The following is a 60,710-nucleotide window of genomic DNA, read 5'->3' as shown; positions in this document are numbered from 1 at the left end:
AGTTCCACCTTCTCATCCATGGCTGGCAGGCTATAAGTAAGAGAGGGGCTGTAATTTTTGTTAAAATTATAGTTTTCATCATTGTTTTATGTCTTTTAAATAATTTCAGATAATCTAATAAAATTTGATACTATATTTGAATGAATTTATTTGTATTCCTTGACAAAACTTTAGGAAATACTTTATTCTCAATTTACATTATTTATTTATTTATTAATTATTTATTATTATCTTTTGTCCAATTGAAGATTTGTACATGCATATTTTATCCTCGGCATTAAAGGTCCACATCTATTGTTTTTGTACCATTAAATATTCATTTAAATTTGATTAAAATAAACAAAAAAGCTATTTTACATTAGTTTTTTTTATCCTGGGTATATATTTTACCTCTATTATATTAATAATATTAGCTCTTCAAAGTATTTTTTTATTTAAAAATATTTTAAAAAAATTATTTTATTTTAAAAAAATTATTTTTAATATCAATACATTAAAATAATTCAAAAAATAAAAAATTATTTTAAATAAAAAATTATTTTAAATAAAAAATTATTTTAAATAAAAAATTATTTTAAATAAAAAATTTGAAATTTTAAGAAAACACAAAACTCATGAAGTATGAGAAAATATCTCAGTCTGATAGAAGAGTTGTTTTATAGACCAGTCAACGGATTACGAGACAGCCATTAAAAAAAAAACAGATTACGAGACAGCCTGTCATTGCTGTAAAGGCAATCTCAATGCACTCTCATTTTAATGAGTGACACGTGGAGACAAATGGTTCAAATAGCCTGCTCCACATGCGTGCCTAGCACGTCTACATCCATTCCTTTATGAATACCTCTTTCCCAAATTACTTCTTTACATTCTTAGAAATAATAATAATAATAATAAAAACAATATTTATCTAACCCTCGCTTCGTCTTTCTTTTATTTTTCTTCCTCTTTCATTCAATGTTTCAGTGATAAAAAAATTAAATAAAAAAGTTTGTATACTCATGTATTTTAGGGGTATCTATATAATTACCTTACTTTTATTTTCACATTTATTTATCTTATTTTTTCGAATGATAGAAAATAAAAGGAAATGCGTGTACAAGATTCATTACAATTAATTATTATAAATAAAATAAATAATTTTTTATCCATAGCTTAACCATAAAAAAATTATAATTATATGTCAAAACCCTAAAATATTATTAAAAAAAGTCAACATCTGACATAAACTTTTATGGTAAATTAACCTAAATTAATTCAAATTGTTTTTTATTTTATTTTTTAATTAATTCTTTAATATTAGGTTAATTACGAATTAAAATTTATAGTTTATTTTCTATAAAATTATTATGATTTTATGACTCAGGTAATGGGTTAAGCCAATTAATCTAGAGTTTTTTTTGTTGATTTTATTTTTAATGTTATCTTTTAATATTAAGTTTATTGGAAATTATATTTCATAAATTGTTTTAATCTGTAAAGTTATCTTAGTCTCTTGACTGGTCTTGAATTTGTTAGGTTGATTTAATTATTTTTTGTGTCTTTTTTTATTGATTTTTGTAAATTTTATCTTTCAATATTTGTTCTTTAATATTAGGTTAATTAAAAATTAAAATTTATAGTTTATTTTTTATTTATTTTCTATAAAATTATTACGATTTTATGACCCAGGTAATGAGTTAAGCCAATTAATCTAGAGTTTTTTTTGTTGATTTTATTTTTAATGTTATCTTTTAATATTAAGTTTATTGGAAATTATATTTCATAAATTGTTTTAATCTGTAAAGTTATCTTAGTCTCTTGACTGGTCTTAAATTTGTTAGGTTGATTTAATTATTTTTGTGTTTTTTAATTGATTTTTGTAAATTTTATCTTTTAATATTTAGTTTATTTTATATTAAATTTTATAATTTTTTTTATTTGCTTTCTATAGAGCTATCTGGATCTTATGACCTATATTTGGTAGATTAACTTGAGTTAACTTGATTTATTTTTTTAGTTAAATCTTATTTTTAATTTCATATTTTAATATTAAATTGATTAAAAATTAAATTTAATAATTTTTTATTTTTTCTATAGGTTTATCAGAATCTTATCACTTAGATGGCAAATTTTGTATGTTAACCCGAGTTGATCTAAGTCAATTTAATATGGTTTTGTTTTAATATTAAAAAAAATATCATTTTGATTTATTTTAGTCAAAATACATATTTATCGGTCATTTAAGTTGTCTTTAGACTTGCAAAGTCAATTATATAATATTAGATCAATCCTCATTTATTTTTAGTTTTTTTTGCTAAAAAATAAATTAACGATACCTAGATATTTTTTTATTAGCATCTCATGACTTAAATAGCAGATTTGATAAATTAATTGAGTTGATTCTAGTCAATCTAATATGTTGTTGTTACAATATTTTTTTTTTTAAAAAAAGATGTTCAGATTTTTTAAAAAGTTATCAAATCAACCATATTATATTAAATCAATTTTCATACATGCATTTTTTTCTAAAAAACAAATTATCAACACTTAAATATTATTTTATATTAAAAAATTTAATCCGACTTCCAGCGAAGAAGCAATCATCTAGTTCCCTCTCAAAGGAGAGTTTATTTGGCGTTTTCCACATGATATTTTACCTGCTAAATTAAAACTTTTCAAGAGGGGGTGATTTCACGATCATGGATGCAGAATATGCCACATTAATGTGGAATCAACTCTCCATCTGTTCTTTGAATTTCCTGCAGCGAAAGATTATGAGCCAAATTCTCTATTTCTAGGCAACTTTGTGGATGACTTCAGCTGGTTTTCAAGGAAAGTTCTTCCACTTGAGGTCCTTACGATGGAAAACATTTCTATGATCCTGGGGGCTATCTGGTACTCCTGCGGTCAAAGATTGTTCCTGGACAAATGCATAAATAGCAATGACATTCTTGAAACAGCTGTGTCAAATCTCTCTGGATTCCAAGAGCTAATAACATGAAGGTCAATCCATATACTTGTGCTTCCTGCAATCAAGGGCTGTCTAGATGGTTGCCTCCTGCAGACGGTTTTATAAGGATCAATTCAAAGCAGCTTCATCTACACGGTGCTGTGGTTTGGGTGTCATTTTTCGGGATCATTAACGCAGAGTTATGATATCAGCCATGAGGCTTGAATTCAATCCTTCTAGGAGAGTTCCTAGCGTGCAGATATATGCTCTTTTTTTAGCTAGAGATATGTGGGGGGCGGGAAGGGTCGTTGTTGAGACGGAATGCTTCCTAGCTAACTAAGTGCATTATGGATTCTAATTTGGACAGCTCTTACCCAGCTATGGTAGCAGAGGATATCGAATTCCTCTTCAACGAGTTTCAGTATTTTCTTTCGAAAGAATTTTCATTCGAAAGAACCACCAAGGGCTGAATATCTTCCATGATTTTCAGCCATTTTATTGAAAATCTTGTAGGAAGATTCGTTGTGGATCAAAATCATAGAGACCAACAATTGAAAGCAGTACCAAATTAAGGTGAACTTCAACCCAAGTTAGTGTCACTGTGTAATCTAAAGCCTAGAGTGTTCCCCGACGAACCAACAACAGAAGTGAAAGACGACTACTAATAAACAGATTGAATATAAAAAACCAAAACACATAACACATAAAAAAATGCTCACAACTTTCATTAATAATCAAATGCTAATACGTAGTACAGCAGCAGTTTCTGAAATAAGAGAGGTCTTCAGAGGCCAGAACTGGCCATGTACTAGCTAACTAACTAGCTGCTGCAAAGAATTATAGACAAGACTGCACAGGGTAGCATGCTAATACACACTACAAATGAACAGAACACAGGAAAATAAGCCTTGCAAATAAAAAATAATACTCCAGCTGATGAATCATATCTACTTTTGAATTATTTCTTCTCTTCCTTCACGCACTCATCCTTCTCTTTCAACCACAATTCTGCAAAGTCACAATTCTTCCATGCCTCAAACCATGGGCCACCACGAGTATAATGTATTGCTTTAGGAAATGTTGTTGTGTCACCTTCCACAACTTTGTTATGACCCTCCAGGAAATTCCACACAAATGGGATGGAACCGATTTCTTCATCCTCAAGCCACTGAAACCTATGAAGGAAAGCACCGGTTTGGGTATTCACAACCTCAGGTGTCAGAACCTTGTTCTTCGGGTGCCCACAATTGTACAACACCATGGAAGACCAATTCTTCCTTGGATACACGGTTTGCACCGCACCATCCATTTTTGTGGCCTCTTTTGGAGTATAATCATGTTGCACACACATGATGGCATACTTGTCATCAATCAAATCCCTCAATTCCTTGATGTCAGCTAAGTATAGGAAATCACAATCAACAAACATCGCCCAACCATCATAGTTTGCCAAATGCGGGGTCAAGAAACGAGTAAAAGAGAACTCTGTGCTCTCAAGCTGGCCTCTCTCGCGCCAATACAAGCCATTCGTTCTAAGATCTGACTGCACAATGGGGGTGATCTCAACAGGGATCGAGGATCGTTTCAAAATAGAATGGTGACAAACCTCATAGGCAATATCTTCACGCGGATCGTAACCCACAAAGATCTTGAAGGGCTTGTCAATTGTAAAGCCTCCATTGGCAGTCACTGCATGTACCTCCCCATTGGTCACGGTCATGGTCATTCTAGCTGGCTCTGAATAGCTAATCAGGATCACAGATCTGTGTAAAAAAACAAACAAGCAAGCAATTACATTAATTTAGACAGGCATATCGGATTTTCTTTGTTATATGCTCGGATTAGTTTTCGAAAAGAATAGTAGTATGATTTTATCCTGCCATGGCTTCAATTAACAAAAAGTTTGGCTGGATTAGGGATGTAATTAATAGGTAAAAAAAAAAAACACCAGAAATCAAATCATAGCAACAAAGATAACCCCAAGAAAAAATCAATGGTGGCAGTCTAAATTAATGAGAAATTCAGTAATAATTTGGAGTTGGATCTCAGTTTTAATACCCACATTTTTCCAATCAGAGAATCCAAGGCAAAAACTAATCAAGTAATCATTTTATAAAACAAATCAAGAAGAAGAAGCAGTAAGAGATGTGTTTAACCAAATAGATCTCCAGAAAAATAAAAACGATTACATTGAGCCAGCCAGCCAAGCAAGAATTTCGTAAGGAAATAATGAAAAAAGGGATCAAATATGGAGAGAGTACCTGAAGTACAGAGGGTCAGATCTTGAAGAAAAGGATAGAGTTCAATTCAATGGCTTTTCTCCCTCTTGTCTTTCTTTCTTTCTATCTATCTATAGAAAGAAAGGCTAGAAAGAGAGAGGATTGAGCGGTGGATATTAACAGGAGAGAGCTTGGTATTTATAGAGGGAGGCTAAAATTAGAAAGTCCTGTCACTCACTCGTTATTTTCTGTTCAAAGTCAAATTTACTCCAAGAATTTAAAATTAATTTTATGATATATTTAAAAAAAAATTAATATATTGATAAATTAAAAAATGAAAATATATATTATTTTAATATATTTTTTAATAAAAAATAATTTAAAAAATCACTATCACAATACAAAATATTATCTAAATAAAAAATACAAAATTATAAGATAACAAAAAATAATAATAACAATAACAATAATAATATATAATTTATTTTTAGCAATTTCAAATTCTGTTTCTATTTTTTAATAAAAAATAATTTAAAAAATCACTATCACAATACAAAATATTATCTAAATAAAAAATACAAAATTATAAGATAACAAAAAATAATAATAACAATAACAATAATAATATATAATTTATTTTTAGCAATTTCAAATTCTGTTTCGGACTTATTCAATCCATAATATTTTTTTATGTCAATTTGTTACTAATGTATTTTGATTAAATTATTCCACGTATTTATATGGTGTGTGGGGCAATGATTTTAGATTATTTTTTTAAGTTTTTTTTAGATACATGAGCTGAAAGTCTAAGTTAAGGGTCGAGGAAGTACTAATTTATAAATTCATGGTAAACTATGATTCAAATTAATATTTTTTTAAATATAATAAAAAAATTATTTAGTATTATTATTAAATTTAGATTAATAAGTTAATTTTAAAACCTTTTAATTTAATTTTTTATCTAATTTAAATTTAAAATCAAATTATTCAAGGATTGTTTTAACATAATCAAGTCAACTTAGCCGGTAAAAAAACAATTGAGTTAACAAGTAAAAAACATTAAGAATGAGATTAACTAAAAGAAAACATTTCAGTTTGACTTCATGTCCAGCTTAGATTTAAAATTAAATCATGTGACTCTTTTTTGGCATGACATAGAGTGTGTTTGGTATTGCGGTAGCTGTTGTGGTTATGATTTGAAAAAAGTTATTTTATAAAAAGTACTTTTAGTTGAGGTTGATTTGAAAAAATAGATATTTGGTTAAAACTGTGGTTGAAATTGAAGTTGAAGAAAAAGTAGTTTAATATGTTTGGTTAAAAATGCTTTTGAAATTAAGGTTATAAAATAATTTTAAAAAATATATATTAATATTAATGGTTTTAAATTTAAATATTCTAGAATTAATTACTCCTATTACATCATGAAATAAATAATACTTTATATAAAATATTTTTTATTATTCCATTAAACTATTTATAATTCCATTACGTACAAAATTTATCTGATAAGAACTACAGTTTTCATAATATTTTGAGCATGTAATAAAATTAGATAAAATATTATTAGATATAAAATTGATATTATAGTGCGAGTGAATTTAATTCATTATATACTAGTTTTTCCGGGAAAAAAATATTGTTTACATCATAGTACGAATGAACTTAATTTACTCTAAACTAGTTTTTTTTAAATATTAATAAAATTAACATTCTAAAAAAAAAGTTTGTGAACAGTGCAAGTGAATTGCACTGTTCGTTATTTTTCAAGTGAACAATGCAAATATCTTGCACCGTTCACTGAACAGTGTATTCTACAGTGTTCATGCTAATTAAAATTAGTGTAAACAGTGTGCACAAAGCAGCAAAATGCTGCTTCTTTTTTTTCTCCATCTCGGACGTGAAAATATATGGGACCCATATACAGTAAAATGTGTTTTTTTATTTAACAAACGAGTTGCATCTGCATTTTAAACAAAATGCAACCTCGTTACCAAACCAGTTCATATAGTCTATTTGTCCGATTTAGAAACAATTCATCTAATCAATAAAAAAAATTATATATAAAAATTAAAATTAAAAGAAAAAAAATTCAACTTAACTCTTTATTTAGCTTATGTTTAAAATTAAATAATATAAAAGTTGTTTCGATATAATTCAATTATCTTGATTAGTTTAAAACCAACCTAGATAATTGCCAAAAAATAATTGATTATGAAATTGAGAAAAAATAATTAAATCAAAATTAAAAAATGAAAGAAAAAGGCTAAATTAAAAGGGAAAAAAAAAGAGAAAACGAATCTAATTACATCAAATTTAATTGTTGAAGAGTCTAACCGAAAAAAAGATTTAAAAATTAAAAAAAGAAAAAGAAGAAAAGGTTTTTCACTATTTATACAAAAAATTGCATGAGGTAATTATAGTTTTTCTAGTTAATAAATTAATGAATGATACGATTTCAAATATCTTTTAAATAATATATATATATATGACAAAGACATTAGTGATTTATATTGATTTGTGATCAACATATTTTTCACATGGAATAGTCAGCGGAATCTTCCCCTCTCACACACAAACACGCGGCATACCCCTAGAGGCAGGCCGGCAGGAAAAATCGAATGGCAGGGACAGGTACAGGGACAGGGACCTCTTCGTGATCGGTAGAATGAGCCCACCACTTGCTCTTGCCCGAGCTGCTCACCCAACCATTCCGACTACGTCCAAAATTGAGTTCCTTGCGCACCTTCACTGTTCAAGTCAACAGTGAAGATGCATGAGAAACAAATTTTATGTTTTAAAAAAAAATTAAAAAAATGTTACTTCAAATTTTTTTCTTCTAATTTTCAAATTATTTTGATATCAAAAATAATTTTTTTAAAATAAAATAATTATTTTAATATATTTCTAGATAAAAAATACTTTCAACAGCTATCGTTACCACACTCTTAAATGCTATTAAAATAATAATTCAAAATTTTCAAATTTAATTGGAAGCAAAGTTCTAGTCATATATTCGAAAGGTCAAATTAGATTGATTTAATTTTTAAAAAATAACTAAAATAATTTTTTATCCCTAAAAAAAATAAAAAAAATTAATAAGTTGAGGACCACATCAAATTAAATTGATTCAATTTTTCAAAAATAACTAAAATAATATTGTTTTGATTCTTTAAAAAAAATCAATAAATTGAGGATCACATCAATTAGGTTTTACCACATGTCAACTTTTATGTTTCATATGGTAAAACTAACTCACTCTTGTTTTTATTTTAACCCAATCTAGTCCATGTGTCAGGTTGGTCAAGTCTTGACTAAACCTTTCAAGCTATTTCAGATTTTATAATTAAGATTAAAGTTTTGAATTTTCAATTTTTTTTAATTTTGAATTTTTTTTATTTTAGGGTAAAAATTGCACAATAATCTCATAATTCAATATGGGATCCCAAAAAAATTGTTTTAAAAAGAATATATCTTTTTATTCAAAAATAAAAAAATTCAAAATTTAAAATCAAAAAATATTTTTCAGATACGAGAAGTCATCGAGCTACAACAAATCAAAATAACCAAAATATAATATTTTAATATAATGAGTTGAAGAAAAACTTCAAAGAAAAAAATGAAAGTTGAAATCCAACTTGATCAATATTAAAAAAATTAATTAAATTTAAGGATTTAATAAAATTAATTAAATTTAAGAATTTAATGAAACTTTTAATTGGTTTAATTAAAGATTTAATTAAAGAAAAATTAAGTTTAAAAGTTAATTTAGCTTAAGCTTAATAAGATTTAATTGCAGGAATTAATTAAGATCAAAGATTTACTTTAACTTTTAATGGGTTTTGAATTCAATTAAAAATTTTATTAAAAAAATCAAGTTTAAAGATTTAATTTGTATCAATTCTAAAAAAAAGGTTAAAACATTAGAGACAAATAAAACTTGTAGAGGTTAAATGAGTGCAACATGATGCATAAAAAACAGAGGACACCCAAAACTGAGTTCCTCGCGCAACTTATGAACACTGAAGGTCCATAAAACAACAGAGAACAATAAAAGATTGAAGGAAATACGCATCTTTCTTCATTAGGTGGTGCTTTCATAAGCACATACTATGAACAATCATCAGAACCAAAAGAAAGAAAAGCGAATAATCACTTTAATACAATAGCAGATGGCAACATTATGCATAGAAACAACACTCTCTACTGCACCAACTTGTTCCTGGTTGCAACAAAACATTGGGACAACCTGCTGTAACTCATTCAACTGAGTTGCTTCCCTTCCTAAGATACTAAAGTACTATATAAACCTTATAATTGGTGTAGTATAATAGGAGCTCCATGTTGTGGTTGAAGAGTTATGACATTACAAGGAGCATGCGTGTAAGAGGGTGAAAGCTCAAACCAGAAATTTTGTAGAATCATAGTAAGAGCCATCTTTGCTTCAGTCAAGGCAAAGTTTTGGCCTAGACAAAATCTAGGGCCCCAACCAAAAGGGTAAAATGCAATTTCATCCTTTGATGCTTTCGAAACTCCTTCAGAGAATCTCTCTGGTTTGAATTCTTCTGCGTTGTCTCCCCAATACTCAGGATCATAGTGAAGAATCAAGAGTGGTAACAGGAGGTCAACCCCAGCTGGAATGGACATTCCTCGAATGCTTGTTTCCTTTAGAGTATGTCGATACAGAAGATTCACAGGTGGATATAGTCTTAGTACCTCGTTTAAGATCATTGAGACCTGCAAATTTATTTAGTTTCATAAACCAAGGATTTATAATCGTTTCCAACGAATTGATTGTAACTCACAAAACATGGTAAATTAATGCGTGAACAAAAGAAGTACTTACAATTCTGACTTGTTTTATACTATCGATATCGGGTGTTCTCTTGCCACAAATCTGCAAAACTTCTTCTCTTGCTTTCTCTTGCCAGTCTGGATGCATAGATAGAACTATCAATGTCCAAGTGAGTAAGTTTGCTGTGGTCTCTTGGCCTGCAAGGAAGAACAACTTGCATTCCTCGATTACATCTTCAATTTTCATGTCATTATCAGCATCATCGCTGCTCTGTAAAAGCAAGCTGAGCAAGTCAGCATCGCCTGAGTCTCCATTTTGAATGGCCTGTTCCTTCTTATGGATAATATTTCTCAACGCTGCTTTTATCTCTTTGTCTATACTGTATCTCTTCTTGTTCTTTTTAGTGGGTATGAACCTATTGGAGAAGCGCAAAGAAATGAAATGTTGTTAACTGGGATTTAATGTATTATCAGACATTGGTTAAAATTTTTAACAAGCACCAAGAGAAGCTTGTTATCAGACATTGGTTAAAATTTTTAACAACCACCAAGAGAAGCTTGAATTTGCAAGAGATAAATGGCATTAATATGTACCTCAAACCAGGGAAGTAAATGGAATAAAAAGCTTCAAGGACCAAGATAACTTGATCTTTTTGAAGATCAAATATTTTCTTTCCCTCTTCATAGCTGCTTCCAAAGGCTGCTCGAGCTATAACATCACTTGCAAGAATATTAAATTCGCTTGCAACATCCAATTCACATGATCCCTGAGGACCTGCTAATTTCTTCCATCGCTGAACCAGATCACAACAGCAGGCTGAAAATGCTGGGATCATCCCCTGTTCACATACCAGGACTAATCAGTAAACTCTAATACCATATCAAACGTTGATTCAATTCCAAAGTTAAAAAGCTAGTGATTGAAGGCTAAAGATCTGGAATCCGAAAATCCTTATAAAACATGTATACAAGTTAAATGGCTATACTAGTTCCCGCAAAGTTTCTTTATGATAATTCAAGAATTCTTTCAAGCCTCCATCTCAAGTTTGACTACAGTACACGTTTTGGTGTGTATAGCTGTACCATCTCCTCAACTTGTCAAAGAACCATTTTAATCCAATAGAATACCATGTAATAGAACTACCTCAATCCAATAGCTCAAGCACAGGTTCCAAAATATGATTTATGTAACTCTCTATCACTCCTTCTTGCCATTTGCTTACATTGATGAATGTTTTCTGGATCAGTTTTTTCTTATGCAGCACATTGGTCAATTGATAAAATGTAAAGAAGTCCAAATAGATTCTAAACTTTCAAATGCAAGCTGTAAAAATTTCTTAAGAATGTTTAAACTTGCAAGATTCAGGCAGGTGAAGTTACCCTTAATCTCTCAACGTGGAAGGCAGGTGTCATCAACCTTCTGCGTTTGGCCCATTTGTCCCCTTCCAAGGTTGAGACTCCCAGCTGTAATAGACCCACAAGGGCATTTCGCGGTGGCTTTATAATGTGACCACTAGTGTCTGTTAACACCAACCTCACCAGCTCTGGATCAGATAATAGCAGGCTAGGTCTTGTCCCCATCCAACACAGGGAGACCTTTCCTGTTCTCGTTCGCATTACAAATCAGTATAATACCATTTACAAAGTATATGCATGAACAGAAATTCCTAATACTAATAAAAATCTTAAAAAATGATATAGCTTGTGAAGCTGCTCACCGTAAATTTGCACCATTTTATAAAAGAATGGAAGGACACGTGGTGCAATTTCTTGATTTGGAGAAATGGGCCTGGACCTTGCTTCTTTAGAAGACCTTGCAAACTCTTTCATATCACCATTCAAAAGCTTGTAAGAAGTACCTCTGATCCCTTGCTTCCTCAAACGCTTCTCTTGGCTTTTCGGCTTCAGCCAAAAGGTGTGAGCAACTCTAAACACAACATAGAGAGATAGAAGTAAAGAAGAGGACAGAAACCCTCTGAAAATAAAATCTTCCATTTTTTTTTGGTTGGAAACTGCTGCTTCAGCAAACTTGGGAATCGATGAAGCTTGATGGAAATGAGACCCGATTGGTGAAGAATTTAAAGGGCTTTTGTTAGCTGCTGTTTGAACTTGGACCTCGTCGCTTTCCTTTGTTTATATATATATATATATGATGATGATGAACTATATGACAATACTTGTCACCAACCAAAAATAATGGTCAGTGATGTTTATTTTTTTTAATAAGATTTTGAATTCAAGTTCCAGTAGTAAAATATATTATTATTAAAAAATATTTTAATTTTTATTACATCAACTTAGTTTAATTGGATAAGTTTTAATCTAATAAACTTTTAAATACCACAATTTAGATAAAATAACATACTTATCATTAGTTGATAAATTAAAGAGGGTGATCTAGATAGTAATATAGTGGTAAGAATTTGGTATTAAAAAGTTTGTTTTTTCTGTGGTCTTAAATCCGAGTTTTGTGGTTGTTCATATAACTTATCATTAGTTGATAAATTAAAGAGGGGTGATCTAGATAGTAATCTAGTGGTAAGAATTTGGTAATAAAAAGTTTGTTTTTTTTGTGGTCTTAAATCCGAGCCCTGTGGTTGTTCATATAATGATCATTGAAGACTTGCATGGTCGTTAATTTCAGAGCTCATGAGATTAGTTGAGGTACTTGTAAATTGATCAGAACACCCACATTAAACTAAAAAAAAAAAAGAGCGGTAACAATACATAATTAATACATGTTTTTTATATAAAAAATTAATTTTTTAATTATATTGATTTGATTTTGAATTTTGAATATAATATTTGTGACCAAACAACTTAGAATTATTGGTCTTGATAAGACTGTTTAGAAATATTTTCATATCCCATAAAAAATTTAAAAAATAAAATTTAACTTAAATTTAATTTTTTTATATTATTTTGAAATGATAATGTTAAAAATAATTTTTTAAAAATAAAAATAATATTTTAATATATTTTTAAATAAAAAATTACTTTAAAAACAACTGAAAAACCAGTTCTACCTTTTGTTTTTTCTTGACAAACTTAACCCATCTCTTGTCTCATTGTTTGACAATCACCAAAGTCACGTGTGTTGATTTCAAGAACCCAAAAAATAAAAAAGTGAAAACGACAGAACGGGAACATAAATTCTAATTTGCGGGTACGAAGATTATACGCACGTGATATCCGATAATAATATGCTCTTGTCTAGCAGCTGAAGTTATCAATTAACTATAACTAAAAAATTAACAGTATTTTATTAATTATGAATTAAAAATGTTCTCATTTTGAATTGCACTTCTTAACGAGTTCTTGTGAATTATAAGTGATTTTACTATTGAGTGGAAGGATAGCAAGGCTGCGTACCAATCTCCTAGATCAGCTCTAGTTTTAGTGTGGCTCCAGCTCCAACTCACAGGTATAGAGTTTGTTTAGAAGTATAATTAAGTGTGGCTCCAGCTCCAACTCACAGGTATGGAGTTTGTTTAAAAGTATAATTATAATTTTTTTTAAAATATTTTTTTATTAAAATATATATTAATTATATTTTTTTATTTTTTAAAAATTATTTTTAATATCATTACATTAAAATAATTTGAAAATACTAAAAATATATTACTTTAAAGTTAATAAAAAATAAAAAAAACATATTAATTTGAAGTTAATAAAAAAATAAAAAAATTTCAAATTTTTTTAAAAATGCTTTTGAAATACAGAAATAAACAGGGCGTAATACTGCGGCTGATAAGCTCTAGGCGCTTGCTTGCCAAGTGGAACTGCGGACCCAGACTACAAACATGATGTTGGGGCTATCAAGTTCTGGACGTCTGCATGTCAAGTGAGACTGCAAGCCCCAGGCTGCAGAAACTTTGCATTGGGATTGGCCCGCATATGAGGTTGCAAACCTAGATGAGCGGTTCTAAAAAGCCCACATCCTAAGGTTTATTGAACTGCACGCAAGGGCTGCATAGCCTAATGGTGGATGAAGACTAGCGTAAGCGGATTGCAGAACTAAAGCCCATGGCTGTAAACCTAGACGAGCAGGTTTGCAAACTCATGTGTTTGGGGTCTGTAGGCCCATTCATAGTTGTAGATCCTCGCCTTTAGGGCTGCAGACCCTCTCGCCTGGGTCTGCAGAACCCCACATCTGGGCGTGCAAAATGAGGAACGGGGTGCAGACCCGCCAACCTATGTATTTCATAGCATGTATGCGGTCTACAAACCCCCCGAGAGGGTTGCAAACTCACGCGGCTTGACATGTCTAGGTTTTTTCTGCCAAGTCTAGGGTTTGCAAACTCCCCCAAGGGTTGCAAGTCCATGCGGCTAGGTTTCCAAATCCTGTAAAGAAAACAAATTAAAAAATAAAAAAAAATATAATAAGTAATAACAATTATTATTTTTATTATTATCATTAATAAATTTTATAACAAGATTATTTTTTAACTTTAAATTAATACATTTTCCTTTCATTCATATTAAAATATTTTTGTATTATTTTTTATGTGATTTTATAAAAAATAGATTTAAAACAATAAAAAATATTATCTCAACATATTTTTTAAAAATATTTTAAGATATTTCTAGATTTATTTTTTTCTCCCTTGAATTTTCTTTTCTTTACTCTTATTGATTTTTCTTTCATGTTGTAAAGAGAAAATAAATTAATATGATTTTGTTTTCTATTATACAAAAGTTAGGTGATGATAATTATTTTTTCATTTCAGGTTGAGTCAAATTTTTTTATGAAAGGATGTTTGGTTTTACATTCCAAAAATACTTTGAAAAATTTTCAATTTTTTTATTGTTTTTTTTTATTTTAAATTAATATTTTTTATATTTTTATATTTTTTTAATTTTATTTTTAAAGATATTAAGATTGGGTGTCATTGCACAACCACAACCAAGATAAACATATTAAGTTGGGTTTTTACTTCAAAATAGCTTTGAATTTAGCTATTATTGAATCCATTAACTTTGAGTCCTGTTTTTAACATGATCCATCAGCTTTGGATCTTGCTTCTAGCTGTAACCATCAATAATTTTTTTTTTCTTTTCTCTTGAGTCAGACATTCTTTTTCAAAGGGGTAGGAAAGGGTGCCTTGTTTAAGGATCTTGGGTGTGGCTAGGCGTAAACTTAAATACCTTAGGTTTTGCAGATTCGCTTGATCCAAGATTATTGATTCTTCATCGGGATCCAATCTCTTGAGTCCACCATCATGATCCAATTTTTTAGGTTGTGTCAAGACTAAAAGCTCTTAGGTCTGGTGTAAAAATTCAGGGCTAATAGGTCATACGTTAGAACTCAAGGTTCTTAGGTTTTAAGTTTTAAATATAATTATTTGTATTATAATTAAAGTATTAATCTAAAAAATATAAATATTTTTGTTATAAATATTAGTATTTTTATTATAATTAAAAATATTAATATTAAAAATAGTATTATTTATGGTATAGATATTATTATTTTTATTATAATTAATATTATTAAAATAATTAATAAATTTGAAAACAAATATTACCAATATTGAAAAACAATCATAGATTGGATTTAAAGTGTAATAATAATAATAATAATAATACTAATTTTACACTTCAAATCAAATCTATGATTTTTTTTCAATATTGGTAATATTTGTTTTCAAATTTATTAATTATTTTATTAATAGTATTTGATTTGAAGTGTAAAATTATTATTATTATTATTATTATTAATTTTACAATTCAAATCAAATCTATGATTTTTTTTCAATATTGGTAATATTTGTTTTCAAATTTATTAATTATTTTGTTAATAGTATTTGATTTGAAGTGTAAAATTATTATTATTATTATTATTATTATTATTATTAGTATTATTATAGAAAAAAACATAGATTTGATTTTAAAGGTAAAATCAATTATTATTATTATTATTATTATTATTATTTATTTTTTTCTTCACTTCAAATTAATATTTTCCTTAATTCATGTTAAGATTTTCTATTATTATTTTGATGTGATTATATATAAAATAGATTTTAAAAAATTAAAAAAATTATTAAAAAAATTAAAAAAATTATCTCAATATATATTTTTTTTAAATATTTTAAGATATCTTCAATTTTATTTTTTACTCTCTTGATTTTTTTTCTCTTATTGATTTTTGCTCAAACTGTAAATAAAATCTAAAATAGCTTTGGACCTAGCAACCACTGGAACTATAATCCTTTATTCTTGCTGCGAGCGTAACCCATCAACATGGATTCTATCCATAGCAAGACTCATTAATGTTGGGTCATGCCTCTAGAAGACCCATCAGTAATTCAATTTTAAATTTTTTTTTTAGGTTCAACATTCTCTTACAGACTTAAAAAACTTGGGACAGGAAAAAATAACCACATCCAAAGAAGTTTAGGTATGGTTAGGATGCAAACTCAAATCCCTTAGACCCAGCCTTGCCTGACACAATACTATTGATCCTTTATCAGGATCCGATGTCTTGGATTCCGGCACATTATTTGAAGCTAATAAGTCATGTATTAATGTATTAGTACTTAAAATTTTTGAATAAGTTTTTAAATATAATTATTTATATTATAATTTATATTAATTCTAAAAAGTTATACTTAAAATTATTGAATAAGTTTTTAAATATAATTATTTATATTATAATTTATATCAATTCTAAAAAGTTAAAAAAACTAGAGAGAATTAAAACTTGAAGAGGTTAAATTATTGCAATCATCATGGCTACATAAAAAACAGAGGACACCCAGAACAGGGATCCTCGCGCGCCTTATGAACAGTGAAGGTCCATAAAAAACTCTTTTTTTTTTTTTTTTGAGTCTTCAGATAGTAAGTCATAGTTATAAAATGCCAAATCTTTGGGATGCATCTATCTATTTTACTGGGTACAAGAAGGAAAGGACAAGTTCCAGGAGTTATTTGTACTCTCTCCCTTGAATGGAAGATGAGAAAGCAGCAGAGAACAATAGAAGATTGAAGGAAATAAGCATCTTTCTCTATTAGGTGGTGCTTTCATAAGCACATACAATGAACAATCATCAGAACCAAAAGAAAGAAAAGGGAATAATCACTTTAATACAATAGCAGATGGAAACATTATGCATAGAAACAACACTCTCCATGGCGCCAACTTGTTCCAAAAGAAAGAAAAGGGAATAATCACTTTAATACAATAGCAGATGGCAACATTATGCATAGAAACAACACTCTCTACTGCACCAACTTGTTCCTGGTTGCAACAAAACATTGGGACAACCTGCTGTAACTCATTCAACTGAGTTGCTTCCCTTCCTAAGATACTAAAGTACTATATAAACCTTATAATTGGTGTAGTATAATAGGAGCTCCATGTTGTGGTTGAAGAGTTATGACATTACAAGGAGCATGCGTGTAAGAGGGTGAAAGCTCAAACCAGAAATTTTGTAGAATCATAGCAAGAGCCATCTTTGCTTCAGTCAAGGCAAAGTTTTGGCCTAGACAAAATCTAGGGCCCCAACCAAAAGGGTAAAATGCAATTTCATCCTTTGATGCTTTCGAAACTCCTTCAGAGAATCTCTCTGGTTTGAATTCTTCTGCGTTGTCTCCCCAATACTCAGGATCATAGTGAAGGAACAAGAATGGTAACAGGAGGTCAACCCCAGCTGGAATGGACATTCCTCGAATGCTTGTTTCCTTTAGAGTATGTCGATACAGAAGATTCACAGGTGGATATAGTCTTAGTACCTCGTTTAAGATCATTGAGACCTGCAAATTTATTTAGTTTCATAAACCAAGGATTTATAATCGTTTCCAACGAATTGATTGTAACTCAAAAACATGGTAAATTAACGCGTGAACAAAAGAGGTACATACAATTCTGACTTGTTTTATACTATCGATATCGGGTGTTCTCTTGCCACAAATCTGCAAAACTTCTTCTCTTGCTTTCTCTTGCCAGTCTGGATGCATAGATAGAACTATCAATGTCCAAGTGAGTAAGTTTGCTGTGGTCTCTTGGCCTGCAAAGAAGAACAACTTGCATTCCTCGATTACATCTTCAATTTTCATGTCATTATCAGCATCATCGCTGCTCTGTAAAAGCAAGCTGAGCAAGTCAGCATCGCCTGAGTCTCCATTTTGCATGGCCTGTTCCTTCTTATGGATAATATTTCTCAATGCCGCTTTTATCTCTTTGTCTATACTGTATCTCTTCTTGTTCTTTTTAGTGGGTATGAACCTATTGGAGAAGCGCAAAGAAATGAAATGTTGTTAACTGGGATTTAATGTATTATCAGACATTGGTTAAAAATTTTAACAAGCACCAAGAGAAGCTTGAAGAGATAAATGGCATTAATATGTACCTCAAACCAGGGAAGTAAATGGAATAAAAAGCTTCATGGACCAAGATAACTTGATCTTTTTGAAGATCAAATATTTTCTTTCCCTCTTCATAGCTGCTTCCAAAGGCTGCTCGAGCTATAACATCACTTGCAAGAATATTAATTTCGCGTGCAACATCCAATTCACATGATCCCTGAGGACCTGCTAATTTCTTCCATCGCTGAACCAGATCACAACAGCAGGCTGAAAATGCTGGGATCATCCCCTTTTCACATACCAGCACAAATCAGCATATAGACTCTAATACCATATCAAAAGTTGATTCAATTCGAAAGTTAAAAAGCTAGTGATTGAAGGCTAAAGATCTGGAGTCCTAAAATCCTTATAAAATATGTATACAAGTTAAATGGCTATATTAGTTCCGCAAAGTGTCTTTCAACTTGTCAAAGAACCTTCTTAATCCAACAGAATATCATGATTCAGGTAGGTGAAGTTACCCTTAATCTCTCGACGTGGAAGGCAGGTGTCATCAACCTTCTGCGTTTGGTCCATTTGTCTCCTTCCAAGGTTGAGACTCCCAGTTGTAATAGATCCACAAGGGCATTTCGCGGTGGCTTTGTAATGTGACCACTCGTGTCTGCTAACACCAACCTGACCAGCTCTGGATCAGCTAATAGCAGGCGAGGTCTTGTCCCCATCCAACACAAGGAGACCTTTCCTGTTCTCGTTCGCATTACAAATCAGGATAATATCATTTTCAAAGTACATGTATGAACAGAAATTCCTAAAAATAATAATAAATCTTTAAAAAATGAGATAGCTTGTGAAGCTGCCGCTCACCGTAAATTTGCACCATTTTATAAAAGAATGGAAGGACACGTGGTGCAATTTCTTGATTTGGAGAAATGGGCCTGGACCTTGCTTCTTTAGAAGACCTTGCAAACTCTTTCATATCACCATTCAAAAGCTTGTAAGAAGTACCTCTGATCCCTTGCTTCCTCAAACGCTTCTCTTGGCTTTTCGGCTTCAGCCAAAAGGTGTGAGCAACTCTAAACACAACATAGAGAGATAGAAGTAAAGAAGAGGACAGAAACCCTCTGAAAATAAAATCTTCCATTTTTGTTTTTTGGTTGGAAACTGCTGCTCAGGGTTCAATTTATTGGGCTTTTGTTAGCTCCTGATTGAACGTGGACCGTATTGCTTTCCTTTCTTTATTTTTTTTTTAAATATATTTATATACATCATTTATAGCAACACTTGTCACCTACCAAACATAGTGGTTGGTTAAGTGATTAGATGTTTGTTATTTTTAATAAGATATTCAATTAGAGTTTTATGAATAAAATATATTAGTATTGAAAAACATTTTATATTTTATTAGATTAAACCAACTTTACTGGAGTCGTTAGATTTTAATAAACTTCTAAATATTAGGGTCTAGAAAAAAGAAAAAAAACACATTTGTCACTACCCGTAGCCGTTGAATTGAAGAGTGGTGACAATGCATGATTAATACATGTTTTTTATATGATAAATTAATTTTTTTAATACTTTTTAATTGCATTGATGTGATAATTTTGATGCTTTAACACAATAATTCTGACCTAATAACATAGAATTATTAGTTTTAATATGACCGTTTAGAAATATAATACAAGCCACGTTTTATTAAATTTCAAAAAAAAAATTATTTAAATTTATTTTTTATATTTTTAAATTATTTTAATATCTTTACATTAAAAATAATTTTTAAAAAATAAAAAAAATATTTTATTATATTTTTTAAAATAAAAAATATTTTTAAAAATAACAATTATCGTATTTTTAAATACCCCCGCCTAAACCCAACCCATCAAGATTCCAATAGCCACATGCCAACGTCAACCTTTTGTTTTTTCTTGACAACCTTATCCGCCACATTGTTTCACAAACACCATAATCATTACGTGTGATGATTTCAGTGGGGGGGTGGTGTTAAAACGACAAAACGGGAATATAAATCCTAGCATGTCTTGCAGCCCAGGGGACGAAGTATCAATTATGTACAAATTATTATTTTAATATTAATGTAGATATTTAAACTAATTTATACATATTTTAATTAATTTTATAAATTATAAAATTAATTGCTATATAAATCTTTAATAATATTTAAATTTATAAAACTCAAGTGAGTAACTTCTAAAAATTATTATGTATTAATCATTATTATATGTTATTTTAGAGATTGGATTAAATTTTTTTAATATAAAAAATACATTCAGTTATTACTAATGAATTTTTTAGTAAAAAAAAAACTGTATTGGGCTGATTCTCACGTATATTATTGGACATTAAATTTATATATACTTTGTAAACTCTAGCACAAGAAACTTCTTTGGAATAATTAGGCAATTGTCGAGCACTAACAAGCCAAGATGATAAGCCATTAATCACCCTAGGACGCTCTTCAAGAGCTATAAGCTTCTCATCATCGGGTTCTGTCACTTCTGTTCTTGGGAATTTATCTGGCAGTGTTGAGTGGTTATGGCAGCATTGCTGTTATTACCAGATAATTAGCTAGTATAAACAGATATGTCACGATCCAAAAAGAACATTATGTTAATTTATAAGAGTTAATTTTTTTTATGTAATTTTTTATTGAAAATTTAATAGAGTTTTTCCTGTAATGAAACCATCATTCATGACATAATTCATATCATAATTATAATTTAATTATCTTAAATCTCATTCCCAACCAAAACATCACAAAAATAATAGGCATATATTGTCCTATAATAAAGAGACAATCAATAAAATCAAAATACTTAAATAATTCTAAGATTTACATAACTTATAAAATTAATTGATTAAAAAAAAATAAAAACTTAGATTATGAATATAATACTCATACTAATTTGGAGTAAAATCTTATATATATATATATATAATAAAAATATTTTTAAGTATGCTATTCAAATTAATTACACATAACAATTTTATTCTACTAATAAAAAATTCATTCAATCTTTTTTATCTCATTCATTAATCTTAAAATACATATTAATTAATATAAATACACAAAAAGTGTTATATATTCAAGCATATGTTGTGAGGGTTTTAGAAATAAAATTAATATTTTTTTAATATAATTATCAATAAATATAATGTTTCATTTACTACACTCATATAAAAATATTTTTTCTATATATTTTATTGCGAATCATTAATTTCTTACACCTTTATATTCATCTAATTAATTCCAATCTTAACCATTTCATGGAGGTGCTATTTCTTTATTAGGAACACTAATCCATTCTCTTAAATATTAGGCACTAATCCAGCCATTTAATTACCGAGCATTAATTCACTCACCCAAATACTGAACATTAGTTCATTCGTTTAAATGTGTTTATCCGTTCAATTACTAGGTATTAATTCACTCATCCAATTACCGGGCACTAATTTATCTATCCAATTCTTGAGTATTAGTTAACTAGTCTAATTACTGGGATGCTAGTTCATCTGTTACCATCAAAACATAAATTACAAAATTTCTAATTAAAATTTACACATGTTTTTTAATTAATTTCTCTATAAAAATTCATAATGTCGAACACTTACCTATTATTGATGCTTGATTAGTAATTCCTTGTTGCTATTTAGAGCCTTCAACCTCTCTTGTTTCATTTAAAAGATTACATAATTTTAATATTTTATCATCCCATAATTTGATTAAAGCTTCTCCACATAATAAAGTTTTTTATCAATACAATTTTAATATCTGAAATTATTATCATTATTTTTTTTCATGTTCTTTAATAATTCAACAAATAACTCTTATATTCACCTAAACTTTTAATTCATCACAATTATAAAAAAATCTTATATTATTATAAAATTTTTCCAATAACTATAAGAAATTTAGTTCTTTCACACCTAATTCAATACATCATTTCATTATTATTTTTTTCACTATTGAAATGCAAATTCATAAATTTCTTATGGCTTGAATTTTTTTTTTCCATGGCTAAAATCACCTTTCTAAAAGGAGGATATATTCTCTTCTACTCTAAATTTTATTCCGTCATTCAAATTCAATTCATCCATTCAAGTTATAAAAAATCTCAAATTACATCAATTCAACTGACCTCTTGAAATTCTTTATCCTTGCTGAAAATTCAAGTAAAAATGATCACATGATAATTCTTCAATTTTTCACTTAATTAACTTTAACTTATTTATTTTATTTTATTTTATTTTTTTATGCCAATATACAATACCCTATAACAACTTTACAAATTACATCCATCATTTATATTTATCTAAAAGTTTCATAATTACACATGATAATAACTAAACATCAATGTATGAAATTTCACTAATCAACATAATAAAAGATCATCTTTACTCATAACATAATAAGGGATCATAGCAAATCTAATGTGGAAACCACTTTTTATCCCTATCCATCTTTTTTTCTTTTCTTATTTCTCTTCCTTTTATTTTGTTTTACAAATTAACCTAATTAATGACAAGCTCAAGCATTTATTTCCTCAACAAATATATAATCAACATAAATTCATGTGTTCAATCCACCCTAACATCAAGAACTTACCTTTATATAATGCTAATTCTACTCAATCCAAGAACAAATATGAAAAACAACACAACAAAATTATCATGAAGAGTTTTCTTACTTTTAAGGAATGAAGAATCAAAAGTCAAAACAAGTTCAATCAAGTTCTTCTTCACACTTCCCTCTAAGCTCAATTTTTCCCACTTTAAAAGCATACTTCAAATCTTTAAACTCTTTATAGACTTCTTAATATATTAAACCATCTCTTTAATTACTTAACATTCTTTCTAACTTATACTTTTTTTTTCAAGCAATTTCCATAAAAAGATAGCAAAAACTCTCTTTTCATATTTTCTTCTCTTGGTCGGCCGTACACTCCCTTTTGTTTTTCATCGCTGACAACTTATAAAGAAGGTTGTTTTGGGTAAATTTTTAATTTGATCCCTGAAGAAATTTCTAAACACTCATTTGTGTTATTTGTATTTTTATATGAAAAAAATCTTATCATAATTCAAAAATTCTAAAACTTTAATATAAGTTAAAATAATATTTTATAAAACTCCGCTTGAAATTTTAATTTGATCCATCTTCTTTTGATTTATTGTTGTTTTCATTGGGTTTTTTATTAAAGTTTTTATAGTTTTCAATTCTATTATTCAAATAGAGTTTATGGTTTTTATTCTTTCAATAATAATAATAACAACAACAATAATGGTATTGGTGATAGTGGTTGTGGTGGTGGTAATAATTTATTATTTATTATGATGGTGATAGTGGAGATGATGATTTTAATTTTGATAATAACTATAATAATAATAATGATAGTGATAGTGATAGTAATGTAGTGGTAGTAATAATAATAATAAAAATAATAATTATAGTAATAATAATAATAATACTAATAATAATAATAATAATAATCTTTATTCTTTGAATTTCTATTTTTTCAATTCTTTTGTACTATTGAGATTTTTTTTTCTCCATTTCATATTTTAATATTTATTTTATTAGGAACTAAATTTTATGGTTTTTCTAGATCAAATATTTTAGGTCTAATAACTTAGATTATGTGTTTAAAAAATTAACATATTTTTTTTAAAAAAACCTTATAATTCTCTTTATTTTCTTATCAAGTTATTTCAAGCATATAATTTGGACAATAAGTTTAGCAAGATATCCTATAGTAACTTAACTTTAATCAATGTTGTTACATATTTATTAAAAAAAATTATTTTTTTAATTGTATTTCATACTTAAATATTATTTTTTATACAGAAATCACTTTAAAAAGTTTATAGTGCACAGGTAAGCAAAGATTGTATCGGTACAACCAACCTAAAATGGTCATATTAGATTATATACATAGTTTTGAAACCTAGTACAATCCAATAAATTAATTAAAAACTTGGTTGACTCGGGGTTAAAATTAAATTAAATTTAAAAAAATCAAAAAATCAAAAATTAAGATGACCTGATTAATTTAGTAAAAAATTCAGTTGTGCTGAATCTAGTTTTACTTTCTTTGAGGATTTTGATCTTTTAGCAAGATATCCTATAGTAACTTAACTCTAATCAATGTTGTTACACATTTATTAAAAAAAATTATTTTTTTAATTATATTTCATACCTAAATATTATTTTTTAAACAGAAACTACTTTAAAAAGTTTATAGTGCATATGTAAGCAAAGATTGTACCGGTACAACCAACCTAAAATGGCCATGTTAGATTATATGCATAGTTTTGAAACCTAGCACAATCCAATAAATTGATTAAAAACTCGGTTGACTTGGGGTTAAAACTAAATTAAGTTTAAAAAAAATAAAAAAATAAAAAATTGAGATGATCTGATTAATTTAATAAAAAATTAAGTTGTGCTGAATCTAGTTTTACTTTTTTGAGGATTTTGATCAACGTTTCAATCTTTGGCATTTTTTGTTTGGCATTTTTTGTTTTTCATGATAGGAGACAAAATATATAAGTAAATATGTATATAAAATATATACCCTGGACAAAAGAGATACTCATCTATACATTTCTCTCTGTAGGCGGATTAGGAATATATTTCATTGAGTACTCTTACAATAATATATTAATGCAAGAAAAATGAATAATAAATATTTATGTCCCCTCACCATATTTAAGGAAGAAAAATAAATCATGGCCACTCCTAACCCACCAAAACGAAGGGTTTTTATTGAAGTATAGTCCTGAACTTTTTATTGATATTTATTCATAATAAAAAATACAAATAAAAATTGATGCGCATTAGCGGTTTACATGCCTAAACAAAGGCATTTGTGTTCCAGTAAAATATTTTATAAAAGCATATATTTTTTATTTTCTCGTGTTTTTTAGTAAAATATTCCATAATAAATCAATAAATTAACTTACTTTATTTCTTAAAGAGATAAAATATTATATAATAAATCAATAACATATCTCTTCTTTATAATCACTATTAATAATCATCTACGTCACTATTACAATTACTATTATAATCATTACTAATATTATTAAAATTATAATCATTTTATCATTCTCTAGTATCATCATTATATTATCATCATATTTTTCATAACATTGTAAAATTCATGGCATTAAAATATTTTAGAAGATATTTTCTATTTTTAAAATAATTTAAGAAAAAAATGTTTCATTCTTGTCCAAAGGTTTGGAAAAACTATCTTCTTAAAAGGTAAATGGAATTCATTTTCCTTTGCACAGAGCTAAAAAGAAGGTTATGCTAAATAAAAAAAAAAAAAAAGAGAGAAAAGAATGAAGAATAGGAATGTAATGCTTACGCCCAAACGAAATCACATCGCCATCTATTAATATGAATAAAATTCTGCATAGAATTTTCTTTTATGATATAATTTACCATCCTTTGATCACACTCTAAATATTTGATTGCATTTTCTACATTAAGAACTTTGTAATTAATTGATGGAATATGATATTGATAATTAAATATTGATTGTGTCAAAATGATTTTTACCGATTGGCTCATAGGTAATTACTGTTGTTAGCAAAAAGTTTGTGGACAATTTATGTTATGTCGGTAATTCTATCAATAATTTAATTAGTAATAAATTTCTAGATGAAAAAACACATAAAAAAAAATTCATGTTTTATTCTATTGATAAATATGATATATTATTAAAAAAAATATATGTAATTTCATCAATATTTTTTTAATATAACTAGTAGAATTAAATCTCTGGTGATTAAACAGTAATGGTGAGTATCCGTAATTATATATAAAAATATAAATTATATGTTATAACATTTGATTTGACTAAATATCCTTAAATTTTTATTAACTTTATAACAAAATTATAAATTTTAATACTAATTTTCTCACTTTTTTATATATAAAAACTTGATTATTAACTTTTTCATATTTTTTTATTAACTTCCCTTGAATTTTTATTAAATTGATTACTAAAATAATATTTTTAATACATATTTTAGTTCCTTATGCATATATAAAGTTAGTTATAATTACAAGAGAAAAGTTCATGGCTGCCCTTAGGGATACTGTTACGAATTATCTGAATGTATTTATTAAACTTAATTTATTGTTGAATTATCTTAAAAAATAATAAAAATAAATTTAAAATTAAAAATCAATGATATTAATTAAACACATTAGATAATTATAATTTTATATGTTGATATTTTTAAGTTGTTACAACAAATTCTAAATAAAAGATAAAAACATGAATTGATTACAAATATTAAATAACTTATTTACCATTTTTAATATAGAAACTTAATCATTATATTTTGCGAAAATATATTTTTATAGAGGCGAAAAACTATGTTAGGTAGCTTGTGAGTGTGTGTTTGTGTTTTGTGTCTTATAGTTTTCTTATTTATTATTTTGATTGTTAAATAAATAAATAATTCTTTTATTTTGAAAAATATAAAATTAAATAAATAAATAATTCTTTTATTTTGACAACTATGTGTACCATAACTTATCACATCTTTTTATATGTATCTTTCCATATAAATTTTTTAAAAACTTATACCATAACCTTATATATCTCTGACACAAATACTTTTAAATTATTAAAAACAAATTGAACAATAAATTAGAAATTATGAAATTATTGATTTTTTTGGGATATATCACTACATCTTAAAAAACATATTAAAAATGTCATTAAAAATATTTTAAAGAGAGAAAAGAGTTTTGTGCGACTTAATTAAATAATAATAAAAATAAATCAACAAACAAATTAAAATTTCCTTTTTTCTCTCCTTTTTTATTTTATGTCAACACAAATATCATACAATAATTAAAAAAACACAAGTATTATACAAATTAATACTCTGTTTATAAGTCCCATTTAATAAAATAAATTAAAAATTATATATATTAATAAATGATAATAAATTTATTGATTCCAACTAAAAATTAAGTTGAGAAGCTAAGATAAATATGTTATTCATTAGGAAAGAAAGAGTTGAATATTTATTTCAATTTAAAATAAAATATTTAAATATTTAATTGATTTAAATCAATTTAGATTTTATTTTACTAAATCGAGTAATCAAGCATTAATTCAATGTCAAAACTGATTTTTAACATCATGAAAATATCATATAAAACTAGCTGAAAAAAATATTAAATTTAATTTTAAGTCAATTTAATATAAAAATATTAAATTGAGAATAAAAAAACTCAAGTGAAAAAATTATAAAAAAACAATATGGATAACTATTACAACCTATGGTGGATTATATCTTTCTTTTATGTTCATTTTTTTTATTAATGTTTCTTTTATATCACATTGTCGCTCATTCATGATTCTAAATATTGTTTCATGGTTCATTGAGTATTAATTTTAGAGTATAAAAATATAATTGTTAAATAAAAAACAAAAAAATTCAATAGAAAAACACAATAAAATATAAAGGATGTGAATAAAAAAATATTTAAGTTGGATTGAACACCTCAAGTCTTTGATATGTTTTATAATTTGTTTAGTCCATATACATACATGCATAAATAGATGTGTGTACGATATATAAGAAAACGATAAAACATAGGATAAATTATATTTTGTATCCTTTATAGTTTTTTTTTTACTTTGCTTTTTTTAGATGTTATAATGTAAATAAAATTTATATTATAGAATTAATAATTTCATAATATTTCACATCCTCATTCTATGGGCAAAAAAAAATAATAACAAAAAAATATTGAATTATTTATAGAATATTTTTCATTATATTCCATTTAATGCTCAAAGAACCTTGTAGAATTAAAATTACAAAATTACTATGAAATTAAAACTACTATCTCCACTATATACATTTCATTAAACAATTTATCTACTCATGTTTTATTTATGGCAAGAACCTTCGATCAAATATCAAAAAAGTTTCTATCTCATTATCGCTTGGTCGATAGAAAATTTCAAGTTTTCCACAGCACACTCGGCCATCTCATCCTCCATTTTTTATTCTCGGATGCCACCGTGCAAACTTCAAGATTTATTCCCTAGATGTCTCCACAACTTCCTTTAGCCCGTTTTCTGCCATGGAAATGCCCTTTTGTCTCCATGGTTTTAATGTCTGTAAGCCTTCCACACCATCCCACGATGTTTAAAAATGCCTTGGTGGAGGAACAAGATCAACACCTAGAACCACATAATTCTTCTTCGGTGTACCGAATTTTCTAAATCCTATATCACTATCAACATGAGTAGTACTCTTAAGCCATCTAAAGTGACCATGCAGATCCTCCTTCAAAACCCCTTTATTCAACTTAGTTGTAGCAGTAGACCTGTTTCTAGTAACCCTGAAAATCCCCACCTTATCTTCTTTCTGATAATGTTCCATCACAAGCTTCTCCAAGTAATCAAAAGCAGTAAGGCTCACATCCTCAAAATCACCTCTTCAGCGTAGTTTCCACGACCATAGCATAGCGAGTTTTAGATATAAAAGCAGTTTAATTCCAAGATTTTGTCATTTAAAGGCTTGCTTACCATTCATAGCTACATCTCAGAACATTGCTTTGTTTTTTTTGGGTTTTGGTGCGATAGTGCAGCTGTCAAGATATTACATGAAGGGGCTTCTTCCAATGCATAAAATGCAAGTTTTCACATCATGGCATCAAGACTATTAGCAAGATATGTCGTGATTTAAAAAAGAAAAATATTATAAATTTACCATCTATTAAAAATTTAAATGATTATTAATTTTAAAATCTTAAAAAATTAATCAAGTTACATATAAATTAATATGAATACTTATAATCAAGAAAAAAGTTATGTTGTTTTTTGATCGATACCAAGAAAAGATTACCAGAAATAAGGGAAGGAAGAAGGTAAAGGAAAATATTGGAAAAAGAAATTGACATGGAGTTTGTGTATTTGTATTATATTAAATTCATATTTTTAATTATTTTATTTTAAATTTTAAGTTGACTAAAAAAGTAAGTTGTAATTTATGAAAAAATAAAAACAAAATAAAAAAGTAATTAAATTACAGGACGTAAAGTGTACAATTTACCTCAAAATATATGATTTTAACTGTGAAAAATATCACACACACACGCGCGCATATATATATATGAATGGAATAGAAAACAATAAACTAATAATTAATATTTGATGGATGATAACGGATATTTTATAACAACTCTATTTATTTTTCTGATCTCAAAGGATTAAGACAAATGAAATATAAAGTGTATAGAGTTTTTTTATAATAAAAAACAATTCATTTTTTATGAAATAAAATAAATTAATATTTATGGAATAAAGTAAAAAAATGAGAAACTTATGCAAGAAAATAATTAAGAACTCAGTATCCATTTTCTTTTTGATAATTAAGAACTTAGTATCCATTTTCTTTTTTGTTCTTCTTTTTCTCTAAGATGATTCTTTATGACTTTATAGTTGTAATACCACCAAAAATAAAGGGAAAAAAAGAGAGAGAAGAGAATAAATCAAATTAAAGCCCTTAATTTAGTACACTTTCCCATATTGTCACCCTTATCCCACCTTCTATTGCATTTATGGAAGGTTCTTTATATCCTTCCAAGGCATTATTTACGTTCTTCCTTTCTGAAGGCAAATTCTCCGATAAATAATCCCAAAAATCCTCAGCTTCCATTTTCATTGTTCCCTTCACTATATAGAGAGAAGGCATACAAAAGGAGGTTCATTTGTCTATAATAATTTCCCTCAAAATGGAGTCTCAAGGATCTCTCTGCCTCTTGTGGGCTTTGCTTGCTTGCTACCTCTTCTCTTCTTCTGTGGCCTACAATAGCTTCTACGTAGGTGGCAAAGATGGCTGGGTTACAAACCCCTCTGAGAGTTACAATCACTGGGCCGAGAGAAACCGGTTCCAAGTCAATGACTCTCTTGGTAAGTCCTCCTGTTTTGGCAAATGACATACTGTTTTTAATTGACAAGATTCAGTTTGTTTTTTAATTTCTTGTGCATTGGTTTCTGGGTTTGTGGCGTAGTCTTCAAGTACAGTAAAGGGTCGGACTCTGTGTTGCGGGTGACAAAAGATGATTACAGCAGCTGCATCACAAAGAAGCCTCTCAAGACTATGGATTCTGGTTCCTCTGTGTTTCAGTTTGATAAGTCTGGTCCTTTCTTTTTCATTAGTGGAAACGAGGATAATTGTCGAAAGGGACAAAAACTGATTGTTGTTGTGCTTGCGGTCAGAACAAAACAAACCTCAACACCAGCATATCCCCCAGCTATATCCCCTAAAGCACCATCCCCAGAAGGTCACAATCCAGCTCAAGCGCCATCAAGATCCTCAGCACCAATTGCTAAACCTCCAACCTCGTCTCATGTGCCATCAGTGTCACCTGTATCCCCATCACCAATTGCCAATGCTCCGAGCAGCAATGCTCCAACTGGGGCTCCAGGGCCATCACCAGTGACCAAGACACCACAGATATCGCCAGTGCCTTCGAAGTCTCCATCACCATCTCCGTATGCTAAGCCTCCTGCACCAGCACATTCACCAGAGTCTCTCACTGGGTCTCCAGGTCCGTCACCAGTGCCATTAAAGTCTCCATCTCCATCTCCATGTCCACTGGCTAATACTCCTTCACCATCATATCATCCTGTTGCCTCTCCAACACCAGCAACATCACCATCTCCATCAAGTCCAACTCCTGCAAAACCGCCATCTTCAACTCCATCCCCAACACCTGAGTCTAGTTCTGGGCCATCATTATCTCCCGGCTCCAATGAGGCGGACCTTGCCCCCGCTCCGGCTCCAGCTGCTTCTTGGGTTGCAACTCCTTCAACTACGATGGTTCTTGTGGCTTCTCTTCTTATTAGTTCTGCTATTAGTGGATGGCCTTGAGAGAGAACAATCATTTCTATTTTAGGTTGAAGCTTCCTTTTTTTAAGTTTTCGGGCTTTATTGTTATTGCTGAACTTTATTAGAAACTATTTTCTTTTGATTATAAGATCTTATTCATGTTTTGATATATCTGTATTATTTTTTCCGCATTAGATTTTTCTGATTTGTATTTCTTTGCATCTACTGCTTTGCCCATCAGTCTCATTAGCTTAATGTTAAAAATTCTCCGCGCATGTGCTGTGCCGAAGATTTTATAGTTTAAAGTCTGGTATGATAATTTTTTAATATGATATTAAAATTTTAATAATTAAATAATTATAAATTTAAATTTTATTATTTTTATTTATTTAATAAAAATTAAATATAAAGTAGTGTCATTCTGTATAAATTTATAGTTTAAAAATTTTTATTATTATTTATTTAATAAAAATGAAATATAAAGCAGGGTGACTCTGTATAAATTTATAGTTTAAAAAATTTTATTGGAAAAAATATATTAAAAAATAATATAAATTATAACATAAGATTTCGCATAATCTTTTAAATTATTAGTTTAAATTAATTCTTTAATATACTAGTATTTTTATTAATTTGTGTAATCAAATTGAATAATTTGTTGGATTTTGTGTGAAGTGTTATTAGATGTATTTTTTTTTATATGTTAAATTGTATTTGTAAAAAAATTTATATTTTAAAATTTTTTTAATATAAAAATAATTTTTTAAAAAAAAATTATTATTATCATATATTTTCAAACAAAATATACTTTAAAAAATAACTTTTATTACACTCCACAGCAATTTTTTCATCTGGGTGATCTTTATCTAAATAAAGAAGATTTGGAAGAGGTGTATAGTCTTCCTGTTTATGGAAATATAATTGTCATCCCATGGATTGCTTTTCTATCATGCGATACAAAAGGTGTACTGTAGTTATTGTCATGATACATAAATTACTTACAAAGTATTTAAAGAAATTAAATACGCATAATGGGTTGATAAAAGAAGAAAAATAAAACATCAATACCGAGTTGAGAAAAAAAAATATTAGATTAGATTCTTGAAATATTAGAATAAAACATTCAAAATCTCTTAATTTGTGATAGATTGGAATTCTCGGCGCATTAGAGGTGTTCTCCGATATTTAATCTGCTGAAAATCTTTTCTAATTAATGTATAAACTTAGTTAGGGGTGAAGAAAAAAAACTAAAAAACAAATTAAATAAATAAAATAAAATAAAATAATTGAAAAAACTAAATTGTGAAAAAACTGATTAAACTAATTAGAATTTTAAAAAACTGATCGGTTTGGTTCAGTTTTATAAGTCTAAAATTAAAAGAACTAAACTGAATCAAATCCAAACCTAAAAAACCAGAAAAAACCAAGCTAAACTAAAAAATCAAGCTAAAATTGATTTAAATTGATTTGAATTGGTTTTTATTTTAAAAAAATGAACCGAACCGAAACGAGTAAGTTTAAACTATTTTCAATTTTTTAAAAAAAAATTAGAAAAGAACTAAACTGAATCAAATCCAAACCCAAAAAATCAGAAAAAACCAAACTAAACTAAAAAATAAAGCCAAAATTGATTTAAATTGGTTTGAACTGATTTTTATTTTAAAAAAATTGAACCAAACTGAAACGAGTAAGTTTAAACTAATTTCAATTTTTTAAAAAAAATTAGTTTAATTATTTTTTTATATAAAAATCATACAAACTAAAAAATAATCATCCTAAACTTGGTGATTCCTGTAACTAAGTGAGGTAATTCCTTGTTGCGGAATATTGCTATTTAAAGGTATTATTAGGAGGGACCATAGATTTTGGTTGGTTCCATCTCATATTCCCAGGACTTTCCATTTTATTTATTTTTTTAGATGAGCGCTATCAATACTTTAATTTCTCTCCTTTTTCTATTGTGTTCACCAATTTATTATCTTTCCTTTTGGGTTTAAATAGACAAAACCTTAGCTTGCAAGTAGCTCGGTCAAATATGAGGTGAGACCCAGCACAAATTGGATGAGATATGGTTTTTTATATATTTTTTAATATATCTAAAAAATATAAAATTAATTTATAAATATTTAACCTTACATGTTTGTTTTACAGTTTACATCCATATGCAATGTGTGTTAACTTTTCACCATAGAATAACTATATATAAATTGAATAATATACTCTTATTTGAAAATAAAGTAAAAATTGACGGGTATTCTAATTTATAAATATTTAACCTTACATGTTTTTTTTACAGTTTACATCCATATGAATAAAATAATATTTTTAATATATTTTTAATTATTTTAAAAATTTTACAGTTTACATCCATATGATCCATATGCAATGTGTGTTAACTTTTCACCATAAAATAACTATATATAAATTGAATAATATACTCTTATTTGAAAACAAAGTACAAATTGACGGGTATTCAATAAAATAATATCTTAAATATATTTTTAATTATTTTAAACTTTTTATTAATTAATTTTAAAATTTTAAATTTAAATTAAAGAAAAAAAATATATCAAGAGTGCAAGTCTGGCTTGAATTCAAAAGTTCGAGCGCACATAAATTATTTTTTCCTCAAGAGTGGATGACACATCATCCACTTCTTTTTATATTAAGAGAGAAACAAGTTGCATATTAACTACCGCCTATCATCCAGCCATTATCACTATGGTGTTTAGAAAATCAGGAGGAATTTATCTTAAAAATATTTCTTTTCACTTTTTTTTCACCTGAAAACACCATAAAAATCTATATAAACTACTCAACAACCCTAAAACACTTTAAAATCTTTCAAAAAAACACAATTAATTGAATTTTAAAAATCAAAATTGAACATAATTTGCCTTCCTCGCAGTGTTTAGAGGGAAATTAACCTTTAATAGACTCATCTTAAGAAAAGAAACTTATTGATACAAAGATCCTCTATTTTGATAGTCAAATCATGACCAAATAACAACTTCATTATATTTCAACAAGTTTCTCTCTCCTCACTCTAACTTAAAGACTAAAAAATTAAACATAATAAATTCTAGACGAGAATGAAAATTCCAAAAACTTTGAGATAGGGCATGCATTCCATAAGTGTTTTATATTGTGGTCCTCTTATTTTAGATTTTATCTTTCTAATTTAATTGAAAACTATATCTCCTGAAATTAGGCCAAAAAAGAATCAAGTTAAAAAAGGTAAAAAAATTAAGGATGAAATTTGAAAAACAAAAGGGATGGAAAAAAAAGGAGGGGCAACTTTATTATTCATATGAATAAAGAAATGAATTTCAATTGTTTTAATATAGTAGGTTAACTCTTCAAATTCATTACTCAAGTCTCAAGACCAGGATAACCTCATAAAAGCAAGCTAAAATAAATTATAAAATGTAATTCTCGTCAATAAAATATTAACAAATAAAATTGAAAAAAGATCAATTTAAAATGGGGGGGACTGTAGTTAAACGAGTTAATTAACGTATTAAACTAGTGACCTGGATGATATAGCTAAAATAACCTTATAGAAAGCAAATTAAGATAAATCATGAAGTTCAATCATCAACAAACTAAATGTTGAAAGATAAGATTAAAATTGAAAAAAAAAACATATAATAAAAAAAGGGAAAAACACTATTAAAATGAATGAACAATGATGTGTGAGGCTGAGATATTCCCATAAAAAATAAATCATGAACTCTAATTCTCAACAAATCAAATATAGAAAGATAATATTAAAACTGAAAAAAAAATTGTTTTAAAAAAAGTACAGCATTATTAAAATGAATGAGTAATAATGTGTAAAGTTGTAATCCATGTTTTAAAACTGAGATAATCCCATAAAAATAAACCAAAATAAATTATAAAGTCTAATCTTCAAGAAACTAAATGTTAAAAGACAAATTAAAATTTAAAAAAAAAGCTGAGATAATCCCATAAAAATAAACCAAAACAAATTATGAAGTCTAATCTTCAAGAAACCAAATGTTAAAAGACAAATTAAAATTTTAAAAAAAAAAGTAAAGCACTATCAAAATTAAATAAATAGTGATATGTAAGGTCATAATCATAATCTCTTTTGGTGCTTTGTTTAATTTAATTTAATTTAATTTTAAAATGATATGTATGCATATGTATATTGAATTCCTAAACTTATCAGTCATGTTCCATTTGATGACAAATAACTTTAATTATTGTCTAATCTCTTTTTGATGTGAACCAACCATTTTTTTTTCCTTTAAGCTTTTTACATTTATCATTGTCTTTCATTGTCGTGAACAAAACATGAATCATCGATGCATGGGACAACACTTGAATATTTAGTTCATTTACATATGTCATCAAATTGAAAAGAGCTTTGAGGTTTACATGATTACTAACTAGTGAACAAGGATTACATTTGCACAGTGCTTAATTTGTTATTACTCTCTTTTTAAGAGATTCTTTTTATTTTTAGCCGACTTTTACATCAAGAATAAGTTGCTCCGATTAGGTCTTGAGCTTAAGCAAACCATAAAAAATAAACTTCTTCATTTAGGTTTTAAATAGGCAGTCATTTACACCCCACTAATGTCATTGACATGATAAAATTAGCGATGGAATGGAGACCAGCTACAAGGATAAAATGGTTATTCACTAGCCTAGTGGTTAAATGAGAGGGTGTTTATTTTTATAATAGAAAGTGTGGTATGGTGTGACCGCAATTAATGATTGTTTGGAAAACATTAAACCGTTGGTTGAGGAATATGGGACCGATATAATAATTATGGTCCAACCAAAAGTTCATTAAAAGCATGTCTTACTTGTTTCATACGATTCTTGTATAAAGTTATTAAATGTTGAAGATCGTTTAATTATCTCTTGACCACAAATCCCTCCTCACATTTCTTCCTTCATGTGCTTCCTAGCCTACTTCTTATCGTCCCCTTGTTTCCAGTAGTAGGTCATAGTTTTTTTCCACAAACCTTTTCCCTTCTTAAAACATTTGTTACAGATATCATGTTTTTTTATTTTTTTTTCTTTCTTTCTATCAGCTACAAACAATTACAAAACCCATGAAATAACATTTCAATAACAACCACCATCCCTATACAAGATTTATATAAACCACCACCAATTTTTTTTTATTCTATCCTATAATCTCGTCTTCGTGTACAATTAGTGTTATCTGCATCAAAATCTAGGTAAATTTTAATTTCAATGATTGTTTATTATCTACTGTGCATGTTCATTAAATTCATGGAACTAACCAAATCTTTTTCACTCTTGTAATTGTATCCTTATTTGTCATTGCAAGAACTATTAATTTGATCTTTACAACCTTGGTAAGCATTCATAGTTCTCGTCATCTTGTTTCTCAATTGTATTCTTATGAAATTGAAAGTCAGTTATAGCATGTCCTATTAATTCGACTTTCTATGAATTTTAATTTAGTGTTGATAAAATTATGCCTTTTTTATTATCAACTTCATACAATATGATAACAATGTTTAATACACATTGAACTTGTCATTTTTTTTTCCAATTTAATCCTTTAATACTTAAGCAATACCAACAAAAATATTAGTTAACCATGCTACCACAACAAAGAAGTTGTTTATAATTAAATTATATTTGGATAGTTTCTAGTTTGTTTTTTTATATTAAATTTATCTCATTTGATCCTTAATAATTGTAATTTAACTATTCAACCATGTAACTATCGTTACAGATATTTTTATGTATGGAAAACAAAAAATTATGTTACATAGAGAAAAAAAACTATTAAACCTTGTTTAAATTTTGATGCATGACTATGTATTTATAGTTTTTATTTCATGTTTTATGTTCTTACGGTGAAAGGAATGTATAATATTAAAGGTGGAAACTATTTATCATAAAGCATGAAAGATCTTTCTTTAGTTATTATTGTTGTGAAAAAAATATAAACATAACACTTAAGCCATCATTTGATCTATTAAGATAAGGAATTTATATTTTTGCAACACATGTAAGGAAAAACTCACAAAAAAATCATATGCTTGTCATATAAAATAAAAAAGCTAAAAGGCCTAATCAACATGTGTTAGAAATGAAATACAACATTGCTTCCACTGATCTATTAATTAATTTGAGAATTCTTTGTTCAATAAAAGTTTATATGAAATAGAACATTGTTGTATTACAAATAGTAATTAATCACAGCTTCATTAAATATAGTTATACCTTATTGTCCTTAACCTTTCCTTGTCATCACCATGTTTTGATCACTATATTTTGCTAATTATAATCTACTCATAAAACATGAAACTTTATTATAAAGTTCTTATGTGTGTACTATAACTAAATTTGAGCTTTAGTAGTTGTAAACAATATAAACTTTAATTTATTAACACTACATCTAGATAAAAGGGTGTAATATTGAAGAGGTGATGGTGAAGTTTTACACCATTAATGAAGTTGTTTTTAGGAGTGAGTTGTATAGTTTTGCTATTGAATTTTTCATGGCTAGAAATAGAAGGGAAATATGAGCAACAATTAGAAGAAAATAGAATTTAAATGGTTAAAACTAATGTTTGAAATGAGATAAACCCTCAAACTATGATGTAAGACTTAATCTTTGTGGTTCTGTTAAATGTTTATGAGAGATAGATTAACACATCATTATCATTATAAATGTAGAAGTATCAATGTTGTTGTCTTTTATAATGTTTTTTACATTGTGTGAAAGAAGTCTTGTTGCTGTGGAATTGGGTTTATGCCTCTTCTTGCTATTTTTTCTTTGTTGTATTTAGAAGGACCTACTATGTGTTTAAGCTCTTTGTGTTAGATGTTTATATGTAGGTTGTCAAACACTTGTAAGGTATACCCTATAACAAACATAATATTAACTTTTATGTTGAGGTTTCTTTTATGTTGCATTGTATTTTATCTTGTTCAACATCAGATTATTAAATGGAAAAAAATTACTTTAAATGTCAAGTAGAGTGTGCTTGTATTATATGCTCATGTGTGTTTGTATTCCCCCCTATATAATTCACCATTTTAATTAAGTTTAACACATCACTTATCATTTATGGAATAACTGAAATTCTTTTACTCTCTCAAAGAATTCCAATAATAATATATTTGTCTACATCTCTTATTCTAGTAAGTTGTCTTCTTTAATTTTATATTATTGTTTTATGTACATGAAATATATAAATAATAATACTTTTTTTATTTCAACCCTAATAATAAAAAATATTGTCTGACTATATATTGGTTTGAAGACATATATAAATTATTAATGTTTGGAGAATGAAATGAGTTTTTTATGTAATAATACTTTGGATAGATCAATGAAATTGACTACCATAATATAAAAGGTGTAAATAATTTTCAATTTAATAGGGATTTATCAAAAATTAAAATTATATATGTTATACAAGTAATGTGATTTATTGAAGTGTGAAGGTAAAAGCTTGTAACACCTCTATATTTATATAACAATTAATTTACATTTCGTTGCTCGTAAATATTTAATTAACATTGTAGATATGAATGTGGATTGGTTTAATGACTTTTTGACAAAGAATATGAAAGTATTATGAACAATGTTGTTCAATTTGTCTCATATGGCTATGATTGTAAGAATAGTGGTAGTTAATTTGCTTATAGTCGTGGTGTTATTGATGACAGTAATAGAGACGATGACAATGATGTTAGCGATTCATTTTGACTTAGAGAATTTGATTATTGTAAACTAGTCTTATGCACAATATGCACACTTGCAATATATTATAATAACTGCACTTATAAGGAACTATTTATGATTTTATACAATATGGGAATACAGTGATTAAATGAAATTTTAAATTGGCACTGGATACGTTGTGTAAATATGTTTACGATTGATGCAACAATGTTTCAAAGTCTTGTTTTGAATTAGAAGCACAATATAGACTAAAACCGTCAAGTAGGATGAATGTTATAGAGAAGGTTGACATGTTTCTTTATACTTTAACATTGGGTGCTTCTAATAAAAGGGTTCAGGAGAGATTTCAACATTCTGGTTAAACCGTGAGTAGGTAATTCAACAAAATTCTAAGTGTTATGTATTTACTAGTAGTTGAAATAATCAAACCAATTGATCTAGAATTTTTTACTACACTGAGAGAAATCACAATGGACTCGAGATATATGACATATCTTAAGGTAACATTGAAGATGATTTGTGATTGTATATATTTGTGGTTCAAAAAACATAAAATAATATATATGGTAGTTCATTTCCAATATATGTTTTTTTTTTTAAGAATTGTATAGGAGTAATCAATAGAAAATATGTGTGCGCTTGTGTATCATTGAAAAATCAAATACCATTTATTAAAAGAAAATAAGTATTGAGATGGAACATTATAGCAACATGTAGCTTTAATATGCAATTTATATTTGTTTGGGCTAGATGAGACGGCAGCACACATGATACAAGAATTTTTCTTGAGGCCATAAATAACCCAAATATCAGTTTTTCTAAGCCACCAGAAGGTATTTTAGATTGAACTGTATAACTTGTAAAAATTAGATTTAATTAATTTTTTTGTCATATGGTTGAATTAATATTATTATTGTGAATCCAAAGAAGTATTATGTTGTTTACTCAAATTATCCAAATGAATATAAATTTCTAGGTCCATGTAAATAAAGGATATCATCTTCTAAAATTTTATTGTTAAGGCTAGCCTAGAAGTCAGAAGGATTTATTCAATTAAGTTCATTATTTAATTTAATATGTTACAGAAAGGATTTTTAGGGTGTAAAAAAGAAAATGAAAAATTTTACAAAACATGTCAATTTTTTTTCATACAAGACACATGTTTATATTGTTATTGCATCAATGACTATGTAAAATCACATAAGGAAGAAGTCCAAACAAGATGTTGAGTTTACTAAGTTCAGCCGTCATTCTAATTTTATGTCTTGAGATTTGTTTTGTGATATTGTTCCATGTTTAGAAACATATAAAGGCAAGCCTTCACGTATAAATTGTTTGATGAAAAATTATATAAGTTATTATGTTACAAATAATTAATCTTAATGTGTATTAAATGTTCAATGTCATGTATGAAAAAAAATTAATTTTTTTAATCATTTCATATCTATAATTTTAACCACACACTAATATACTTTTATTAAAAAAAATAATTTCAACCTTAATTTTTACCATACACATTTTATTTCTAACAGCCACAAAAAATATTTTTTTTTACTTTTCTCATATCATATCTACAAAAACATCAACACTAAAGAGATTGTTCTCAATAATTGCAAGGACAATAACCCACAAAAAATATTTTTTTTTACTTTTCTCCATCAACACTAAAGAGATTTTTCTCAATAATTGCAAGGACAATAATAGTTTCTTTTTTTCATTTTTAAATTTTTGTTGGCCGGCAAATGGAAAATAACAACATATCTCGAGTTTTTTTTTAAATTTTTTGGCCGGCAAATGGAAAATAACAACATATCTCGAGTTTTTTTTAAAAAAAAAATTTTTCAATTCTCTATCTCAACCTGTTTATGCGTATCTGAAGTCAAATTGCCAGTATCATTTTTTTCCGTTTTATGATCAAGTACTTCCATTTCCAGAAAGCAAAAGAAAAAATAGAGTTTCCTTTTATTTGATTGCTCAAAGCATTCAGGTGAAATTACAGCACTTGTTTGACGGCTAAAATATTGAGATATATTGCGTTCAATCAAGACCGACTCTAAGAGAACAAAAACAGACATAGAGCAGCATATGGTAGCTACAGAATATCTAGGATAAGGGTAGAAGTTAAGACTGATCCAAGGAGAGAGCTACAAAATTCTCAGAGAAACTTAGGTAGGGTAGGAGAGAAAAATGTACACTTTTGAAAGAAAAAACTTGGCAAATACAACTTATGAAATGTGCCACCCACCTACATGGGAATGCTGGTTAAAACTTCAGAAAAACCACCATCTCCTCTGCCTCCTCTGCAACAAATAAATAAACCAAAAGCTGCAAATGTTACCAGGGCACCATGATAAGCATTAATAGTGCCTAGCAACAGCTTCACATGATTATATCTAAACCAATAATGACTTTAGGTGCAACTACAGCACAGAGTTTAAAGTTTGGCATCTGGCGCTTTTAGGAAGTGGAAATGTGCTTCTGATTAATATGTGTGCGATTCCCGAATGTCTAGTTTCCACTTGGATCTCTAGAAGGCAATTATACATAAAGATAACATAGAACCTTAACCTTGAAAAATACAGCAAAAGACGTAGGTAGAATCATCAATTATATATTTAACCTATTGACAGTATTCGACTATACTCAGAGCAGTCAACTAACTGAATCTCCATTACCAAATAATTGTAGGCATCACAATCTTATTATTTGAAACCCTACTCTATTACCACTTTGAGTGAGTCGATTGTATTAAGAAATAGCTTTGGTTATCCATCTTTCCACCACGAATGCATGTGCATACAAGGCATGTTTTGTGTAAAACATAGATCCAGTCCTCTTCACCAACAGAAAAGAAATTGAAGAGGTAAAACTTCGCTTCAGAGCTTATTGATAGATGTTACAAATAAAGTCAAAGCAATAAGGGAAAGGAGGGTGAAACCTTTTTATCCTGATTCTGTGGTTGTATTATGATAGGACGGGGAAGGGCACCACTGTTGATGTTCTGAATGTATGGCCGCACCTTCTCTTCCAACAGTTCGTTCAACTGCAAATCAAATTGTACAGGATATTGATGGCTCATGGTATTTATAAGATTACAAACATGTAAACAACGGTGGCATCTGAAAAATAGTGATGGAATGTTGTAGGAATATTCTCAGACATACCACATGCACTGAGAGACACCTGCACATTTGCTTCTTAAACGAATAGCAGAAAAGCATTAGGAGAGTTTCTCATACATCCACGCAAAAAGTTCACAGTTTCTCCCTCCTTTCAAGTAGGCTTCCAAGTTGCATGCAATATACACAGGTTTGGAGAGATATGAGACAAGTTAAATGGTAGAAGTAGAGGCAGCTTTACCAACCTTTTCTTGACGCCATTTAGTTTCCCATTGTGCATCCAAAATTTTATCAGCAATTTCTCTTTGTGCATTAAGAAGAACAGTCATCTCATAGAACTTTTCTGGTTTTTTAAGATCCTCCTCGCTCCATGATGATGCATTTAGTGGAAGGTCCAGCTCCTGCCAACAAATCATGGTTAGCTAAATCACCCTTCAAAGTAAACAAGACACTCCACATGCATCACATCTCCAAAGCATGCATGGGTATTGCCTGCCTAACCAGCATTTACTTTTCCCTTTTCAATAAAAATTCATATTCAAAGAGTACACATTGGATTAACTTCCGTATACATTGACAAATTCAAAAGATGTGTTAACTTGCCAAATGACTCAATGCATGAAGTTTGAGATGGAAGCATGATACTTAGCATTAGAAACATCCAGGAATTTTATCTCTGGAAAAAGAGCAAGTTGAATAAAAAATGTTGTATTGGTCTATGGTAAGATAATATGACAGCTATTAAGTTGAAGGGGATACTTTATATGAAATCAGTCATAGTTATCAAACCCGGCCTGGAGGTTGACCTGGCCAATGGGCCAGGCCCTAGGTCCACGGGTCAACCTAGGAAAATTTTAAAAAATGTTGCAAATGGATGTGATTTAAAAATCAAAAGCAAATTTGGACTTGATTGTACTAGCTGTAAATTTGTTGTTTCTTCTTCCTCTTCAAAACACCAGCGTTTTAGACGTTCCCACATGTGTCATCATCTCCTTTGACATGGAAATCCATCCACCCACTTCCCCGAGCATGATCCCAACTGTTCATTCCCACCCACTTATCTTCCCAAAACTTCCGCTTTCCTTGTGTGTGTGAGAGAGAGACACTACTGCTTCACCTAATTCCAGATTTGTTACAAAGTGTATCTATCATTTTGGTCAACAAAAAATCAGACCACAAGGAGAAGGAAAAGCACAGAAGTTGAGGTTCTGAAGCATTTTTTATTCAGCGATGCCAAATGAAAATAACGAGTATGATTCTTCTATCTCCAACCACTCCATCACCCTTGTCTACCAACCACTCCAACTCCATTTATTCTTCTAGCACTAGCAGTAGAATAAATTTGCTATAAAAAATGCTAGATGAATCAAAGATAGATTTTCAATTTGTTGCAAAAATGTTGGCAAAAAAAAAAAAAAAAAAAGGTCTCCACTGGGTTTTGTCAGGTCACCTAGGTCAAGAGTCCCGGTAGGTCAGACAATATTCACTGGGCCAATTGCAAGCCCAATTTTTAACTCTTTAGACATAGCCAAGGCCCTAATCGCCCGGATCCCAGGTCAATCTGTTAGGTCAGGCCAGGTCTGCTAACTATGAAATCAATAAGGGCAATTATGCTTCATTAAAATAAGAACATCAATATAGATGAAAGGTAATATAAGAAAAGCTAAAACAATCCATTCTATAAAAGGATCCTGTGAAGTTCAATTAAGGTGATTCAGCCATGTTCCATGCAAACCTTTAGTTGTGCCAGGGAAGGAGAGTCTAAGGAAAAGGAGAAAGGGGTAAAAGATAGACCAGAAATTACTTGGGTTAAACATGACTACACTTGAGTAGAAGGGATAATAGGAGTAGGATAGCGAGACCAGGAAAATGACAGGTTGAAGTTTTATAAAGGAATCTGACTTCAAAAAGCTAGTTGAAATAAAGGTCTAACCACCCCTAACTAGTTTGGGAATAACTTGGGAATAAGTTGATTTGATTAATAAGATCTAAATTAGACATTTTTTTCATGGATGACTATTAAGTTGTCCTTGTTAAAGAATCATCTCAACCTAAAAACTTAAACTTAAGTTATTAAATGAAACTTAAGATATTCTATATATTATTCTCCAACACATCTATTTAAATGAAAGTCTTTCAAACTTAAAACTTATGCAAGCCTACACTAGTGCTATTAATTAATTTTAATTACAAGAAAGAATGAAGATGATGAAATTTAAGCTTGTGACTATTTAATCAACAAGACTTCAATATAATGTCAAAGAATCATCTCAACTCAAAAGCTTAATTTATTAGATGAAACCTCAAGATATAATTTATGTTATTTTCTAATAACCATCAACTAGTGAAAAAAGAAACTTATTAGAGGATTGTTTATGTCATTGTCGATATTTTAGTTACTAAATGACTTGTGTTCTCTTCCAATTGAAATGAGATATCAAAAAGTGCACGAGCATTGAAGAATGCAACCATAGGGTGAAGACAATGAACACTCACGCCCCAATTTTGTGGCCGAGGTGGTGGATCAAGTTTCATGACCTCTGCCTCCAATGCCTTCTTGGCTTTGTAGTATGGGACATTTTTCACAACAATAGGATCTTCCCTGGCACGAACAGGATCTATTGAGATCAAGGCCTGCAAATGATTATTTAACTCAAATGTAGCTTTTGGCAAAACAATGAACCATATGCGATTCCACCAAGTAGATATTTAAATTCAAAAGAGTTTGATTACCAAGACAATCAAAGAAATTAGGAAAGAAAAAAGGATAACTACCATTATGAGCATAGTTTATTAGATTATATAGAACCCACACCTTATGGTAGACTGGTATAACAGTTCATGATAAATGTCAAATATAACTCTAACAATTACTAAAAAAAATAAAAAGACAAAAAGTGTCATGTTGTAGGATGACATTTTAAACGACAGCTGCTAATTTTTCCCCTAGATGAGCCTTGGGCATCCTTTCAAAAGCAGAGACTCAACTTCCAAACTTTGACATCACACCTAATCAATCATTATGTGAATACTGGATAGATAAAATGATCAGGGCAGGTCCGCTATTTGTTCCATTCAAAATTATTTGAGCTTCTATAAGTTGAGGTAGTCAGTAAATTACAGCAAGCTATACTTCTCAATATGTTTGCTAACTATGTCACTATTCTCCTGAACATTGAAGAGACATGGAGTTAATGACTGGATAGAAGAGCAGGATATTATTTGAAAACCTTGGTAGGTAATTCTTTGAATTTGCTCGACTAAGGACCCTATACTAGCATGCCAATGAAACTCACTCAACAGCTAGTTGAAATGTGCAGGAGTGCATTTCAGGTGCTCCAAGCACTTGCTAAGTTGTGGAACATCAACCTCACATAAATTCAAGCTGATTATAGAAATTCCATCATTCAGCTAAACTAGATAAAAATTTGAAATGTAGTCAATATATTTTTTTTTCCTCCTAGGTTTGCAGTTATTTAAAAACAAAACATAAGCCCACACAAGCGACTATAAAATAAAAATTTAAATAATAACAACCAGATGTCATTTACAAATAAAATAGGAGTATAAGCTTATAAGTTCTTGTCCCCCCACTTTGATAGAATATTTATCAATATGGAGAACCACAAATTGAAAAGTAGCAAAACAAATTAAAATTTGCTTCGTATGATGGATTCCACTGAAATAAAGTGGCTGCAACACACGGAATAATTACAACTAATAACAATCTTTTCAGTTTACTAGGAAACCCAGAAGGGTGAGTATAACAAACAAACAGCAAGGATTGGAAGCAAAGTATTTGACTGCATGCTCTCATTGTCCTCGTAAATGGACCAAATAATCTCATAAACAAGGTCACATTTTTAATGTGTCAACGCATTTCATGATTAGATTCTTTAAATATAAGAAGATGGTCTTACTTCCTGCAAGTGCTCCCAACCAGGTTTTCGCTTGGCTACCATATCTCGTAGTTGATCGTACCTCATTGATTCCTAAACCCAACACAGAAAACCAAGTTGTTAAAAGAGATACTGTGACACTTGTGCTTTGAAAACTCTAATAAATGTAAAAGACCTGCCAGTTTGACTTACAGTCCTATAAGGTCTTAATATCTTGAATGGATTGGATCATAGTTTTTTACAGGGTTCTGATTCTGTTTTTCAGGGGAAAAAACAAAAAGGGTAGGCATGAATGGCTAAAGGATTGCATATAGAGATCCACACTAATCACTTGTTTATTTAGCATGTATCATTCAATGAATATATGATATGTATGTCTCATTCAATGAATATATTATATGTATGTCTCATTCTATGAATATATGATATGCATGTCATCACTTCTTCATCTATGTGCTAAAGCAACAGAGTTCACGTCAAATAAGCTTATACACTTTTCAGATGGATTATGAACCATTTGATAATTATAGCATATGCATGTCAGCACTTTATTGCTTAGCATGGACTAAAGTTACAGAAGCTTAATCAAAGCAGCTTGGACTTTTCCAGGAACAGTGCCACAAGAATGATGAATGACATAGAAAATAACATCAACAAACATATGAGACAAAGGAAGCAAAATTGACTAGATACCTTGTACTGCCACCAAATTTTCTGCTTGATATCACCATCATAGTTGAAGCCACCCATAATCTCAGGAAAGGAAAACAACCAAAATGCAGCAATGCTGGGATCTTTCATGCTATCAACTATATGCTGAAACAGCAAAAAGTCAAAACTATATTATTTTCCATGAACATGATAAATTGAAATCAGGTAAAGATGCCTCCACTTTGAAAATCATGCTATCCTCTAATTTGTCAGATGACAGATCATAGCGATCACTTTCCAACGGCTATCTAAACAACAAACATGAGTGGACTCCCAAATACAGAGTATATCAGAAAGAAAAGAAATATAAGTAAAACATGAAGATGCCACATGTAGACATATGGGGTTCTTCCCACATGTCTACATGAAGCTTCTGGGATAAGCTGGTGGAGTCATGGTGTGCAGCAAGAATGCCATAGCAGATAATGAAATGGTTCAATGAGAAGGTGAAGAAGTGAGAAATCTTAGTGGGATATAATATGCATGGCTTGTAAGGAGACACATAAGGAATCTGCATGGTAAATGCTCCCAAACTTAGGATAAGTATGGATACTGTAAATTGAAATGTCCCTTGGTTAAGGGGGTATGATGTCGGAGCTCTTGAAGGTTTATGATTAAGGAATATAGACACTTAGAAAACGAGTATTACCGAAGGATACAATATCAAGCCAAATGTAGTAACATAGATTAGAGACAGGTGACAATTGTTATGTCTAGTAACTAGAATGCAGAGTCAACACTAAGCCAATTAGAAAATCCAAGTGTCCCAATGATAAGGTCAATTTTTTAAAAAGAAAAGAAAGAAAGAAATTGTGAGACAACATGTGCCCAAGAGGGATCATACTTGCATTTGATTCAAGTAGGAAATACCAAGAATGCACAAGACACCTCTAGCAGGGTCCCAATTTGAGCAAACCCATGTCTCCAAAGGTATCTCGTTAATTTAGGATTCTCAGGTTAACAACGACCATCCTGCCAATCCACCATCGATCCTATACGCACAGGAATAAGACATAAAATGTCCTAAATTGCTTGAAATTCATAATGGGTATTTGTTCTCCATGGAAGCAGTGTCCAATTAATGCAAGACGAATAAAAGGATGACTAGTTTGACTAGCTTGATCATAATAATATTAGAGTACTTCATTGAGATAGAGATGGGCAAGTAAATGGCTTATATTTCATAATTACGATGGTTGGCTTCCAATGGGCAAAGTAAAGTAATGATGCTACAAGATTTCGTAAAGGTGGCATGATACTAGCCTCATAAGGATATTCCATCTTGCTCAAGACATTGTAGGCTTGCCATGGGGGCTCCATTATCTGCAGAAAGTCAAACCATTACAAGGATGGACAAGTTGCTTAATTGGACTAGAAAGTAAACCACAAAGGGTAATCCAATAAGCACCAATGACTAGATTTTTCAAAAAATAAATAATGGAAACTGACGAGAACATAGAACACATCTGAATAATCTCAACAAACTTATACAATTTACTACTGTTGCTGCTATTATTTTGTTTGATCACCCATGGTGCTAATAGATAATTAGCCAAATATACTTACCCTCAGTGACATTTTGTTTTTGTGTTGCTGAATATTCCTAGGTTGACAACCATTCAGAGTCTATCTAGGATTATTAATCTTCCTCTTCATTTTTTCTCCTTTTGAAGAATTTCCAGTTGATCTAAATGGATCACAAAATCAATACACGGAAAACAGATATCCCACTGCAGTGTAATGCCATTCAGTTCCATTATGGAGCATAGCTTTGATGTTTAAAGCTTTTAGTTCAGGAATCTTCACTTTAGAACAATCAAAGACTTGGGTTTTTAAAGAAATAACACTGCCATGCATAGCAACATAAAATGTTAGTTACAAGGATTGCTTCCTAGCAATGTCAACTATGTTGTTCATACAAACTCAGCAAATGCCACAGAGAGATTGAATCTTTAAATTTTGATTGTAATGATCACATTGAAAGTCTGGAGCTACTTGACTGTGTTCATATTATGCGGTCACAAACAAAAACCTTCATCAGAAAATTCACAAAAAAAAAAAAAAGACATCAGCAAATTCACAAAAAAAAAGAAAAAAGAAAACGAAAAACTTACATCGTCCGCAGAGATCCTGACTTGTAATTTGTTTTTGCATTCAGGGCAGCTCATTACACCCTGCAACATCAATAAATATTGCACCCAAAGATCATAACCTGACATTTTTCATGCACAGAAAAGTTGTTCAGCTTATGCTCAAAGAGAGGCAAAGTATGTGCCATGGACACCACTTCCTCAATTATTGTAACAAACATAGGGTCGGAAGAATAGTAAAAAGCATATTTTTATTAAACTATATGGTAAGGTGAAGATGTGCATTTCTGATCAAAATGGACTGAAGTCAGACTGTCAGAGAGAAGCTTTCAGAATATGATATAACAGAACATCAGGTTCAAACTACCAATATCAATACTAATGTACAGGGATGAAAACTTGGATAGACATGCTTGGCAATACAAGTCTCACCGTTCCATCACAAGTAGGACAGTCTTTAGATGGCAAAGGCATGTTAAGATCCATGGAGGAGGGAAGGTGCACCAGCTCAGCTCGATTGTCAGCAATGGCATCTGCAATACATTCAGCTGTGGCCTTCTCACCACTGCAAAAGTAATCCATAGAAGACAAAAAAAGAAAAAAGAAAAAAAAAAAAAAACAGCATATAAACAATTTAAGAGCACTATACTTTTGGTTACAGAACTCATTGGAAAGAGTAAATTATTCATTAAAGATAACGATGACCAGCAAAAAGAACTCTCAGTACATGCTGATTTTTGCTTCGCGATGTGCAAAATAATCTCTATAAGATTCATGTAGAGGCAACCAATAATCCCCATAAGATTCATGAAGAGGCAACCATGAAGACAGGAACTACAAAAAAAAAATAAAGGCCGTTGCGTTTCTCGAAACAGGATTCTAGGAACTAGGAAAGGGACGCTGAGAAAATCCTGCATTGCAACATTTTCATGAAGTGACTGCTCTGAAGCCCCAAACCATCAACATGTTCGTTGAAAACTCGAGATATTTTACCATAAACCAGATGATGGTACTTGAAAATTACGAAGCATGCAGCTTATATCAGACAAAAGTATCAGCTGACCACATTCTAAAACGGAGCTCAACAAGTTATGTGTGGTCTGCTATAGTGATAGAAAATTCATAACTAGAGTAAAGCCGATTTATTGGAGAGGCACTCTTTATGGTACAGTAGTACTGATGATGCATACATGCACTAGCAGTTTTCAAATTCCAGGCTGGTTTAGATGCATGTTTGATGAATTTTTCTGTCTATGAGAGTCTGGTTTTTTCTATTAGCACGATTTTATTTTGGTGAGCTTTACTCCATTAACTACCTTCTCAAGGTGTAATTTTTAACTTGGTAATGCACCTTCCCTGCTCCTTGGCACATATGACACCGCAGTGCCTGCCATCCATTGCAAGTCTGACAATTCCTGCATACACAAGCAATTAAATGAACAACACGCCAATCTTAACAAGACATGTTCTTCTACCACTTTCCAAGGAGACTAGAAAGATTAAAACAGTATGCAATATTGGATACAATTCTATCCTCCTTTGGATTCAAAAAATTTCATCATCGTCTTAGTTCATTTTTTTATACGAATAATTTTTAGTCCTTTTAAACGATAAACTGCTTTGCTTTCACTGACAATAAACAGGCAGTCTCCAGCTCTCAGCACAAGTTAAAACAGAATCATCATAACACAGGGAGCAAGAAAAGGAACAAAGCTCCGCAATTCAAGCACAGAATATCTTCACCACACAGTCAAAAATAAATTTGTAGGCAGTTGCTCAAAGATTTCAGTTCAGCGTCCCTAAAACTTTGATGTGAACAACATGACATTTATATTATTATGAACAATATGAAAAGCAAAACAAATATGATGTACTATCACCCTCTTAGTCAATTGACATTGTTTCGCACTGATATAATATAAGTTGAATCTTTGAGTTTCCTAGAAAGAAAGCTCCTCATAGAACTTCATGTGGCCGACTATAACAAGAGTTTGGTTATCAAGTGAAGGACATCACAACCAAGACAAGGCTATTAAACTCGACAAAAATATAGCAATTCAAAATGTCAACAAATGGGAGAAAGCTATCCTCAGTCACACGTCATTTCTAATTCATTCTGACAGGCGAAAATTTGCATGACAAGCATTTAATGTATCATTTAGATGACAGTCATGGGAACCCACTCTGTAAGATAGATGTATTAAAAATACCGACTTCCAAGGCTGCCTTGGTAACAGGTGTTCCCTAAGTGACAGATGTTTTATATTAAATTTTTTTTTTTGAAAAAAATTGACTTATCAGCAGTCACAAAATCATAATTTAGCAGCGAGAAAGATATTCAACAGCATGGATAGAAAAATCAGCATCAAGAGTTCTACAAAATACAATGGATACCATAATATTATCATGACAAGATCAAACTGGAATAGAAAAATTAGTGACATAAGCAAGGGTCAGTACCTTTGACATATCACCTTCTTTCCCATCTCCAATGCAATATCATAGGTCCCCAAAGTAGCAACAACCTGCAAAGAAGATAAGAAAACAATTCGGTGACATTTCTATCAATACCATTCCGAAATCCAAAACAGGAAAAAAAAAAAACACCTATTTATTGAAGAGAGGCGAGTCAGCCTAACCAAATGAGAAGTGTCACTTAAAAGAACCACTAGATCAACATGAAGGTAATCAAAATCTCAAAGCTAGGACAATAGCATATATGCTGCAAGAAGAACATTTTGGGTACAAAAGGTGAAGTACTGTAAGTAAATTGCAGAAAAGTGAAATGATCTTCAAAATTAGTGTTCTCCCAAAATGACCCGCAAAGTAGCAAAAAAGAGGAAGCAGATAGTAGGTTATAATTGCATACACAAATAATTGCATAAAAAGCAATGATCTCTAGAATGTTGTTCCCAACCCATATATGACATGAAAAATTGCTTACATCATGAAGTTCAAGAAATAGATGACTTTAGGTTATATCCCGCAACCAAAACTTTTTCATAAAATTGCAAATAATAGGAAGATTGCATAAAAGTACAATGATCCAGCAAAATTGTAACAGTTGCAGGAAGCCATCAATGTAGCACTTTAACCAAATGATTCGAAATGCCACCGAATTATCATCAAGGTTTAAACCACCACTATGAAACCCCATGTCAAATGCCACTTGATACATAAGTGAACAAACACCGGGTGTCCCATTTAAACCAAGTAGAAATGCAACTAAAAAAAAAAACCAGAAAACCCATGTGATTAACGATAAGTAAAATGAAAACAGCCCTTAAAGTCTCTGACTTTGCAAAAAGCAACACACAGTGCACAGGACATACACGGCACAAAATTACAAAAGACCAGGAAAGATCGAGAATTTATACAAAGATAGAAGCATAGGAGAGCTTGGAGACGAGCTCAGGGACACCAAAGCCACGAGGAGCGGAGCCAGCAATGTCAAAAGCAAGAGTGAAAGGAGACAAGACAAGTTTTATTGGGAACTCGAAAATATCAATCACTTGTTGGCCATAACGAGCAGTGAAGAGCTTGTATTGTAAGTCAGCGAATTGCTTCACACTCTTTAGCAGACGGTCTGTTCCTCTCGACATGGCTAAGGTGGATAGAGATGATAGAGCTTGGAACCGGAGATGTATTCGTGGGCGCGCTTTAGATATCTTACCTTGCTTGCACTGCTGAAGTAGGGGGTGGGTCTGAAGCCATGAGATAAACCGAACCAAAACAGGGTAAGGAATTTTTTACAGGATAAATTGGTTTCATTTTTCCTTTTTTCATTATTATTAAAATTAAATTTTAAAAAAAAAACGCTAAAAGAGCTAAATAAAGTATTGCATCCTATGATTTCTTTTTTCATTTTTTTTCTTTTTTTCTTTGTTAATTATTTTTTTTTAATTTTATTATTCAATATTATATCAATTCACTTCATGTTATTTATTTATTTTAATTTTTTTATATAATTACTATAGTCTAAAAAAAAATTAATATTAAATTAGTGCTCAAATTTCATGAAAAGAATTTGATTTTATTATTTACAAGATATTAAAAATAAAAAGACTAAAATTAAAAAAAAGGGCAGCCATTTCTAAAAAAAGAAAATTATGGTATAAAATCCTCTTTTTTTTGCTTTATATTTTTTTTATATCATCATTGTATGGGTTAGGATTTTGGATTGATAATTTATTTTTACCTAATTTTTATATTTTTATATTTTTATCATGTTAGGATTTTGGATTGATAATTTATTTTTACCTAATTTTTATATTTTTATATTTTTATCATGTTAGGATTTTGGATTGATAATTTATTTTTACCTAATTTTTATATTTTTATATTTTTATCATGTTAGGATTTTGGATTGATAATTTATTTTTACCTAATTTTGGCTTTATATTTTTTTTTATATCATCATTGTATGAGTTAGGATTTTGAATTGATAATTTATTTTTACCTAATTTTTATATTTTTATCATGTTTTCAAAAAAAATCTAATATCATGTTATTACTTAATTTTATAAAAATAAATTTAATTTTATTATTTAAAAGGATAAAAAATAAAATGATAGAAATTAAATAGAAAAGGACCTTTAAAAAAAACATTGTGGCATTAACACTTTTTTGGTTAATTTTGCATTAAATATTTTTAATTTTTTTATTTATTTAGTTTCACAATCAAATAATTTAGTACAAAATTTTATTTTTGTTATGATTTTAGTTTAGTACAAAATTTTATTTTTTTTATGATTTTAGTTTTTAAGTTTAAGAAGGGACAGACAGAGCCAGTAATAAATATTAACTTAATTAATTAAGTAATTAAATGATTTATTATTGAAACTTTATATATATCATTAATTTAATTAATTAATTACACTTTCTAATGACAAATTTATTAATAAACAGTCACCCAATCAATCTTTTATTATTTTGTTTTTTTTAAGCATGACTTTTTCACTTTTTTTTTATCTCTCTTTGGTTTGTGTGTTTTTTTTTTAAAATGAAGATCTCTCGTTTCTTTTTTTTTTTTTTTTGGTCTCAAATAAGGCAACTCGACAAAATCAACCATGCATGTATTTTCATAAAATTACTAAATATTATTCTCTCTTTTTCTCTTTCTCTCCCTCTCCACCTTCTTTTTGAAAATAATAAATATATGTTATGTGATTCCCTGTAAAAGCCACTAACAATATTTAGATCTTTGATAGATTTACTTGGATTTTTTTAATTTGATTTAGAATCTAGAAGTTTAAGTCCAACCCCAATAAACATTATTATCGAAGACAACAAATATAAGTAAGGTAATAATATAAAAATCAAAAGATATTAAGATATGATCAGAAATTTACTTTATTTAATAGCTAATAAACTCAATATCATATGTTGGTGTTTGTTTATGTACTAGATTTCAAGTTAATCCTAAGGAATCCCATCTTCGTACTATTAAGTGTATTTTTAAATATTTAAAAGGCATAATCAATTGGTTCTTTGACACTCTAGAATAAATAATTTTAATTTGACCTATTTTTTTAACTTTAACTTTGATAGTTGCATAATCGATATAAAAGATATTAAAAGGACTTGCAAATGCATAAGACATGCTTTAGTTTTATAACCTAACAAAAAAAGCAAAGTCCACTTGCAAATTTCACTACGGAAGCCAAATATGTTGGCATTCTATCATGTTGTCCCAAATACTAAATGAAGAAAATTTTTTATGGATTTTGATCTTAGATGAAACCTTATTCAAATATTTCGTGATAACACTAATAATATTAATTTGAGTAAAAACCCTATCCAACATTTAGTACTAAGAACATTGAAAATAAAAATCATTTTATTTGTGATTATGTTTTAAAAGGTGATATTATTCTTAATTTTGTGGTTACGAAGAAATAAATTGCAAAATTTTTAACAAACTTGTCAAGTAAAGATAGATTTTGTGCTCTTCAACTTAAATTAGGTAAAAACAATCCTCTTGAACTTTATCTTATATCTTATGATATGCATAAACTTAGTGTGTATTCAATATATATATATTTGAAATTTTGGTATGCTTGCATAATAATGTAAATTCATGCATGTTTGCTTGAAAACATTAAATTGATTGCATATGTATACACAAGTTAATGAAAAGAAGTTTATTTGAAAGGATTACACTCTTTTAATCCTTAAAAAAAGAGACAAGCTTTTGGACTCAATGTTCTTGCACCCTTAGTTGAAAAATGAAAAAAGCTTTTTGATATAAATAAGATTAAAAAAAAATTATTTTACAATCTTTTAACCAATGGATATTGGTTTTAGCTATGTATAGGTGTTCTTTTCATTAAAAAGATGTGATTGAATTATGAATATTGATTCTCTCTTCCTTGATTTAAGGTTTCTTTACATGAGAAAGTGTTAGCTTGTAGAATTTTTTATTTCTCTCAAAACTATCTAATCATGTATAGCCCATCATTTCCCTTTCCTTTTCTTTTCTCTAAAAATTAAGTATAATTTATTTTCTTATATTCTTTTATATCTTTCAACTCTTAAAAGATTCATCTAACTTGTAAGCCTTTAATACACTTAAATATCTTCACTTAAATATCTAAATAAGCTCTTGGCCATTTCATTTCTTTTCTGGCCAATAGCTTTAAGCCATTCCATTTGATGCACCAATATGTTTTATATTTCTATTTGATTTTACAAACACTATTCACACTCTTTTAAAACACAAATACCTAAAAAACTTTAGAATAGCTCCTAGAAGAGGACTAACTTTCTCATCCTCAAATTATAAGGTGATTAAAACTTTTCCTTTTAAAATATCACCCATTTATCTTAGACAATCTTCTTACTTCTCTATTCCATAAAATATTCATAAGCTTCTCTTAAAGGATTGTCCATGTTATCTTATAGAGTTTTTTTTATACCTAAAATTCATATAAAAAGGATTACACATAAAATATTTACGAGAGAAATATTATTAAGGGGTGTAAGATAACTTTAAATGAGTTAGGTTTCTTCTCTAAAATAAAGTAATTGTTAGCCTATGCTTATAGAATAGAGAAATATGGTGTAAGAAGATTTTTTTATGGAAAGTGAGAGCTAAGAAGTCTATGTTAATACGGTAAGACAATTCTAGGCCAATATTAAGGCTAATTCTAGGTTAAATAGCAACCTTTAGACCCGTATACATACATAAACATTCATATGAATGCATGCATATGGCTGGGATCTCAAAGCTCCTCAAAGTTTAAGATACTAAATTAATTAGACTTTCCTTTCTTTAACCATTTTAAATTTTAGCTTTTGAGTTAAACACTGTAGTCATTTTTATTGTTTATCATCTCACAATCAACTATGGATTGTAATAGTAATTTTTAAAAATTTTCAATTTAATCATTAAGCGTTTTTTTTTTTTTTGCATAAATAAGCCATTTTGAGCCCAAATTATAGCCAAAGCTCAATTTTTTCAGGTGAGGGCTAAATTGAAAGACAAAGGGCTGAAATGGAAAAAACAAGTAAGATAGGTAGCAAGTCTGTAATTTTTTGAAAAGTTCATTTAAGCCCCTTATATTTTTAAGTTATTCGGTAACTGGTCCCTATAATTCTAAAAAAAATATTTTAATACTAAACTTTATTTTTCTCTTTTTTTTAGTTTTTTTTTCATGGAGGAGAGAGAAAGGTTTGCCAAATTCCAGCTTAACAATAGAAAGTTGTCACTGGGAAAGATTTCGGCTATTAAAATGGTAAATTTTTATGTCAAAACGTTATATATAATTTTGGATTGCTATATATGATCAGAGAGATTAATATTATATTTTTTTAATCTTGAAAACACCTTAAAAAACAAATTTGAACTTAAAAAGATTTTTGATTGTTAATTTTTTTTATGTTTTTTGAGGTCTTGGATTAATTTAATAAGGTTACTAGAATGTTTACTAAGTATTTTGGATAAAAATAAGTTAAAAATAGATTTTTAGGTTAAAAAAGAGTCGTATTTTTCTGGGCACACTAGTGGTTGGATTCTAGAATTTTCAAATGACACATTGTTTGTTTTCTTGATTTGACCAGACGCTAGACCTCGCTTACAAAGACAGACAGTCCTTGGCCTAATTACTTTTTATATTTCAAAATTTTTATTTTTTATATGAGTGGCTTTTTTATATGTGTATTTAAATATGATTTTTAAATTTATTTTTAAAAATTAATATCTTTTCTCTATGATTTTTTTAAAGTTTTTTAGCCTTTATTGAATAACGATTATTATTTTTTAATTATATGAAATGTATTTAATTTTTTTATAGGTTAGTATGATTCATCTATAATATTTTTTTTATTATATATAAATTAAATATTTATTTTTATAATGTTTTTAATTTGTTGCGTATTATTTTTTTCAATAAATTTTCTGTGTATATCAATCTCTATTGCAAATTAATTTTTATAAGTAAATTCATTAAAAATAATTACACAAATATTATGTGTTGTGATATTAAATATCTCTATATCGATCTCTTTATTTTTCCAATAATTTTTTTATTTATCATTAATTACATATTGTTTCATTTATTTAATTGTGTGTGTGTTTTCCCATTTGCTAATACTACCTCTCTTTATTATTATTTTTTTCATATAATTCAAATAAAGTTATCTTATTTAGTTAATTAGAACTATAATCTAAGTTGTTGGATTTTTTTTTAAAAACAATTCTTTAACAATACCTACATATTTTATTAAAAAATAATATAGACTCACAAGTATCACGTGCCCTATCCTGATTATTTCTATGTGGGTTATAAATAAGCCATTTTTTTTCTACAAACTCAAAAACTTTTGGTATGGAATTTTGTGATTATTATCCTTCTAAAGCATTTAATGTTTTCCCTTATCTTGTAATATTTTAATTTAGATTTTGTTTGTTAGGTGAAAAATGATTTTTAAAAATAATTTTTGAAATTTTTTTATATATATTTGTTATTAGAAAAATTAATCAATGAAAAATGCTTTTCAATTAAAAAAATTTACTTTGGTTTTCATGAAAATGTTTTCCTTTTATTTTGACGGAAAACACTTTTTAGAAGTTATGAAAAATTTAAAAATATCATTTTTTTTGCTGATTATAATAAATTTGGTTTTTAAATTTTTAATTGCTATATATTTTATTTTGTATCTTTTTTTAATTTCACCCTTTAAAATTTAATTTAATTTGATTTTTATATCAACTTTGGTCGTCATTTTTATAATTTTTATTAGTTTTTCACTTATTATTTTTTAATTAAAATTTTTTATCTATCAAATTTGGTCCTTAAATTTTTAATTGCTATATATTTTGTTTTGAATATTTTTTTAATTTCACCCCTTAAAATTTGATTTAATTTGATTTTTATATTATCTTTGATTTTTATTTTTATTAGCTTTTCTCTTATTATTTTTTTTAACTGAAATTTTTTATCTATCAAATTTGATCCTTATTATTTTGATTGTTATCTATTTTATTTGAAATAATTTATAAAATTATAATTATAATTATTTTAATTTCATTATCTTTTAATTTTTTTATCTTTAGATTTGATCTCCATTATTTTAATTGTAATTTATTTTATTTGGGATAATTTATGAAATTAGATTTTTTTCCATTACATTATGATTCAACTTTTTAATTTGTAAGATTCATTTATCATTATTTTAATAAATTTTAAAAAAATATTAATAAGTTATTTTCCATGACATGACCAACTACTAAAAATTATTTTTCAATTTATTTTTTATTAACCTGTCAAATATTAAAAAATAATTTATTTTTAAGAATTTATTTTCCAAAAAAAAAATACTCTTAATATTATAAAATCAATATAAAGTGAAAAGACCTATTGAAAACTTATAATCACAGGTTCTATATGATGCGTTGAAAATCCTTATAACAAAACATAGATTGTTTAGTTTATGATTATAAAGGCATATTAAATAAAAAAACTACTTAAAAAAATATTTATATTCATACAAGTTTAAATCTATAAACATATAAAATAAAAATTTATAGTAAATATAATTTCAATATAATATAATAATAAATTTTTAGCATGGATACTAATCATATTTTTAAACTAGAAATTAATATAAAATCAAATTCCTACCATGAATAATAAAATTTTAGCATTCATGCCAAATATATATTTAAATTTGTAATTGATATAAAATCAAAGTTTTAGTATGGATATTTATAATATAAAATATCTATATTTAAATTAAAAATAAAAAATAATTATTTGTTGAAGTACTTTAAAATAATAAAGTTTTTGTTTTTGTCATGAATGAATTATTTATTTTAAAATTTTATTATTTATCACTTGATGCAACTAGAATATTTGTAATAAAATTTTTAAAATTCCAACAATACCATATTATTTATATACATTTCTAAATAAATATCTAATAAATCAAAAAAATAATACTCGATTATCCATCTACAAGGGCTAATCTTAAGCTCTTGTGAAGGAGAGAATTTTGGAGATGAAATAAAACTTAAAAAAAAAATAGAGGAGATGTGTTGAAAAAATAGGCGAAGAATAGTCATGAATTCTTGAACAAATTTCTATTCAAAATGGTGCAAAAAAAAAAAAAAATCAACCTCGAACACTTTTTTTTAGTCCCTTTATACAGATAATGTTATATAATTTGAATGGTTTGAATGCCCTTGAAATTTAATTTTTACTTCTGAACTTCACATTTTATGAACAAAAATTATATTTCAATTTTACTGGAAAACTTCGTATGGGCTTGGCTTGGATAGCTAGAGTTTGTGGGGTCTGTTTGCTCTCCATTAATTGATTTAATGACACTAGGGCAAAGTTGGCCCGTTTTCAACTACTACTCTTTTCTCATTGCTTCATTTGACTTGCTTCTGGTGTTTTTTTTTTTTTTTTTTTACTTTTACAGATCACCCATATGGAGATGATAAAAGGAATTCAAGGGCATGGCTACTATGATGAACTTGGAGTCCCAATAACAGAGGACACAGCCTATGAAAACGAGCTTACAGATTCTCTTGCCAAAGCTGTATGTTCTTTTGTTTGTTGGCATCTATAATTTTAGCTTGATTTCTAACATTTCACTTTCTGTGCTCATCTGTAGAACAAAAGATACTGTGGGAGCAACTAATCAAATATTCCTTGTGGGCTGGACCTCACCATGTGTAGATCTGTTGTCCCATCAAATATTTGTTGGAGAAATTTGTGCTTGTTTGTTCATGCCATTTTGCTTAATTATTGTTTCAGTGATCTCTTGACTATTATTCTTTAGTAGCTCACTATCATAATCATGGGTGGCATAACCAAAACCAACCCTCACTAATTAGAACATGCCTTCACTGTAGTTTCTGGAGAATGAATGCCTTTTTTTTGGAAAACTTTTCTTTGATCTCCAGTTCTTTTGTTTATTCAGTGGGATATGCTTTAGACGACTTAGAATGCACTCATCTGTTTCAGATTGAAGCGTAACCAAAAACAACAGCTGTGCTTGTTCGCAAACATGGCATATATATATGGGGAGACTCATGGATGAGTGCCAAAACCCAGGTTTGTGCCTGCTTTTGAAGGATCTGAATGAAGTTGGCAACTGCTCAGAAAATTCATTAGTTTTATTTGTTGTTATTTGACTGTTCTGTTATTTAGTGTCCACTATTGCTTAAGTATGCTGATTAACATGATCATCATTGTAAATTTTAGTGATAAAGGGCCAGATCAATCATAAAAGTTATCTGTCATCAGTTGACCAGTCATAAAAGTTATCTATCATCAGTTGATTTTAGCTAGCTATTTGTGAAATGCTCTGAATCTGAAGTGAATCTCAAATTCTTAATCTTTGAATCACATGTTAATTTCCTTCTGTCAGTGAAGGTGAAGAGAAAAGTTAACATGGGCAAAGCTTAGGATGCTGCAAGTATTGCACTGATACTTGCCATTTTTTCTAGAATTCAATAGATATTTGACTTGGGACGCCATTCAAACTATTGATAAAATGTTGAAATTAATTTAGCTATGCAAAGGGGTTC

The 60,710-nt window shown here is 28.7% G+C and overlaps 5 protein-coding genes and 1 pseudogene across 5 annotated transcripts; 2 read left to right on the top strand and 4 right to left on the bottom strand.

Annotated features, from left to right (window-relative positions):
* Window positions 1–3,636: 3,636 nt before the first annotated feature.
* CDI (Nucleotide-diphospho-sugar transferases superfamily protein) lies at window positions 3,637–4,687 on the bottom strand. Its single transcript, XM_011031197.1, has one exon. It carries the CDS (start codon window positions 4,656–4,658, stop codon window positions 3,891–3,893), a length of 768 nt encoding a protein of 255 aa, XP_011029499.1. The 5' UTR covers window positions 4,659–4,687; the 3' UTR covers window positions 3,637–3,890.
* A 4,519-nt stretch (window positions 4,688–9,206) lies between these two features.
* LOC105129223 (cytochrome P450 CYP72A219-like) lies at window positions 9,207–12,005 on the bottom strand. Its single transcript, XM_011031196.1, has 5 exons — window positions 11,661–12,005; window positions 11,323–11,543; window positions 10,537–10,781; window positions 9,995–10,358; window positions 9,207–9,885 (listed from the first exon to the last, which is right to left on the bottom strand). The coding sequence occupies exons 1-5, from the start codon at window positions 11,935–11,937 to the stop codon at window positions 9,460–9,462; spliced, it is 1,533 nt and encodes a 510-aa protein (XP_011029498.1). The 5' UTR covers window positions 11,938–12,005; the 3' UTR covers window positions 9,207–9,459.
* A 4,921-nt stretch (window positions 12,006–16,926) lies between these two features.
* LOC105129222 (cytochrome P450 CYP72A219-like) lies at window positions 16,927–19,416 on the bottom strand. Its single transcript, XM_011031195.1, has 5 exons — window positions 19,114–19,416; window positions 18,771–18,991; window positions 18,294–18,538; window positions 17,806–18,169; window positions 16,927–17,697 (listed from the first exon to the last, which is right to left on the bottom strand). The coding sequence occupies exons 1-5, from the start codon at window positions 19,388–19,390 to the stop codon at window positions 17,272–17,274; spliced, it is 1,533 nt and encodes a 510-aa protein (XP_011029497.1). The 5' UTR covers window positions 19,391–19,416; the 3' UTR covers window positions 16,927–17,271.
* A 10,494-nt stretch (window positions 19,417–29,910) lies between these two features.
* Window positions 29,911–31,285, top strand: ENODL1 (early nodulin-like protein 1). The gene is made up of 2 exons (XM_011031194.1): window positions 29,911–30,218; window positions 30,320–31,285. The coding sequence occupies exons 1-2, from the start codon at window positions 30,041–30,043 to the stop codon at window positions 31,180–31,182; spliced, it is 1,041 nt and encodes a 346-aa protein (XP_011029496.1). The 5' UTR covers window positions 29,911–30,040; the 3' UTR covers window positions 31,183–31,285.
* A 9,505-nt stretch (window positions 31,286–40,790) lies between these two features.
* On the bottom strand, window positions 40,791–52,408 carry LOC105129218 (uncharacterized). Its single transcript, XM_011031191.1, has 12 exons — window positions 52,048–52,408; window positions 51,131–51,195; window positions 49,987–50,085; window positions 49,103–49,235; window positions 48,695–48,754; window positions 47,844–47,903; window positions 46,563–46,685; window positions 45,891–45,962; window positions 44,467–44,604; window positions 42,216–42,371; window positions 41,790–41,894; window positions 40,791–41,151 (listed from the first exon to the last, which is right to left on the bottom strand). Exons 1-12 carry the CDS (start codon window positions 52,270–52,272, stop codon window positions 41,122–41,124), a joined length of 1,266 nt encoding a protein of 421 aa, XP_011029493.1. The 5' UTR covers window positions 52,273–52,408; the 3' UTR covers window positions 40,791–41,121.
* Window positions 52,409–59,554: 7,146 nt separating this feature from the next.
* LOC105129286 (probable bifunctional methylthioribulose-1-phosphate dehydratase/enolase-phosphatase E1) overlaps window positions 59,555–60,710 on the top strand; it is a 5,298-nt pseudogene continuing 4,142 nt past the window's right edge.

This window comes from Populus euphratica, unplaced genomic scaffold, assembly GCF_000495115.2.
Source record: "Populus euphratica unplaced genomic scaffold, PopEup_1.0 scaffold86.1, whole genome shotgun sequence".
NCBI classification, from domain to species: Eukaryota; Viridiplantae; Streptophyta; class Magnoliopsida; order Malpighiales; family Salicaceae; genus Populus; species Populus euphratica.
This window is presented reverse-complemented; position numbering and strand designations above follow the sequence as displayed.

Excerpts from the sequence above, each read along its gene's own strand:
- CDI (XM_011031197.1), bottom strand. The coding sequence starts at position 4,658 with ATGACCATGACCGTGACCAATGGGGAGGTACATGCAGTGACTGCCAAT.
- LOC105129223 (XM_011031196.1), bottom strand. The coding sequence starts at position 11,937 with ATGGAAGATTTTATTTTCAGAGGGTTTCTGTCCTCTTCTTTACTTCTA. Across the intron at positions 10,782-11,322 it reads TCCACGTTGAGAGATTAAGG|GGGATGATCCCAGCATTTTC; the intron begins GTAACTTCACCT and ends GTATGTGAACAG. Across the intron at positions 10,359-10,536 it reads ATTTACTTCCCTGGTTTGAG|GTTCATACCCACTAAAAAGA; the intron begins GTACATATTAAT and ends CTTCTCCAATAG.
- LOC105129222 (XM_011031195.1), bottom strand. The coding sequence starts at position 19,390 with ATGGAAGATTTTATTTTCAGAGGGTTTCTGTCCTCTTCTTTACTTCTA. Across the intron at positions 18,539-18,770 it reads TCCACGTCGAGAGATTAAGG|GGGATGATCCCAGCATTTTC; the intron begins GTAACTTCACCT and ends GTATGTGAAAAG. Across the intron at positions 18,170-18,293 it reads ATTTACTTCCCTGGTTTGAG|GTTCATACCCACTAAAAAGA; the intron begins GTACATATTAAT and ends CTTCTCCAATAG.
- ENODL1 (XM_011031194.1), top strand. The coding sequence starts at position 30,041 with ATGGAGTCTCAAGGATCTCTCTGCCTCTTGTGGGCTTTGCTTGCTTGC. Across the intron at positions 30,219-30,319 it reads CCAAGTCAATGACTCTCTTG|TCTTCAAGTACAGTAAAGGG; the intron begins GTAAGTCCTCCT and ends TTTGTGGCGTAG.
- LOC105129218 (XM_011031191.1), bottom strand. The coding sequence starts at position 52,272 with ATGTCGAGAGGAACAGACCGTCTGCTAAAGAGTGTGAAGCAATTCGCT. Across the intron at positions 46,686-47,843 it reads AGATGGAATATCCTTATGAG|CATATAGTTGATAGCATGAA; the intron begins GCTAGTATCATG and ends TTGCTGTTTCAG. Across the intron at positions 44,605-45,890 it reads GTTGGGAGCACTTGCAGGAA|GCCTTGATCTCAATAGATCC; the intron begins GTAAGACCATCT and ends AATCATTTGCAG.